The 72,089-nt window shown below is 42.5% G+C and overlaps 1 protein-coding gene across 1 annotated transcript; it reads left to right on the top strand.

The window, feature by feature from the left end:
- Positions 1 to 21,255: 21,255 nt before the first annotated feature.
- oprk1 (opioid receptor kappa 1) lies at positions 21,256 to 42,657 on the top strand. Its single transcript, XM_033019725.1, has 4 exons — positions 21,256 to 21,415; positions 21,601 to 21,871; positions 32,024 to 32,376; positions 41,901 to 42,657. Exons 2-4 carry the CDS (start codon positions 21,609 to 21,611, stop codon positions 42,425 to 42,427), a joined length of 1,143 nt encoding a protein of 380 aa, XP_032875616.1. The 5' UTR covers positions 21,256 to 21,415; positions 21,601 to 21,608; the 3' UTR covers positions 42,428 to 42,657.
- Positions 42,658 to 72,089: the final 29,432 nt, after the last annotated feature.

Below are 72,089 nucleotides of genomic sequence, written 5' to 3'. Positions count from 1 at the left end.
CTGGCAAGACAAAGGGGATATTTAAGAGAAGGAAATTGAGCATGAAAGAAAGCTTGCAGGGATATAAAAAATAACTAAAATCTTCTTTAGACATGTAAAAAGGAAATGATTAGTGAAGACAAATGTAGGTCCCTTACAATCAGAGACAGGTGAATTCATAATGGGAAACAAGGAAATGGAAGAACAGTTAAATGAGTACTTTGGTTCTGTCTTCACTAAGGAAGACACAAACACTCTCCCAGAAATATTAGGGGACCGAGGATCTAGTGGGAGGGAGGAACTGAAGTGACTCCACATTAATCAGGAAATGGTGTTAGATAAACTGTTGGGACAGAAGGCAGATAAATCCCCAGGGCCTGATGGTCTGAATGAATGAATGAATAAGTTTATTGGCCAAGTATGTACACATACAAGGAATTTGCCTTGGTGCTCCGCTCGTAAGTAACATCAAGACATACAGTAAACTATTAAGAATGCAACATTAAACATTAAAACATTAAGAATAAAACATCATAGTTTAAACATGTGAATGAAATAAAATACCAGAGAAAAGATTTAAAGACCGCATGGATCGCATCCCAGAGTACTCAAGGAGGTGGCCCTAGAAATCGTGGATGCATTGGTGATCATTTTCCAATGTTCTCTCAACTCTGGACCAGTTCCTGTGGACTGGAGGGGTTGTCAATGTAACTCCACTTTTAAGGAAGGAGGGAGAGAGAAAATAGGGGAATTATTGACCAGTTAGCCTTACATCAGTAGTGGGGAAGATGCTTGAGTCGATTGTTAAAGATGTTATAGCAACGCCTTTGGAAAGCAGTGACAGGATCGGTCAAAGTCAGCGTGGATTTATGAAGGGGAAATTATACTTGACTAATATTCTGGAATTTTTTGAGGATGCTACAAGTATGATGGATCTCCTTTCATCTTCTTCTTGCATATGGCGTGCACAGCCTAAAATTGTAGGGCAACTTGTTCTATTTAATCTTATTTGATTGTGCACAAGAGGTTTATTGCATTCGTTGAAACAGGGCGGACCATGTGAAGGTTGCAAGCTCCCACCCCTAGTAGAATGGATAATGGATGTGAATGGTGTATCAGGACTTTCAAAATGCCTTTGACGGCTGCATACAAGAGATTAGTGTGCAAAATTAGAGCACATATTATTGGGGATAGGATATTGACATGGATAGAAAAGTGGTTGGCAGGCAGGAAGCAAAGAATAGGAATTAACAGGTCCTTTTCAGAATGGCAGGCAGTGACTAGTGGGGTACCGCAAGGCTCGGTGCTCGGACCCCAGTTATTTAACTTTATGTTAACAATATTCACAAGGGAATAAAATGTGACATCTGCAAATTTGCGGATGACACAAAGCTGGGTGGCAATGGGGGCTACGATGAAGATGCTATGAGGCTGCAGGGTGACGGATAGGTTGGGTGAGTGGGCAGATGCATGGCAGATGTAGTATAATGTGGATAAATATGAGGTTATCCACTTTGGTGGCACAGGAAGGCAGATCTGAATGGTGTCAGATAAGGGGACATGCAACGAGACCTAGGTATGCTTGTACATCAATCACTGAAAGTAAGCATGCAGGTACACCAGGCAGTGAAGAAAGGTAATGGCATGTTGGCCTTCATTGCGAGAGGATTTGAATTTAGAAGCAAGTAAGTCCTACTGCAGTTGGTGAGACCACACCTGGATTATTGTGTGCAATTTTGATCTCCTAATTTGAGGAAGGACGTTTTTGCATTGTAGGAGTGCAGCTTAGGTTCACCGGGTTAATTCCGGGATGGTGGGACTGACATATGATGAAAGGATGGGTCGACAGGGCTTATCATCACTGGAATTTAGTAGGATATGAGGGGATCTTATAGAAACACGTAAAATTCTTAAGGGATTGGACAGGCTAGATGCAGGAAAAAACATTACCGATGTTGGGGGAGTCCAGAACCAGGGGTCACAGTTTATGAATAAGGGGTAGGCAATTTACTGTAGGACTGAGGTGAGGAAAATGTTTTCACCCAGTTCTGAATCTGTGGAATTCTCTGCCGTCGAAGACAGTGGAGGCCAATTCACTGGATGTTTTCAAGAGAGAGTTAGATTTAGCTCTTCGGGCTAAAGGAATGAAGGGATATGGAGAAAAAGCAGGAACGGGGTGCTTATTTTTGATGATCAGCCATGATCATATTGAATGGCGGTGCTGGCTGAAAGGGCTGAATGGCCTACTCCTGCACCTATGTTTTCTATGTTTCTATGTTTCTATGTCAGTTGAGGCAAAATATGAAATCTGTGTTCTGAATTTAAGTTTGGGAATGGAGTTTAGAGCAGCACATGGTTTGTTAGGAAATCATTTAGTGTCAGTGCAGCACAGTGGCAGAGTGGTAGAGATGCTGTCTCACAGTTCCAGAGACCTGGTTTTGATCGTGATTACAGGTGCTGCCTGTACAGAGTTTGTATGTTTTCCCAGTGACCGCGTGGGTTCCCTCCATGTGCTCTGGTTTCCTCCTAACTCCCAATTGTTTAGGACAGAAGAATTAGTGTATGGGTGATCGTTGTTCGGCATGGACTCGGTGGGCAGAAGGACCTGTTTCCACACTGTATCTCTAACTCCTCTGATCTGGCTATTATGCTAAACTGTAGTCTGTAAGATAATCAATGCTCAACATTTTAATATGCTGAGCATTTAGTTAATCACAGAGTCATACAGCATGGAAACAGGCCTTTGGGCCCAACTTGCCCACGCCGACTATGATGCCCCAGCTTCGCTAGTCCCACCTGCCCACGTTTGGCCCATATCTAAACCTTTCCTCAGTTTCTTGTATCTTTATTTTAGATGATTAACTAAGCTATTTAAGCATAATCAGTGGGGTAAAATAATTGAAAGAGCAACAGTTTCTAATGAGATGTACTATTTGGGGACATGGTAAGACTGATAAACTAATTAACACAATTATGATCAGAAGCATTAATCAAAATCTATCTACTCAATTATGAGTATTTTAAAGGCAGAGATAGATAGGTTCTTGATTTGTACGGGTGTCAGGGTTATGAGGCGAAGGTAGGAGAATGGGATAAGGAGGGAGAAATGGATCAGCCTTGATTGAATGGCGAGTGCACTTGAAGGGCCAAATGGCCTAATTCTGCTCCTTTCACTTACGACCTTGTGACCTTATCAAGTTATCATGTCAAACCACCATATTGTTCTCTCTCTCTCTCTCTCTGAGTCAAAAAGAGTGTTACAGGATGGAAAAAGGACCTGTCCTCTGTGCCATCAGTTCTGTGCTAATTAACCATCTCTATTCAATGACAGTGTAGCTTTGCAGTGACTAGTCATCCATTGCTTTATGTGCTCTGCCAGAAGCACTATGCAAAGGCATTAATCTCATGGTTATGCCAAGAGGCTAGCTCCAGTGCCACAGATGTACTGTACGTAAATCTCAAAGTGACATGATAAATGCATCCAATTTCACGAATGCAGATGCATTCGGTGTGAGATACAGCCCTTTATCAGCAGCTGATGGTGATCACTGCATTTGGTATTTGTAATTTGTAATGGTGACCAAACTGCATCGTGAACAACATGCTGAAATCGATGCATTCCTTATTTTAAAGAGCAGTACAGGTCCCTGAAAATAAACCTATGATAAATGACTGCAGCCACAATCCAATGGGACTTTATTTTTCTCTTGTCTGGAGTGATATAATTAACAAGCCTATGTCTAGGGATGATCCATTAAATTTTCAATCAAAATTTCATGTATATATTAAAATTGTCAAATACCATAGTCAGACATAGAGCATTCAGTCCATCAATATCGTTGTGGTACTGTCAAAGTTTGTTTCTTAAAAAGCAGATAGCAACAAAAACTGTTCAAGGTAAACCATGGCAATCTTTAATTGATTCGTCAGACGGGAGTGGCAAAGATCTACAATGAGCACAAACGTTGCTCAGTGCTTCTCTGGCCCCACTCACAGAACAAAGGAAAGTTAGCACAATTATACATTTTTCTTATCAGTAAAACACTCCTACCAAGTCTGAATATGGCATGTCTGAAAGATTCTGCAGCCTTTCAGAATATAGGAAAAGCTGGGTCAAAATCAAGCTCATCCAATAACAAGTTATTGCTTATCTCTGGAGCGTCAGCTATTTTTTTTCAATCTTGGCTTCTTTATGGCCTTGAATAGAAGCACATGTTATTATGCAGGCTGCCATCTTAATGTCTTTATTGAAAAGACAACCTGTCCTCCATATTGTGTTCCATATAATTTACAAGTCATTCAGACTCGGCACAGATTCATTCTTTTAGACCATGTTTTTGTAGAAGAACGACTCCATTTTAGATTTGACTATTAGTTCTTTAATTTCCTCCTTTGTATCAAACATGATAACATTCACAGTCCTCGGTAGGTACACACAATGGTCGCAAGTATCAGAGCAATGATTAGCAGAATGATAGATCCATAATGTATCACAGTACCCCAAAGTCCACCAAACCAAAGGTATGGCTACCAGTTCAATAGTACCTCAAAGTCCATCAAACCAATGGTATGGCAACCAGTTCTCACTCTCTTCATTGACAACCATCCTGATGAAGCTTGGTTAGGGTCAATGGATCAGGTGCTACCTGTAGGCAGTGTAATCCTTTCAGCTGATATTTGGGTTGTGCCATAAAGTTTGCACCTGTCAGAGAGTATTGCCAGTCTTTTCGTAGATCGTTGCACAGGTTCTCCCCCCTCTTGGCCCGTGGTGGGGTTCACCACCTTGATCTAGACACTCGCGTATCCGTGGGTTTGGACAGCTTCTCCTCCCACATCACCACGTAGAAGCGGCTGCTGGACTGAAAACCAAAGATAAGATAAGTCAGCATAGATTGCAGTCTGTGTTGATGTAGAAGGTGCCACTGAAATTGATGGCTATTTTCAGTCTTGGCTTCTTTATGGCCTTGAAAAGAAGCACATGTTATTACGCAGGCTGACATCTTAATGTGCATTAAACATTTTCTGATGTGTTTCAAAGGTTTCTCTCTTTAGTGGGGGCTACTTAATGCTGAGGGCTGAGCCCTCTCAGCAGAGGGCTGAGTTATACACACCCACTGTACTTGCTGAACTGTTCTGCCAGGTCGTGTTCACTTCCAAAGTCTGAGACATCTGAACCTAATTAGCTGAATGGTCCCATTGAAATGAAACACAAACTTCAAGCCCTGGTGCAGTGCAACCTCAGGTGGAATTAGCTTTGAAGAATCGTCATTCACAAGTCTGAAGCTTTCCTGCTGAATGTGCGAAGGGCTAAGCAGAGGGAAAAGATATAAATAAACTCTGGCGAGCTCCAACGAAGATGATGTTACTTCATTTGTTGGTGAAATTATGTTAATGTAACTGAGTGTTGGATTATATTATTACAGTTTACAGTTTAGTTTCTTGTCACATGCACCGAGGAAAACAGCGTACAGTGAAAAGCTTTTTTGTTGCATGCTATCCAGTCAATGGCATACAATACAATGTATAGAGACATGATAAAGGAATAACATCTAGTGCAAGCTAAAGCCAGCAAAGTATGATCAAGGATAGTCCAAATGTCACCGATGAGGTAGAAAGTAGTTCAGGACTACTCTCTAGTTGTGCCACATACAAGGCCGGGGGTTCACTCTAGAGCTTTATTCTCAACATTTAGCATTTTCTTCTGAATCTGCTGTCAACGTTCAAACTCCTTTGCTTCTAATACCAAAACCCATTACATCCTTGGTTTGGCCCTTGAACTGCTGTTGTGTGATCATGTCCAAAGTTACTTATTCCTATCCTAAGTTCCTATCTTCTGATGATTAATTGACTTCAGGCTTGAAATTCAAATCATGACTTTAAATGCCATCAAACAGATAGATAAGTAACTTTTAGATTTCCCACTCCTCCCTCGGAAAAGCACAGCCGCATAGGATAATTCATCCCTATCCATACATTTCCACTCTAGTAAACAACCTTTGGACAGAATTTTGTGATACCCAGCAAAATAAAAGTACCCTCCACTCACATTGAAGAAAGCTCACCATCATCCTGGTGATTTAGGAATCCTCTTTTATAATGCTTGGCAATCGGCAGTAGTGCCATCATTAACGAGCAGAATGGTTAATCATGTCAAACAATTCCCACAGCACCTCAGAAACATAAAAAAACAAAATGTCATTGATATTTGAAGTATTTTACATAGCATGAAATATAGATTACATAAGACGAAGGTAAAAGTTGAATTATCGTAAATAGCTGCTTTTTATTATAAAATAAATCAGGTTTTGAAATATTGATTTATGTGAAAATCGCAATTCACACACATAAAAATAGCTCTTGAAGGCTTGTGAATTTGTTAAATACGTCATTAAAAATGTGCTTTCACCCCAAGCACCTTCAGGCTGCTTTACTGTAAGATTAGTTTAGTAATATCTGATTATTTCAAAAGCTTATTGATTTTATTTTAGGACTACAGAGTAGTTTAGAGATTTATAAGATGGGGAAATAATTAGTATCATTGTGTGAGAATTCTTTGGGAGATTATTTTGCAAAACAAAGTAATTATTGCCAACATTAACTCAGCTAATGAACTGGTAGGAATGGGGCATATGGCTTGGCAAACAGTCTATTGTAAAAACAATTTACTCAGAAAGTGGTTGATAAAAAGAGTCCAGAAGACACTGAAAAACAATAACTTCTCCCAGTAAAAGTGGGATATTCTTTTCAAAATTGTAAAGTACTTCAATTCAATTCCAGTCATTTATAGCAATGCAGACTTTATTGACAGGAGACCTATTCAATCATCTCCATTGTGTCAGGAACCAACCTTTAAAAGATTGTGCAGAACTTGCAGTACAGAAGTGATCCATTTGACTCAAATGATATGTGTATCTGAAATCCCAGTGTCAGTGAATCTTTACCTGGTTCCCTAATATCTACTAAATGTCTCAATGTCACTTTATTCCACAACTACATATTCCATCTTTTAAACACTCTTCGGATAATGTAGGTTCTCCTGTATTTATCAATATGTTGTATGGTTTGCTGTAGTTGGTTGAGTATTCATAGACTGAAATGAGTCAACAGCATTAGTCACACTGGACTTTTAATGCTTAAAACTGTGTTCAGTGAGGCTTGATAGGATGTCTGTAGATAATCTCACTTCCAATTGCTGATTTCATCATTTAATGTGATTGTTGTAAACATTTAGGTACTTACATTAGATTTATCATCCTCTTTGAGATGAATATCACATTAGTCTATTTCAAATCTGCTGATACCGCCTATAGTTTCTTTGATTTGTATGTATCTAGTTACGCTAGTCATTTCCCCTTAATATTGGGAATAAAATGGAATTAGCATGGGGAATAAATGGCCGAATTTAATCTGTGCTGATGGACAGTATAAATTCATGGGATTATTTTGTCTTTCAACATAGATCCATTTTTTAGTTTTAATTCATGTAGATCTCATGTAAACTCAAATGCTAATAACACTTTATTTTCTGGTCTTTTGTAATTTAGATCATTATTTAAAACTGCAAATCCAAATTTAGGCAAGACTTCCAAAGATAATGCTGGATGGTGAGGAACAATTTGCCTGCATTGGGACAATAACAAAATATTCGAGCCTGAAGCCACACTCAAGAAACTACTTTACATAGTTTAGTTTAGATTAGTTTCGAGATACAGCAGGGAAATAGGCCCTTCGGCCCATCGAGTCAAAGCCGACCACACCAGTTCATTGTTATCCCCCTTTTTCTTCCACTCCCTACATAGTGGTGGCAATTTTACAGAGTTCAATTAACCTAAAACCTCACAGATGTTTTAAATGTTGGAGTAAAACCCACACAGTAACAGGGAGAACGTGCAAACTTCACACACACAGCACCCGGGGTCAGGATCGATCCTATGTCTCTGGTGCTGTGCTGCCTCTGGTGCTCTGGCGCCACTGCGCCGCTTGTTCTCCTCACAATTATCCTCTAGCTGTGGTAAATCCACCTCCTCTGCCTGTGCTTGGAGAACCACTACATGATCTAGTTTCTCCATTTATCTCCAGATTTACATAGAATCATACCAATGGAATAGATTATGCTAAAAAGAAACTATTTAGGTGTAAGTATTTAAATAAGTTTTGATTTTAGTTTCTGAATTCATTCAAAATATAAAGATATTACTTGCCATTAATGAAAATGTGATAATTATTTTTAGTTGAGGCAAAAGCTTTATTATATCAAATTCACTTTTATTATTGGGGTCGAAGGTTTGCACCCACCATCAATATTCAGTTCAGGATGTCAGAGGGAATATTAAATTGCGCTTTCCGATTATATTCTTGTAGGCAGAAATAATACATAATTTATTAAACTGACTCAAGGATATTTAATGAATCCCATTCAGTCCATGCCCAGTTTGACTTAGTTCTCCCGTTCCCTTTTGCCCGAGTGTATCCTTGGTTCTGCGTGGTTATTCAGATTTAATTTTTGGTGCTTGTTCCGAACCCTGAAATATTAAGTTGGGATTAACGATAGACTATGGATCCTCACAAACTGAAGGATGGGGCCCATGGTGAGTGTCGGAGGTTTGACGGTCCAGCAGTGATTGCCAGTGGTCTGCCGAGAATGGGTCCCCGATGAGTACCGCAGGTCGAACAGGGCCGTGCTGGATGGTCAGACAAGGATGTGTAGTTGAGAACAAAGGGTGACACGACATGGGGGGGTAGCGCTGAGAACAAAGAGGGACCCGGCGTGGGAAAGCTGCCGAGAACAAAGATCGACCATTGGGGACTGTAATTAATGCCTTTCAACTTTGTCAGCAACCTAGACTCTTTGCATACCTTGTGTATGGTATGCAAAACAAAGAATTGTACCGTGACATGTCACATGTAATAAAAAAGTATCAATCATTCAATTAACAAAGTCCAGTGGAAATCTCAGCCTAAAGAACATATGGAGGGTGGCATGGAAGCTCCATCTGCCGGACTTCACAAGTGTGGTTACTTTGGTACAGCCAAGGTCATGTGGGGCCAATATAACCAAGGACCATCCTGAATGATATCCGAGAATAGGATGGGTAATAGGGTATGATTTTGTTCAGCTCACTTGCAGTGCTTTGCACGTTGCGATCTTTTACAGTTCCTGCAGGAATCTGGGATACAAGGAAGAAACCGGAGCACCCGGAGGAAACCCAAGCAGTCACCGGGAGAATGTGCAAACTCCTCATGCAGCTCCTAGGTCAGCATCACAACTGGTCGAGCTGCTTCTTCACAGTGCCAGTGACCTAAGTTCAATCCTAACCCCGGGTGCTGTTTTTGTGGAGTTTGCACATTCTTCCTGTGGCTGTGTGGGCTTTCTTCTGGTGCTCTTATTTCCTCCCACATCCGAAAGATGTGGGGGTTGGCAGTTTAATTTGCCTCGAAAATTGCCCCTAGTGTGTAGAAAGTGGATGTGAAAGTGGGGGTAATATAAACCCAGTGTGAATGGGTGGCATGGACTTGGTGGGCGAAAGGACCTGTTTCCATGCACTATCTTTCAATCAATCTATCAATTGATCGATCTAATGGCGATTTGAACCACAGATCAACTGCTGTTTATATGCTGCACTTCAACATACATATTGTGAAACAGCAATAGGACATCCTGAGATTGCAACACTTGCTATATACTTACAGTATTATTTATCAATAGAATTTCTTAAGAATCTCAGTCAGTATCTTTGTTTTCGTAACATATGTTCAATTCAGCTGAATAGGACTCTTTTAGTTCTATCTATTCTATTTTGCAAATCGGGGCGAGGTTTCGGGTTGAGGAGAAGTTTGGTAGTGAGGTATCGTCGAGGTGAGAGGTTTAGTGTGGCGAGGGGATTAGTCGAGGTGTAGGTGTGTAGGTGAGGAGAAGTGAGCGTAGTTGAGGTGAGGAGAAGTGGGTGGCTGAGCTCAGGAAGGGAGACCAAGATGCTGTTGAAGGAGACGAGACCACTGGCTTCTGTGGTAGAGAATTCCACAATTTCACAACTGGGTGAAAAAGATTTTTCTCATCTCTGTGCTAGGCAAAGAGACATTTCAGGTAAAATAATTTTTGTAAAGATTTGTTTAGCTGTATGAGGCCATTTATTGAAACATATAAGATTATTAAGGGTTTGGACACGCTAGAGGCAGGAAACATATTTCCAATGCTGGGAGAGTCGAGAACCAGGGGCCACAGTTTAAGAATAAGGGGTAGGCCATTTTGAACGGAGATTTGTGAATCTGGAATTCTCTGCCTCAGAAGGCAGTGGAGGCCGATTCTCTGGAGGCTTTCAAGAGAGAGTTAGAGCTTTTAAAGATAGCGGAGTCAAGGGATATGAGGAGAAGGCAGGAATGAGGTACTGATTATGGATGATCAGCCTGTAGGTCTTTTGAGTGTGGGAATAAACCGAAGATCTCGGAGAAAACCCACGCAGGTCACGGGGTGAACTTACAAACTCCATACAAATGGCATCCGTAGTCAGGATCAAACCTGTGTCTCAGGCGCTGCAAGCGTTGTAAGGCAGCAGCTCTACCGCTGCGCCACTGTGTCGCCTGCTGTCTATATGTAGTTTGCACATTCTCACCATGACCGCAGTGGGTTTTCTCTGAGATCTTCGGTTTATTCCCACACTCAAAAGACCTACAGGCTTGTGTGTTAATTGGCTTTGTATAAAAAATGTAAATTGTCCCTAGTGTGTGTTAATGTGCAGGGATCGCTAGTCGGCGTGTGCCGAGGGGCCTGTTTCCGCACTGTGTCTCTAAAACTAAAACTAAACACTAATGGGTTTGTTTGGTTGTGCTATAACCTCCCTGCCTTTACATTCTATGCCCTGGCTGATGAAGGCATATATCCCATTGTGTTTTCTTAAACACCCATCTGCCTATCCGTAAGTAAGTAAGTAAGTAAGTAAGTAAGTAAGTAAGTAAGTAAGTAAGTAAGTAAGTAAGTAAGTAAGTAAGTAAGTAAGTAAGTAAGTAAGTAAGTAAGTAAGTAAGTAAGTGAGTGAGTGAGTGAGTGAGTGAGTGAGTGAGTGAGTGAGTGAGTGAGTGAGTGAGTGAGTGAGTGAGTGAGTGAGTGAGTGAGTGAGTGAGTGAGTGAGTGAATGAGTGAGTCAGTCAGCAAGCAAGCAAGCAAGCAAGCAAGCAAGCAAGCAAGTAAGTAAGTAAGTAAGTAAGTAAGTAAGTTAGTTAATAAGTGTGTTTGTTTGTTTGCTTGTTTGTTTGTTTGCCAAGTATTCACATACAAGGAATTTGCCATGGTGCTCCACCCACAAGTAACAGCATGACATACAGTGACAGTTACGAATGACTCTGAAAACACTGAACATTAATAATAATAAAAGATTTATGATAAACACCATTGATTAAGCATGTGAACCAACAAAATCTGTTTCTGATTCAAATCTTTCTGAAACAAATCTTTTTGTCTGCTTGCATTCGAACATTTTTTCTCAATTTTTTAAACTCTTTTGTCTACGTTCTTTCTAGCATTCGTGGAAATATTAACACAAACTATTTGTTTGCTGGAACTTGCTTACAGCGGTGACAATTCTGCATCATTGTTTTTTACATTAAGGTTATTGTCTTCATGACTATCAGCTCCAAGATCACCAGCTCACTGTTCTTATTTCAGTGAAATGTCAACATTGATTTTTCTAAATATGAAATTATTTCATTTTTGGTTTCAAAGTGTGCCTCCATGCAACTGTGCTATACTCTTCTCAATTGCACTGTCAAAATATCTGAGATGCAATATATTGCAATTTAGCAAACTAAAACACTCCACGTGGTGCCAGCATTTCATATGGATTTCTTCCACTGACAAGTGCAGTAAGTGGGAAGAAAAGATGTCAGCATGACTTAACTTTAATGAATAGAGATTTAAACTTGGATTCTCTCTAGGAAGGAACTGCAGATGTTGGTTTAGAAGTTAGACACAAAATGCTGGAGTAACTCAAAGGGATAGGCAGCAGCTCCAGAGATGCCGCCTGTCCCACTCAGTTACTCCAGCATTTTATATCTAAACTTGGATTCTGTTGCTTGGAATTCAGTAAATGGAAATAACTACAAGCACATAGTACCAGGATTGTAGCACATTTTTGGATAATTTGTCAATGTACCAGTACATCTGTTGCTTTTTGCTCCCTTTGCAACAGATGAAAGAATAATTGTTTTGTATGTGTTTAATGTAAATATAATATGTGCATTCTGCACATGAATGCTTCAATTAGCCGAACCAACAAGTCTGTAACCTTTTTGCTCATTTGTGATTTACAATTTTCAGTCTTGGCTGGATTTATGTTTCACTGAGAAGCAGATGGAGACATCAGAGACTGCAGTTGCTGGAGCCTTGAGCCAAAAACAAACTGCTAGTGACACTCAGCAAGGTAGACAGCAGACAGCAAATGGACAGCCAATATTTTTGGGGATTAATTAAATGTTGGTGTCACAAATTTAGCGAAGGATTTGTTGAGATGGTAATATCCTACGAACGAAAGATAATTGAGAGGGAATCTGTAAACAATTTGAAATATTAATTATTTAATAGCTGATGACAGTGAATGAAAATGAGCACCATTAGTTTAATGCATTACTTGCCTTGAAAGAAAATCAATGCTCAATCAGAAAAGATGTTGCAAAAAAAAACTAAAGACCTTGAGTGAGATCTCTGAGAGCCTTCAAACATCGATAGCTTTGATCAAAATTGAGACAATCATCATCTCTGATCAGTCTCTACGTATGGAATTGATATCAGGTAGTTGATACTTAGAAGCTCGAATTCTTGAGAAATAACCAGAATAGAATGATCATACGTGGACAGGAATTTGGGCAGGGTTCCTTTTTTACACGTCGGTACTTAGTCCACATCTGTGGCTTTTTAACCAAGTTTCATAGATCATTAATGACTTTGTAAATGCAGCTTCTCATCCTTCAGATTTTATTTACTAGCAGGAAAGAGTAAAAAATTGCAGGTACCAACATTTCAAATAAAAAACAATAAGGCGCAATTATATTTTGGTCTTAAAATATGGAGGCATTGCAGTGATATGTTGACACAGCCCCTATGCTTAACGTGACACAAATAGTCTTCCTTGGCACCATATTGATGGGTGAAATGGCAGCAGTTCCTAGTGAGCATGCACGTGCCTTAAAAAGCAAAAATCTGCAAGTTACTAACTGAGTTGTCCCGATTCCCCACACGATTTGTTCCATTGGTATCGTGTCAAGTGATTTGGCTCTGAGACAGACAGATGGTAAAACTAATGTAAAAGGCATTCACATGTTCATCAGAAATTGCTAAGGCTTACCATTTAAGGGCAACACAGAAAACTGTGCCAAATTAGCTGAAATACTGTAGATCCGGTTGCCATCTGAAAACTTCCTGAATTGCCCTCATCTGCTTGAATACCTGCCACCCTTATTCCTCCTACAGACTGTGTGCATAGACTCTGCCACACTGAAAACCTCTTCCTGATTGAAGAGCCTGCAGTAATCTTTCATGATATTTTAAATTATTATTCAGATGGCATCATGTTGCTCAATCCTACAGTTTTCAACTAGTGTTATGGAAATCTAAACCCGTGTCGTTATCCTCTGCTGCCAGGAATAATCAGGAAACAGACCACTTCTCAACCATTTCTCATTCTCATTCTGCAGCAAAGATAATGCAATTGCATTAAGGTGCACGAATTGTGATAATTTACAGAAAAAAATGCATTGCTTGCAGTATATAGAGATTGTATTCTGCATCTCACTGCGATTTTAGTGATTTGAAAGCGGCGAGTTATTGGCATGGTGAAGAGGGGCACATATGGTGAATTCTGTCAGGTAGCTCAAGTGCAATGTCATGTTATGTAGCTGATGAATATTCATGATAAGATAATATACCGAGCAGTTACAGAAACCCTTGTCACTTGTTTTACGCATTTATATACAACCGAATGGCTAAAGTTGAAACTGACATCAGAGGTAACCTTTAATGTTCCTGTTGAGTATAAGTTAAAACAGCTGTGACCTTTCTATCGACCAAAATTACAGAGACTAAGGTGGAGGTAATCTGTTCATATGTGGAAACACTACATTTACTTTACTTTTTTTAATTTTATTTATATGTGGGTGTGAAAATATATTCTGATGGTGGGGCAGGCAATGTTTGAAGAAGGGTCTCGACCCAAAACATTACCCATTCCTTCTCTCCAGAGACGCTGCCTGTCCCACCGAGTTACTCCAGCATTTTGTGTCTATCTTCTGATGGTGAGAAAATATTTCCTATGGCACCTCATGACAGTTCTCTCCTTGTTTATAGTTTTCATCCTCTGTGCAAAATATATGAAGAATCCAATAAAGAAAATGATTATATCCTCTGAGAAATGAGTGAAGGGAAAATAAGCAAAGGCCAGTACATTTGGTAGAATGGTGAAATAGCATTAAATGATTTCAAACATAAAAGTGTGAAACTGTAGAAGAAGCAATTTTCAGTAAACTTATACCAATGATGAGTTTAGACTCAAGCTTCTTATAGATTCAAAATCAAGTTGTAAGAACTACCTCATGTACTGAATGTTTCTTAATAAATAACCTGATAGGTGTTCTATCAAGGAATCCAGCATTAGATCATCTGGATATTCAATACAATGGTCAATATTTTGGTCGGCTATACTGATACTGATCTCGCATGTGGTTGAAGATTTTCAATACTATTATGAAAAGGGGAATACATTTTTGACTCTTGACTTATAGAAGAAAATGTAATCCTTTGAGCAGCCCAAGAGTTACTACAGATGAGAGAATTAAAACTGCAACATAAAATTTCAAATGGTAAAATACAGAAAGTAAGATGCTACCATAAAAGAGAATTGGTTGCTTCAAATATTCTAAATTTGCATCACATAGTTTAGCTTAATTTAGAGATACAGCATTGAAACAGGTCATTCAGCCCACTGAATCTGCGCCGACCAGTGATCCCTGCACACTAGCACTATCCTACATACACCAGGGACAATCGACAATTTTACCAAGCCAAGTAGCCTACAAACCTGTGCATCTTTGGAGTGTGGGAGAAAACCGGTGCACCCAGAGGAAACCCACGCAGGTCATGTGGAAAGCATACAAACGTCGTATAGAGAGCACTGACAGTCAGGATCAAACCTGGTTCTCTGGCACTGTAAGGCAGCAATGCTATCGCTGCACCACCGTGCTACCCACTAAGTGGTTGGGAATTGTGTGACATGGACAAGAATGGCAGATATACATTCAGTTTGTAGCCCTCTCTAGCTGTTGAAGACTGACATTATAATTCAGCTAGCAAAAACTAAACTGCTGAGCTATAGTCAACAATTCCTTTCCCTGCTGGATGCTGTTTATTTTGCTCCAGATTCCAGCATCTGCAGTCATTTATGTTCCTATAATACATCTAAGTTGTGTTCCAGTGACCTGCTGCAGTAACCCTTTATAAGTAACTGTGCTAAACCTTTCAGTTTTTAAATAAAGAATTCATGAGATGTGGAAATTGTTGGTGGGGACAATGGTAATAATTCATCTTTATCTGCTTGAACTGTAGAGGTCATTAATAGTCAAAAACATTAGTGAGTATGGAGCCACTCAAAGGCGAATCTATTCTGGTTGGTAGATTGCGTCACTTGTTCATGTTTGTTTCATATTCTGAACCTCATGGTTTTTATTATAGTTTGGCTGTTTCATGTTTACTTTTAATGGCCCTAATTCCTCAATTCCTGATTTATTTAATTGCATATAATTAAATTCTCTAGTTGCAGTGGTGAATTTCAATGCATGTCCCCAGATCATTGGTCCAATGGTTTGGAGACAATAGACAATAGATAATAGACAATAAGTGCAGGAGTAGGCCATTCTGCCCTTCGAGCCAGCACCACCATTCAATGTGATAAGAGCTCTCCTCTCCGCCTCCATGCAGCTGAGATACCACACAGAGATGAAATACGTTAGTATGCTCTCTGTGGTGCAGCAGTAGAACGTTGTCAGCAGTTGTTGGGGCAGACCAGTCTTTTTTAATGTCCTCAGGAAGAACAGTCGTTGCTGTGCCTTCTTGACCAGCGCGGCGGTGTTTGTGGACCATGTGAGGTCTTCTGAAATGTGAGTGCCCAGAAACTTAAAGCTGGACACTCTCTCCACACTTTCCCCGTAAATGGAGATTGGGGCGTATTCTCCAGAAAGGGACCTCCTGAAGTCAATAATCAGCTCCTTGGTCTTGGAGGTGTTTAGTGCCAAGTTGTTATTGGCGCACCAGTCCGCCAGGTTCTGCACCTCCGCTCTGTAGTTTGTTTCATCACCGTTGGTGATCAGCCCAATCACTGTTGTGTCGTCTGCAAACTTCACGATGGTGTTGGTGTCGAATGCAGGGACACAGTCGTGAGTGAAGAGGGAGTAGAGCATGGGGCTTAGTACACAACCCTGTGGTGTGCCGGTGCTCAGGGTGATGGTGGAGGACAGGTGCGGGCCCAGTCTCACTGCCTGCGGTCGCTCCGTGAGAAAGTTCAGGATCCAAGCGCATATCGGTGAGCTGAGGCCTAGCTGGTGGAGTTTGGTGGTGAGCTTGGTGGGGATGACCGTATTGAATGCAGAGCTATAGTCAATGAAGAGCATCCTCACATACGTGCCCTGTCTGTCCAGGTGAGTCAGGACAGTGTGAAGGGCCAGAGAGATGGCATCCTCTGTCGATCTATTTGCCCTGTATGCAAATTGATGGGAGTCCAGTGAGGCAGGGATGCTGGATTTAATATGGGAGAGGACCAGCCTTTCGAAGCACTTCATAGGGATTGGAGTCAAGGCAACCGGCCGGTAGTCATTGAGGTTGGTGATTTTGGACTTTTTCGGCACCGACACTATGGTGGCTGTTTTCAGGCACTTGGGGACCGTTGCCAGAGATAGAGAGAGATTGAAGATTCTCGTGAATACCTCCGCCAGCTGTCCAGCACAGTCCTTTAATACTCTTCCCTGGACTCCATCCGGGCCTGCAGCCTTGCGAGGATTGATCCTACGCAGAGCGCACTGTACCTCCTGAGTGCTCAGTGTTAAGGCCTGTCCCTCCGCTATGGCCGGGGTTATTCCACACCTGGTGGTGTTGCCAGTTTCGAACCAGGCAAAGAAGGTGTTTAGTTCGTTGGCCAGTGTGATATCACCGTGGGGGCAGGCGGGGCTGCTCTTGTAGTCAGTGATGTCCCTGACACCCTGCCACATGCTTCTGGTGTCCGCGGTATTGAAGTGGTCTTCCACCCTTTGCCTGTGGATGACTTTGGCCTTTTTTATGCCTCTGTTCAGGTTCGACCTGGCCGCACTGTAAGCAGAAGTGTCCCTGGATTTAAAGGCGTTGTTGCGTGCCCTTAGCAGATCCTGAACCTCCTTGTTCATCCAGGGTTTCCGGGTTGGGAACATCTCTATTTTCTTGTCCACTGTGACAGTCTCCACACAGCAGTTGACGTAGGAGAGCACAGTGGATGTGTACTCCTCCAAGTCTATCTCTGTACCACTGGTTGCCTGTTGGCAAACAGGTCCCAGTCGGTGCGATCAAAGCAGTCCTGGAGTTGTAGGGTGGCATCCTCGGGCCGTATTTTGACCGTCCTTATTGCAGGTTTGGTCTTGCGGATGAGGGGTTGGAATGCAGGCAGTAGAAACAGTGAGAGGTGATCGGATTGTCCCAGGGATGGGCGGGGGAGAGCTCTGTATGCGTCCTGGCCGATCATGGCCGATCATCCACAATCAGACCTTGCCAATAACTTAGCCACTTTGCTGTCATTCCATATGTAAACTGATGTGAGCCTTCCATGAAAGCAGATGCACAAGATCACAAACATAGGACATGTAAAATAGCAAAATAGAGAAACAAAATGCTGGAGTAACTCAGCGGGTCAGGCAGCATCTCTGAAGAAAAGGAACAGGTGATGTTTCGGGTCGAGACCCTTATTCAGACAGAGTCTGAGACTCTCAGTCTGAAGAAGGGTCTTCAGAATACATTAATGATTAAGATGAAGGGATTAATAGCAATATTAGCAAATTTGCAGATGACACAAAACTGGGTGGCAGTGTGAACTGTGAGGAGGATGCTATGAGGATGCAGGGTGACTTGGACAGGTTGGGTGAGTGGGCAGAGGCATGGCAGGTGCAGTTTAATGTAGATAAATGTGAGGTTATCCACTTTGGTGGCAAAAACAGGAAGGCAGATTATTATCTGAATGGTGCAAAGTTGGGAAAAGGCGAAGTCCAACAAGATCTGGGGGTCCTTGTTCATCAGTCACTGAGAGTAAGCATGCAGGTACAGCAGGCAGTGAAGAAAGTGAATGGCATGTTGGCCTTCATAACAAGAGGAGTTGAGTATGGGAGCAAAGAGGTAATTCTGCAGTTGTACAGGACCCGTGTGAGACAACACCTGGGGTATTGTGTGCAGTTTTGGTCTCCAAATTTGAGGAAGGACATTCTTGCTATTGAGGGAGTGCAGCGTAGGTTCATGAGGTTAATGTCATATGTTTATAGAATGAAGCAGCTGGGCTTGTATACTCTGGAATTTAGAAGGATGAGATCTTATTGAAATATAAGATTATTAAGGGGCTGAACACGATAAAGGCAGGGCACATGTTCCCTGTGTTGGGGGAGTCCAGAACCAGGAGCCACAGTTTAAGAATAGGGGATAAGCCATTTAGAACAGGTATGAGGAAAACCTTTTTCACACAGAGGATTGTGAATCTATGGAATTCTCTGCCTCAGAAGGCAGTGGAGGCAAATTCTCTGGATGTTTTCAAGAGAGAGTTAGATAGAGCTCTTAAAGATAGCGGAGTCAGTGAATATGGGGAGAAGGCAGGAACGGGGTACTGATTGTGAATGATCAGCCATGATCACAGTGAATGGTGGTGCTGGCTCGAAGGGCCGAATGGCCTACTCCTGCACCTATTGTCTATTGACCTGAAATGTCACCTATTCTTTTTCTCCAGAGATGCTGCCTGACCCACTGAGTTACTCCAGCATTTTGTGTCTATCTTCGGTGTATACCAGCATCTGCAGTTCCTTCCTACACATTGAAAAATACAGTACAGGAACAGGACCATCAGTCCACAATGTCTGTGATGAACATGATGCCAAGTTAAACTAGTGTCCTTTCCATGCATGTGGGCCATATCGCTTCCTTGCATATCCATGTGCTTAACTAAAAGCCCCTTAAATGCCACTGATATCTGGCCACCACCAACCTGAACAGAGTGTTCCAGGCAACCCCCACACTCTATGTAAATAAATTGACCCACACATTTCCGTTAAAGGTCGCACCTCTCATTTATAGCTATGCCCTCTAGTTTGTTTACATTTCCACCCCTGAAAAAAAGTCTGCCCTATTTGTGCCTCTCATAATTGTATATTATCAGGCCTCCACTCAGCCTCCGATGCTGCAGAGCCAACAATCCAGGTTTATCCAACCTATCATTATGCCCTCTCATCCAAGCAACATCCTATTAAACTTCTCTTGCATCCTATCTCCAACCTCCACATCTTTCCTGTAATGGGACAACAGGAACTACACATAATACTCCAAAATTGGCGCAATTAAAGTACTATAAAGATGCAAAGGATTTATAGAACTGTTTTAAGACTTTGGAATGAAGCCCCAATAGCATACGTAGCAGGTTGACAGTCAAGAATGATAGTAATGCAGCAGCGCAGTCACATTTTGGCAGTTTTTCTCGGTGTAATGCATTTTGTGTTTTGTTTAGTTTAGTTTAGAGATACAGCATGGCAACAGGCTCTTCGGTCCACCATGCAGACCACCGTTCACCCATTCACACTAGTCCTATGTTATTGGACTTTCTCAACCACTTTCTGCATACTAGGACCAACTTACAGAGTCCAATTAACCTACAACCCCACACATCTTTGTGATGTGGGAGGGAAAGGGGGCATCTGGAGGAAGCCCAGAATGTCACAGGGAGAAGGTGCAAATTCCATACAGACAGCACCCGAGATCAGGGTCGAACCCAGGTCTCTGGTCTCTACCTGCTGCATCACAATGCTGCCCTCTTCTTTGGGTGTATTGTACAATGGATTATAGTATGGACTGTTGACTATCTGCCATTGCCCGATGAACATTCCACTGCTATTCTTTGGCAAAGGTGCAGTAAGGGAGTGGAATATGTTTTCTTGCATGCATTAGATGCAAAGCCTTGCTGAGCATTACTCAGACTTTGTTACTGTCATAAACACCAGTCCTGTCTCAAACATTCACTGGGATTTTTTTGGACTCATATCTGAAACGAACCATTAGCTATCTGCAGACGTTTCTTTAATTACTTGCTACAATATTTCAAGCGGCGTTAAAATGTGTCAATCATCCCTCTCCTTCATAATTGTGAACACAGACGCCTTTGGAAAATAGTTAGGTCAGTTGAGCTGAGAGGAAGGCAAACACTGTTTATGTATTAATTATTATTAATGTTTATGTATTAATTTTCCTGGACTTTGAAAGAAACAGCTCCACGTACAATCACGGAGCTTAAACTTTTCTGATAACATCGTAAATGGCATTTTTAGAGGAATGCGTACTATTAAAGCCGCATCGTGACCATATTTATGCTTATTTCTGTTGCATTCATTACTAAGGCAACGAATTGTTTTATTTGGGGAGAAATTCATAGGGATTTGAAAGTGTAACATTGTAACAATAATAGATCAGGGAAATAAAACAGACAACAAATCAAATACATCAATGGTAGGTAAACATGCTGGAGAAACTCAGCGGGTGAGGCAGCATCTATGGAGCGAAGGAAATAGGCAACGTATCGGGCCGAAACCTTTCTTCAGACTAATTCAAATACATCAATGTTAACCATGCGGGTGCTCGTTTAAAAGGAATGTTTGATTTTTTTGTTTTTCTTAAAAATCAGGTTTTGGGAGGTTAGTAATAAAATAGAGGAAGAAATAAACTGTTAAATGCAGTCCGAGGATGCTGAAGTCCATTGAATGATCACTGTCGCGGCGAACGATAAGTGCATGTATCGACTGATAAAATGCATGTTTCATCATGAAATAAATACTTGAAGTGCATTAATTAAAATGCTTCTTTTTGGCAAGCTGCGAGAAAGCGACGATCGGTGAAGTAAAAGTGCGGTTTCGCAGAAGATAAACCAAACTCCTCGTCTCAAATAACCGCCCCCAGTAAATCCACGTCCATAATGAGCGTCACCGAGCCGATGTCACGTTGGATTTCAGTTGCTGCATCCGAGTGGGTAGCGGGCAGAGAGAATGTGCTGAGAACACGCTACCAGTGTCACATTTTGCAGCAAGGGTATCTTGCCCTTCACACCTCATCTGCATCCACCGAAAGTTCAGAATGTAATAGGCTTCTCTCCGCACCGTTCAGTGTTAAAGCTCCATCTCTCATCTCTTCAATCACTCGGTAAGAATTGTCAGTCGGGCATACCTTTGCTTCATTTCCCGTGGGCTAATCATACATTTGTGTTCTGCACCTTTTGTTCACTTAAGCTTGTTTATTCACTGATGAATGTTGCTTGTTTTTCTTTGTTCCAATTCTAATTGCCCCATTCTCCTTGTTAGTTTGCTTCTACTTATTTTTGTTTACAGGTTCGACTATGGGCACCGCGGTGGTAACCGCAAGTGAAGACATGGGTTCTAAGTGCATGTTACACTCCTCGGAGGAATGCAGCCCGACGTTATTCCAAAACAGCACTTTCCCAAACATCTCTTCCTTTTGGGAAAACAACACCGACTTCTTTGACTTTCACAGGGAGGACACCGTGGGCACACTAATCCAAATCATCATCACCGCTGTCTACTCAGTGGTTTTTGTAGTGGGTTTAGTGGGCAACTGTCTGGTTATGTACATGATCATCAGGTAAGGGGGCTTTCTTTCGTTTCTCCGTTTCTGGTAGCAATTCCGCAGTTTGCAAGTAAGTTGCTGAAATAGATTGGAGAAGATAAATGGAGCGAAGGTCTAAAACTAGAGACATAATAACTGCTAAGTGCTGGTAAAATACCGACAGGAACACGGTCTGATGCAAAAGCTTCGATGTAAAATAAACAATAGTCAAAAGTATGGCTTTTGTGGGGTTGGATATGGATGGCTGGTAACAGAATGTATGGTACATACGTTATTGCCGCGGAATATTGCGTTTACAGCAACTATGATACTTACTTTATCATTAGCAAAAAAAAGTCAGAATGTTAAAATGACTCCACTAAAATTATGCATTTTTAATGTAACCACGCCAACCAACGGCTTGTTTTAGAATTGTAATGCCTTCAGATGGCCGAAACCGGTAGTTCGTGTGCACTGACGGATTAATCCAAATGTTGTCACACATTTATTTTTCTAATGAGACGTTCATACATAACTTAAGATAGACACAAAAAGCTGGAGTAACTCAACGGGACAGGCAGCATCTCTGGAGAGAAGAAATGGGTGACGTTTCGGGTCGACACCCTTCTTCAGACCCGCAACGCCACCTCTTCCTCCTCTCCAGAGATGCTGCCTGTTCCGCAGAGTTACTCCAGCTTTTTGTGTCTATCTTCGGTTTAAACCAGCATCGGCAGTTCCTTCCTATACATTACTTAAGATCGATATTGACACTGCAGTAAGAACATCATTCGTTTTGAATGGGGAGAGTTGAAAGTGGATTAAAGAGACGCGTGTATTTTCCACAAAGCTTGAAACAGAAAATGTTTGAAGGACTCAGCGTTAGGCAACATCTGAAGAAAGCTTATCGATTTGGAATACCGACATAAATTGTATTTCTCCCGCAGAGGTGCTTAAAATACAATGTCTGAAACATTATCTGTTTTAATTGAAGATGTGTTAATTTACACCAGGAGTTGACAAGTGAAGTAAATCTATTTTATGTTTGATGCTATAAAATTGGCAGCATGCAAGTGTTTGTATAAAGGAACAGGTAGTGCTGCATGTACAAACCTGTTCACCACCATGAAGACTAACTTCTCAATTATGTTAAAACATGGTTATCGTGTCTTTTAAAATATAAATATCCACTCAATATCCCAGCAATCCAAATTCCTAGTGCAGATGTTCAACTAATAACTATCTAATAACTAATAACTAACGTGATAGGGGTTAATTCAACTGCTGTCAGGTTTTATGCTTTTCCAAACCTGGGAGATCTGCCTTAAAATGATGTTGAGGGGCACCACTGTCGAAAGGCAAGGCTGTCTGTTGTAATTTCCATGCAGGACTGTAACTGGACGATGATCGCACTTGTTTCAGGTAAGAGTTTTGCACAAATATGCAATTTTCAAGTACAGACGATTATGATACCCCCACCGGTACACAAAATAATGGCACCTTTTGTCTTTATGAAAAAAACATCATAACCGATGGTCAACACACATCCACGCACACATTCCACAAAGTGCTGGAGTACAATCAATCAATCAATCAATCAGTTTTATTCGTCACATTGCACATAAAGTGCAAGCGAAATGAATTTGTCAGCAGCGGTACAATGAGAAAGAACACACAATACACGATAAAAATTATTTCTCGCTGCGGGCGTCCAGAAGGTAAAAGGACAAGGTAAAAGCCAAGGTAAGTCCAGTATCGGCTCCTCCCCACCGGAGACCGCGGCTTCAGGCTGGTGTAGGCCGCAGGCCTGCGGTCATAGATTTAAAGTTCCTGCCGCAGCCAGAAGCACCGCAGACTGCAGGGCCGGCGATCTGGAGCTCCTCTCCAGGGATTCCTGGCGAGGGACCCCGCTCCTGATGGTAAGTTGCCACGGCACCCGCGGTAGAAGTTGGCCGCGGGCCGGCATTCGGAGCTTCTTCTTCCCCCCGGGTCCCCCACGAGGGATCCCGGGCTGCGGACGCCGCGCCAGCTTGAGCTCTACAGACCGCAGCTTCAGGCTGCCGGCTGCCACGGGCCAGCGAAACGGAGCGCTCCCCTCTGGCGAGCCCCAGCGAGGGCTCGCCCGCTCCATGCCGAGAGTCCACGCTGCACCCGCCGCTGAAGTCCCGGGCGCGTCTCCGGGAAAGGCCGCCCGATCCTTGCTGTTAGGCCACGGGGGAGGTGACCTGGAAAAAGTCGCCTCTCCATGGAGGAGGCAATCGAAGCGGTTTCCCCCTCACCCCCCCACACCACCCCCCACACAAGACACACAAAGAGACATTAAAAGCATACATTAAAACATACTAAAAAAATCAAAAAAAGTAGACAGGGCGCCGGCTTGCAGCGCCCCCATGTAACTCCAGGGGTCAGGTCCCATCTGAAGAGGGAATGGATAGGCGATCCATTTCCCTGCTCAGATGCTGCCTGACTCGCTGAGTTACTCCAGCATGTTGTGTTTTGCCCAAGATTCCAATTGAGTGGTTTCGCGTTGCCTTGTTCTTTGTGGGTCCATTGAAGAAAGTTCTGAAACATCCGATTTTTGGCTAACGAGATAGGTGGAATGGTCACTATTGATGGTCATCAGGTCATGTGATAGGAGTAGAATTAGGCCATTCGGCCCATCAAATCTACTCCACCATTCAATCATGGCGGATCTATCTCTCCCTCCTAAACCCATTCTCCTGCGATCTCCCCATAACCTCTGACACCTGTACTAATACAAAATCTATCTATCTCTGCCAGAAATATCCACTGACTTGGCCTCTACACCCTTCTGTGGCAAAGAATTCCACAGATTCACCACCCTCTGACTAAATAAATTTCTCCTCGTCTCCTTCCTAAAAGAGATGGGCCAAATTGCCTAATTCTGCTCCTATCCCTTGTGACATGACTAATGACTTCACAACCTTTTCTCACAGTTAATAGTAGTCTTTAGAGAGTGAAGCCTCTTACCGACATTGATTTCTGGAGTTTAATTTAAGCATTATACACTTCTATACCAACTATTTATTTGGGCGGCATTCTCTTTGTCTTCAGGGTAGGTGGGATGAGTGGCAACTACCCGTATATTTTCAATAATTAGAGGATATATTTTTAGTCTGTGCTATTTTTAAAGTTGTTGATTAATTGTATTGATGCTGTTGCCTTCTAGTGTATTTTATATACTTCCTTTAACAAGTCCCATATACATTATCAATCATATGGTTGGTTGGTTCCCAGTAAAACAGATGCATGAAGAGATGATAAACAGGGAATATATGCCAGTAGCAGAAATAAACAGCTGGAAGAAGGCACTAAACAACCAATCAGGCAAATCTACTCAAAGTGAAAAGACAATTTAATTATTGAACTTCTTTTGAAACATCTGTCTACTGTTTGTGACTTCATTTTGGAAATTCAAGAAATCCAAAGTATGATGTTGTAAAATTGAAAATGTGATAAATGCACCCTTCATAAAATTGAATAAACATAATTCACGAGGTGGCCTTTGAATATTGTCATCAGTGTTTTCACTTGAAGCATAGAACTATGATTGGGAAAACTGCAGTAGGAAGCTGTTTATCAAAATCCTACAGTAGTCTTTTATTCAGCCGGGGAAAAAAAATTCTCTTCAGTTCTAAAGAAAAACTTGAAGGGAAAATGCCAAATTCGTTCCAGTGAAGGTCAGGCTCTTGTTGCTGATGCATGGCCAGCAGTTGCTCCTGTACATTTACGGTACAGTTACAACGCTAGCATCAAACCATCATTATCACCTGCTCATAACAAGCAGGACAAATCCGATCCCTCAATCAACAAAATGACATCAGCAGTGCATATTCAATCAACATCAGCAGTGCATATTCACCAACAGCAGCAATGCATATTCACCAACATCATGCTCAATGGTGCTGAGTTTTGGATTTTGCCAGGGCCACCCTACTCCAGACCATCACAGGCTCGGTCCAAATGTCGATCAAAGAGCTATATATTGAAGAGGAGGCGAGAGTGACTGCCCTTGACATCAAAGCAGAATGTGAATGAGTATAAACTTCAATGAGCTCTGGCAAAATCAAAGGCGGTGGATATCCAGGGATAATAATAGACTGCACAAATGAAGATGGTCATTAAAGTTCAATCATCCCAGTCTCAGGTTAATGCTGCAGGACGTTTTCAGATCAGTATCCCAGGTCCATCAGTTGCCCCTATCATTTCATGATGGTTGCACAGTTCTGATCAAAATTTCACTGAAAATAAAGCAGTAAACTCTTGGCAAATAACCTTTCTGCCATGAAAACGACAAGCAATGTCCAAATCAAACAAGGTAGTGTTTCATTATTGCCAAGTGCTTCACAACCAACATTCTGGGGTTCACCTTCGACCCACGAGCTGATGAATACTGTTAGAAGAGCAGGTCCCATGTATAGGCACCCTCACGTAAGTGAATCATTTCTTCACCGACCCAAATCTTTCCATCATTATTGACTGACATCCAATCCATCCCACTGCATAAACATTGCCTCTGCTACCAGCGTACTATGACTGCAATGTGTGCCATGTACAAAATGCACTGCATATTCACCAACATCAGCAGTGCATATTCACCAATACCACTCTAACAGCACCTCACAAGTCGGTGACCTTTACACCACCAAGAAGGGTAGTGCAGCAGGTGCTTGAGGCCTTTGATATGGTGTTGTGTGTACAGGCTGCTAAACAAAATAGGAGCCAATGGTTTTAGAAGTATGATACCAGCATGGATAGAAGATTGGCTGAATGGCAGAAGGTAAAGAGTGGGAACAACCCACCCCCACCCCACCCTCACCAACATCTCCAGTCTTTATCATGCTCCAACTAACCCTTTCTTCCAGCTGATTGTGTTTGAATCAATTTCCTCCACTCCATATTCTGAGGTCCATATATTTAAAAGATGCCACAGATGCCAAAGATTCAAAAAGAAGCTGAGCCAGAACACTCATAAATGTTTTGAGTGACAGTAGCTGGAAAATTAGGTATTTAAATAATCAGTGGCCTTAATGTTATTCTCAAGCACCTGTGCAATTCCCAGCACCAGTACCATGTTTAGGGCAACACAGTGGCGCAGGAGTAGAGACGCTGCCTTACAGCTCCAAAGACCCGGATTAGATCCTAGCTACGGTTGCTGTCTGTAGGGAATTTGTACAGTTCTCCCTGTGACCATGTGGTTTTACTCTGGATGCTCTGGTTTTATCCCACATTAGGTGGCAAGTCCACAACAAGCCAGCTCCTCAACCTAACGCAACATATCAAAGATGGCTTAGAACAAGGGCAAATCACGAGAGCAGTGTTTGTCGATTTGTCAGCAGCATACAACACTATCAACCACAGACGACTCCTCTACAGGATCCTTGAGATGACAAAAGATCTGCATCATACCGAGCTAATACAAATAATGCTCCAAAATCGAAGGTTCTTTGTCGAGAAAGGAGGGAAACGTAGCAGATGTCGATGACAGAAGAATGGCCTCCCTCAAGGAAGTGTTCTGGCACCGATCCTATACAACATCTACACCAATGACCAACCAACTGGCTTGGTAACTAAGTGTTTCATCTACGCTGATGATCTCTATATAACAGCACAGGGTACACAGTTCCAAGATGTTAAGACAACGCTGACAGAGGCACTCACCGGTTTATCTTCATACTATGAGGAAAACCAGCTGCGTGCCAACCCATCAAAAACACAGGTCTGTGCATTCCACCTGAGGAACCAAGAGGCTAACCATCAACTACATGTCACATGGTCTGGTCTCCCACTAACACATTGCCCAAACCCAGTCTACCTTGGAGTCACACTCGACCGCTGCTTAGCATTCAAGGCACATGTGGATAAAACTAAAGCAAAGGTAGGCGCCCGCAACAACATATTGAACAAACTTACCACCATCAAATGGGGTGCCAACCTAACAACAGTACGTACTACAGCCTTAGCACTCTGCTACGCTGCTGCAGAATACGCCTGCCCTGCTTGGGAGAGATCTACACAAGCAAAGAAGATCGACATCCTTGAATGCCAGCTGCCGTAGCATCACTGGTTGCCTCTGATCTACGGACATAAACAACGTCTACCTACTGGCTGGCATCGCTCCCCCAGACATCAGGGGAACTGTCACAAGTAGGACAGAGAGTCTGAAACAACTGACAGACGATAGACACCCATTACACAACTATGTGCCCCTTCCTAGGCAGTTAAAATCCGTAAGGGCTTCCAAACCAGCGTCACACCATTGGAAACAACACCAACTGAAGCTCGCCTCCAAATGTGGAAGAACAGACTAGCCACTGTCCCTATATCCACCAAGATACCAGCAGAAGAGCGCTTACCCCCAGGAGCTGATGAACACTGGCTGAACTGGAGATGTCTCAACCGACTGCGAACCGGGGTCGGGCGGTCAAGGGTGGCAATGCACAAATGGGGCTACATCGAGTGTACAACAACCTGTGACAGTGGCACACAGACCCAGACAATGCAACACCTACTGCAATGCCCATTGCTGGATAATCCATGTACTACTGCAGACCTTGCACTTAACACTCCAAAAGCGCAACGATGTGTCCAGCAGTGGCGAGCCACTATATAGCATAAGGACACGAAAGAAGAAGATCCCACATTACAATGACATGCAGGTTTGAAGATTAATTGGATAGTGTAAATAGTCGTAGGATTGAACTAGTATACAGGTGATCAGCATGGACTCGGTGGGCCAAAGAGCCTGTATCTCTAAACTAAACTAAACTAAATATGATGCAAAATCGTAACATTATCTCACAAAGTAAGGACCCACATTTCTTCCTCAGGTCCATTGCCATCTCTGGGGTCTGTTATTTGTAAATAATATTAACATAACAAAATAAAATCACATTCTCACAATATTATTTATATCAGACTATCCACAAATTAGAAAGACTTTACAAGAAGACATTTCAGTGCTGGGTGAATTTATTGTAGTTCAAAAGTGTAAAGGGCAATGCAAGTGTTTATTTTTTCAAATAACACTTTGTCTATTTTTTACAATGTGTCTCATGCAGAGACCAGCTGCAAGTATATTTTCTATAATTCGATTAAGTCATCTTAGGGCAAAAGTCATCTTAGGGCACCAGTGATAAATAAATATGGGAACATCAAATTACATTGAAGTGGCTAGAATCCTTTTTCTAGAAAGCAACTACAACTTAGAACATGAAACATAGAACAGTGTGGCACAAGAACAGGCTCTTGAGCCCATAATGTCTGTGCCAAACATGATGCCAAGACCATCTCTTATTTACCTGCGCATAATCCATGCCCCCATTCCCTGCATGTCCATATGCCTGTCCAAAAGCACCTTAAATGTCACTATCATATCTGCCTCAACCATCAACCCTGGCAGCACATTCAAATGCCTCACCACCCTCTGTGTAAATAAATTGCACGAGCATCTCCTTTAAACTTTAAATCTCACCTTGAAGCTATGCCTTCTAGTTTGATTATTCCATCCTTGGAAACATGTTCTGACTTTCTACCCTATCTATGTTTTGTATAATTTTATATACCTCTATCAGGTATCCTTACAACCTGCTGCGTTCCGTAGAAAACTATGCAGGTCTGTCCAACTTAGCAATGGACATTCTCCTGTGTATTTAGTGATAGCATCCAGAGAAGTTTCTCTTTCCCAAAGGTTTTATTTTCAATCAAATTAGGTAAGAAATTTCAGGACTTACAATGAATTCATTATTTAAAACAATGTAGAACCATAGTATCCCAAGAAAAACACAAACTTTTCAAATGTGTGAACTTATAATGATAAATAAAACGCAATCTGTTAGAGGATATCAGCGGGTCAGGCAGATCTATGGAGTGAATGGACAGACCACGTTACGGTCAGGATCCTTCTTCGGATGTCATTAGTCCATTCTCTCCCAAGATATTGCCTGACCGGTTGAATTCCTCCAGCCCTTTGTGTTTTGCTCAAGATTCAAGCATTGGCAGTGTTTTGTTGATGAATACCCTGTCAATAATATTTCTTCCCATTAGCTCTAATTTTTCTCTCTGATTCACTGAGATAGACTTTACATGTCCAGGCAATTAATCAGATCGCTGTCTAGTCAACATATCAGTCTGGTCTGGCTGATGATCAGACAAGAGGAAATCAAGATATATGGGGAACCAGCAGGAAAGTAGAGCTGAGGCTTAAATCAAATCAGCCACAAACTTATTGAATGTCATAGCTAGCTCCAAGAACTGAATGGCCTGCACCTACTTCTACTCCTATTTCTTATCCTTTTACAAATATCTATTTGAAAATGAATCAGCAAGTCATAACTGTAGAATTCTAATAAAATACCAAACAATTGAACTTAATTTTGAATTTTCCTTTTTTATAGATATAATCCGAATGTTAATTGCCTTAATGTTGAACTAATTGTGCTGGAAAAGTCTTAATTAATCCCTGTTTCCCTATCACCTTTAGTTGACAACATTAACATTGCAAGTTTCTGAAGGTTAAAATGTACTTTCTTAATATATTAAAAGATAATAAGTTCATACAAAATTCTGATGCCTTCGGCATTGATTGTACATTTTATTTATGTAGTAACTACTCTGAGAGCTGCAAATATGTGGTGGGATCTCTGCCACTGCTCCATAAAGTGGGTTCCATCTAATTAAAGGGGTTGGAAATAGAACTTGGAAATAGCCATTGATCAATCACAAGCCTAGAGTGATACCTATCTTCTGGTAAATGACCAGTGGTCCTCAACATTGTGCCTGCGCGTCCATCATGGTGTGCAATAGAATACCACATTAAATGGTAAGATGCTGCAATGTACATTTGGAGACATTTAAAGCAAAAAGACTGTGCGGTGCTTGGGATTATAGATTATTCCTCTTGAAAAATTAACAATTTCAAATCCCCCTGGCGAATGCCGAAGTACGTTTGGGCCAAGTGTAAAATATAGTAAAGTGGTTGAAGCTAATAATCTTTTGTTCAAAAGAATATTACTCTGGCCTTGGAGCTAATGTGGAAGTATGGGTTTCACATTACAGGAATATATATATGAAGAGAAACATCTTATTTCCCCAGCCATTTTTCTCTCTAAACTCAAAAAAAAATTGTTATTGCATTCTACTCCTCTTTCAATTCTATCATCTTTCATATTTTGATTATTTTACAATGTGCTTTCCATTTCATTCCAAATTCACATGCAGTTCTTGCTAAAAATCACCAATGATAATGGTTTGAACTGAGAACATGACCTTCTTGACCTCTCTTGACATTTGTCTCCATACTTACTCCTTTATGGCCAAGCTTCATTCTTCTGCTTCTAGCTTCCTTTCTTAGCTTTTCTGGTGTTATCAGTTTATCTTCTTTATTGATGGTGAGCATCTATCCTACCACCCTGCTCAGTCATACCTGGCATGTTTCCAGGCTCATGCTTGCCCCTTTGCCCTTGAACACATACTATCCTTTGGTAATACACTTCATGAAAATGAACCACTATATATATTGCTGACTGTTTCTTTCAACCACCCCACTTGGTTCCTCAATTGCAACTCTGCTGAGTAATGCAACATATTGTGTTATTTCACAGATAACCAAAGACAAACAAAAATGGCAGGCAGATATTATTATTTGACCAAATTAGATCTAAAATTGCAATAATGCTTGCACCATTGAAAGGGATATTTCAACCTCTTCACCATAAGAACATTAACTATTAAAAAACTCTCATTTCAATCTGAGGTGAAGTTTGATTTAGCAGAATGCTTGATAAGAAGAACTTTGTAAAGGCAGGAACTGCAGATGCTGGTTTAAACTGAAGACAGATGCAAAAAGCTGGAGTAACACAGCAGGCCAGGGAGCATCTCTGGAGAGAAGGAATAGGTGACGTTTCGGGTCGACACCCGAGTCTGAAGAAGGGTCTCGACCTGAAACGTCACCTATTCCCTTTCTCCAGAGATGATGCCTGCCCTGCTGAGTTACTCCAGCTTTTCATGTCTGTCAAGAAGAACTTTGTTATGGGCAAGTTTGTTTGTATAAACTATCATGACTTTTACTTAACTAACTTAATCATTAGAACTGATTGAACCACTTATTATGCATGAGCTATGATTAGTCAGAGAAATTAATTAAGACTGCCCTATGTATTTATTTTTCAGACACACCAAGATGAAGACTGCCACAAATATCTACATTTTCAATCTTGCTGCAGCAGATGCTCTTACCACAAGCACAATGCCATTCCAGAGTGCTTACTATTTAATGGGATCATGGCCTTTTGGCGATGTGCTGTGTAAAATAGTAGCCTCCATTGATTATTACAACATGTTCACAAGCATCTTCACGTTAACCATGATGAGTATTGATCGATATATAGCTGTGTGCCATCCAGTGAAGGCATTAGATTTCCGCACTCCTTTAAATGCCAAAATAGTAAATGTTTGCATCTGGCTCATTGCCTCTGTTATTGGTGTACCCGTTATAGTGCTGGGGACCACAAAGATAAGTAATGGTGAGTATCAAAACTGTAATCAAAGCAAAGTTAATTTGTTGCAAAGTATTAACAAAGTCTGATGTCTATTGCAGCGAGCTTAATTTTTCCCAAATGAAAGTTCTTCCAAATTTTTTTGTTGACTGACATGTTTTTTATGAAGAGTAAATAATTGATTCATTTTTTGAACAAATTAAAAGTAAATGTAGCAGCCCAAGTGACATTTCACTTCAATTTATAGAGTTTATTTATTAACAATTTGAAGTTGTATTGTGTCATTCACTGTCTCTGATCATTTTAGAGTATTTTAAAGGCAATAAAGTACTTTAGAAGTGTGGTCCCAGTTGTGAGGTTTGATAGAAGGAAGCCAATTTGCAGATCCCACAGATGGCAACAGAATGAATGATCAGAACATCTATTTAAATTAATGATCAATTTTGGTTTTATTCATTTTTTGGACATTGCCCAAAGCAACGTTTACATCCACCCGATATCTCAACTGTAAACCTGCCTATCTGATGCTGCAGTATTCTGGTAGAGTGCTATATAGTTTGTGTGCTGGGGACTCTAGAATGCGCTTGAACCCGCTTCATTGTAGGGTTGTGCAGTAACCTCTGCCAGTGAGACAAATCTAGCATTGTTCAAAATGTATCCAAGAAAGTCACCATGTTTGATATTCCATTACACAATCCCAGAGACTTGAGCAGAAAAATCGAGACAAATGTGGATGTAAAACTTTGATAACTTGATTTTGAAGAGGAGCAAAGGAATCTTTATGAAAATGTATCTTTCAATGGCAAAAGCATTATTTTGTCATTATTTCATTGCTTTTTGTGGGAGCTTTACATTACATAAATACTGTAGCTGCCGCATTGCAACAGTAAGTTGAAAAAAAACCTCAATTGACAAGTAACACACTGAATCATGGAATTCAACTTTTATTTCTGGGCTGTGAATTGTTATCAAACTTAGATCTAAGTGAGGATCATTTTCGTAAATTGTTTCACAGGAGCTCTGTGGAATAATAAGAAGAAATATACTTCCATTTATTATTGGACACCAATATTATTATTTCTCCAACCAAAGTTCCATCATATTATTTATATTTTTCTGTAGAGAAGCTAATGTTATCTAGAAATTGGAATATGTAGCATCTTTTTTTAGGTACCAAGGCCACAAAATTCTATTTTATCTGGAGTAATCTACTCCATGAATGTTATGCGCCTGTCCCACTTAGGCGACTTTTTAGGCGACTGCAGGAGACTATGCAGTCGCCACATGTTCGCTAATGGTTGCCGGGGGGTCGTCTTCATGGTCGTGAGGAGTTCCCACATTTTGGGAACTAGTCGCGGCCTCGTTATGATCACCGTGAATTATTCAACATGCGACTATAATGAAGCCACCATGGAGAGTAGCAAGAATTCTTGAGCTGTAAATGGACCAGGAGGTCCTAATGGGTTGCCAGGAGGTTGTAAGGTTCTCTGGCTTCCTAAAAGTTGTCTCCACTCCTTCTCCCCCCTCCCCCCTCCCTACCCCCCCTTCTTTTAAAGAACTTACCGTACACTGTGCTTTAGCCGTCTTTTTACAGCACCAACCTTCCTGTTCATCGCGGTGTGTGTCTGTTTCATCTTGGTTTTGCATCATGTGAATTTATTAGACAGCGCTCCCCCTGCTTGCCCTGTCCCCCGCCTGCAAAATGGACTGGTGAAGGAAGCGATGTGTGTGTGTGTGTGTGTTCCACTCTGACTGTCACCGTTCCAGTTGCCGGTTTTTCAGCCGACTGCCGGCAACTTGTCAGTCGGCAGCAGTCTGCTGACATTACTGTGAAATGAGTTGGAGGGTGGGGGGGAAGGGCGGGAGGGGGGAGGGGAGGGGGTTATCTGGTCTTTGACCACTACCCCATACTCCAGCTGTGCAGAGGAGGATAAATACTCATAGATATAAGAGTTCTCTGATAGAGAAACACCTCCTGAGAAACATGCAAAGCCATGATCCTCAATGGAAGCCAATGGACCATATCCATTCCCCTGCCACCTCCACCAACATAGCACCAGGAAGCCCATGTAAAAAAAGCATTTACATCTGCTTTGCTCTTCATTTGCATAGATTATATTATTGATAGAATGAATCCTTGCTTCAGCTATTTAACTGTCTGGCTACAATAGATCTGTATTTGCCGGCAATAGACAATAGGTGCAGGAGTAGGCCATTCGACCCTTCCAGCCAACACCGCCATTCAATGTGATCATGGCTGATCATCCACAATCAGTACCCCGTTCCTCCCTTCTCCCCAAATCCCCTGACTCCGCTATCTTTAAGAGCTCTATCTAACTCTCTCTTGAAAGCATCCAGAGAACCAGCCTCCACCGCCTTCTGAGGCAGAGAATTCCACAGATTCACAACTCTCTGTGTGAAAAGGTTTTTCCTCATCTCCGTTCTAAATGGATTACCCTTATCTTAAATTGTGGCCCCTGGTTCTGGATTCCCCCAACATCGGGAACATGTTTCCTGCCTCTAGCATGTCCAAACCCTTAACAATCTTATATGTTTCAATAAGATTCTTCTAAATTCCAGAGTATACCATATAACCATATAACCATATAACAATTACAGCACGGAAACAGGCCATCTCGACCCCTCTAGTCCGTGCCGAACACATAATCTCCCCTAGTCCCATATACCTGCGCTCAGACCATAACCCTCCATTCCTTTCCCATCCATATAACTATCCAATTTATTTTTAAATGATAAAAACGAACCTGCCTCCACCACCTTCACTGGAAGCTCATTCCACACAGCTACCACTCTCTGAGTAAAGAAGTTCCCCCTCATGTTACCCCTAAACTTCAGTCCCTTAATTCTCAAGTCATGTCCCCTTGTTTGAATCTTCCCTACTCTCAGTGGGAAAATCTTTTCCACGTCAACTCTGTCTATCCCTCTCATCATTTTAAAAACCTCTATCAAGTCCCCCCTTAACCTTCTGCGCTCCAAAGAATAAAGCCCTAACTTGTGCAACCTTTCTCTGTAACTTAGTTGCTGAAACCCAGGCAACATTCTAGTAAATCTCCTCTGTACTCTCTCTATTTTGTTGACATCCTTCCTATAATTAGGCGACCAAAATTGTACACCATACTCCAGAATTGGCCTCACCAATGCCTTGTACAATTTTAACATTACATCCCAACTTCTATACTCAATGCTCTGATTTATAAAGGCCAGCACACCAAAAGCTTTCTTTACCACCCTATCTACATGAGATTCCACTTTCATGGAACTGTGCACAGTTATTCCCAGATCCCTCTGTTCACCTACATTCTTCAATTCCCTACCATTTACCATGTACGTCCTATTTTGATTTGTCCTGCCAAGATGTAGCACCTCACACTTATCAGCATTAAACTCCATCTGCCATCTTTCAGCCCACTCTTCCAACTGGCATAAATCTCTCTGTAGACTTTGAAACTCTTCTTCATTACCCGCAACCCCACCTATCTTAGTATCATCTGCATACTTACTAATCCAATTTACCACACCATCGTCCAGATCATTGATGTACATGACAAACAACAGTGGACCCAACACAGATCCCTGTGGCACCCCACTCGTCACTGGCCTCCAACCTGACAAACAACCATCCACCATTACTCTCTGGCATCTCCCATTCAGCCACTGTTGAATCCATCTTGCTACTCCACCATTAATACCCAACCATTGAACCTTCTTAACCAACCTTCCATGAGGAACCTTGTCAAAGGCCTTAATGAAGTCCATATACACAACATCCACTGCTTTACCCTCATCAATTTCCCGAGTAACATCTTCAAAAAATTCAAGAAGATTAGTTAAACATGACCTTCCAGGCACAAATCCATGTTGACTGTTCCTAATCAGACCCTGTTTATCCAGATGCTTATATATATTATCTCTAAGTATTCTTTCCATTAATTTGCCCACCACTGACGTCAAACTAACAGGTCTATAATTGCTAGGTTTACTCTTAGACCCCTTTTTAAACAATGGAACAACATGCGCAGTACGCCAATCCTCCGGCACTATTCCCGTTTCTAATGACATTTGAAATATTTCTGCCATAGCCCCTGCTATTTCTACACTAACTTCCCTCAATGTCCTAGGGAATATCCTGTCCGGACCTGGAGACTTATCCACTTTTATATTTCTCAAAAGTGTCAGTACTTCCTCTTCTTTGATCCTCATAGTTTCCATAGCTACTCTACTTGTTTCCCTTACCTCACATAATTCAATATCCTTCTCCTTGGTGAATACCGAAGAAAAGAAACTGTTCAATATCTCCCCCATCTCTTTTGGCTCTGCAGATAGTTGGCCACTCTGACTCTCTAATGGACCAATTTTATCCCTCGTTATCCTTTTGCTATTAATATAGCGGTAGAAACCCTTCGGATTTACTTTTACCTTACTTGCCAAAGCAACCTCATATCTTCTTTTAGCTTTTCTAATTTATTTCTTAAGATTCTTTTTACATTCTTTATACTCCTCAAGCACCTCATTTACTCCATGCTGCCTATAACTATTGTAGATCTCCCTCTTTTTCCGAACCAAGTGTCCAATTTCCCTTGAAAACCATGGCTCTTTACAATTTTTACGATTTCCTTTCAACCGAACAGGGACATAAAGATTCTGTACTCTTAAAATTTCACCTTTAAATGTACTCCATTTCTCTTCCACATCTTTCCCATAAAACAAACTGTCCCAATTTACTCCTTTTAAATCCTTTCGCATCTCCTCAAAGTTAGCCTTTCTCCAATCAAAAATCTCAACCCTAGGTCCAGTTTTGTCCCTCTCCATAATTATATTGAAACTAATGGTATTGTGATCACTGGACCCGAACTGTTCCCCAACGCATACCTCTGCCACCTGACCCATCTCATTTCCTAACAGGAGGTCCAGTACCGCCCCTTCTCTAGTAGGTACTTCTATGTATTGTTGCAAAAAACTATCCTGCACACATTTTACAAACTCCAACCCATCCAGCCCATTTACAGAATTGTGTTTCCCAGTCTATGTGTGGAAAATTGAAATCTCCCACAATCACTACCTTGTGCTTACTACTAATATCTGCAATCTCCTTACATATTTGCTCTTCCAATTCTCGCTCCCCATTTGGCGGTCTATAATACACCCCTATAAGTGTTGCTACCCCTTTCCCATTTCTCAGTTCCACCCAAATAGCCTCCCTAGACGAGCTCTCTAATCTATCCTGCCAAAGCACTGCTGTAATATCTTCCCTGATAAGCAATGCAACACCTCCACCTCTTGCCCCTCCAATTCTATCACACCTGAAGCAATGAAATCCTGGAATATTTAGTTTCCAATCACAGCCCTCCTGCAACCATGTTTTTTTTTTTAAACAAGCCCAGCCGTTCCATTCCATCAACATATGACAGTCCCACCATCCCAGGAATTAACCTGGTGAACCTACGCTGCATTCCCTGATAAATGGCACCTCACGTAAAGAACCCAGAATTCATTATAAAGGAAGCAATGTCTTGCCGGTATCCCCACTGTGAAGGAGTAGATATTGGTGTGCAGATCACATTGATGTATCATTTGAGGGCATGAAGTTTTCTTCTGATCGGCTCCATTGTGTGGAAATGCTTGTTGCTAGAGGAAGGAATTACAACCACCTCCTGTCAAGATCTTCTGATGGCTCTGACCTTCACTCTGATCACTCTAGAATGTTGCATTAAACTCACACCTGGCCTATTTCCCCTCGACCAAGATTTGGCTGCTTTGAGTGAAAGTGAGTGTTAGCGTCTCTTTACCTTAATAATGGTCCTGGAAGTAGAAAAAGTTGCTCTTTTATCTTTTTGCTTTCCTTTCCATATTTTCAGCCATTGAAGCCATCTTCTTCCTCTGCTTTTTCCAAATTCTGGTGAAAGGTCATGAACCAATGAATAAGATGCCACACGATTGCCGCCAGGTTTTCTGTTTTGCAACCATTTCTTTTTATTTATTCATTGCAGTCATTCCTGATAGTTCCAGAGGGTATAGAATTGGTGCAGGTATGCAAGGCCATGCTTGGATTTAAATCTAGTTAAAAAAAATAATTAAACAGTGCTTTAACTGGCCACCAAAGGGCAAATTGAATGGGCCATTGTAAACTACGGCGTAGACAGGAGATATTTGCATTGTCTCAAGCATTTTAAGACATGAAAATAATCAGAAGTTTGAAATACTTATGTCAGGGTCATAAAATCATGGATGAAATATGGGATATAACAATATTACAGACGTCAAAGCAGTTGATACTGACAATAGAAAGGATATGGTTCGGTTCAGGATTAAGCAGTGCATAACAGTTCTGGGCTGCCTGCTTTGCACTCCACTGATGGGAAAGTAGGAGGATAAATTAAATGGAAAGGACTTAGAGAATATCATTGGGACCAAAGGGCTGCATCTTGTGGGGAAATGCTCACAGGGATGTGAGCTTGGATATGCAGCAATTTATGTGCAGTTGGAATGGGAAATCTGCTTGCTTCATCCACTTCATGTTAGACCTGCACTAGAATGGATCAATTTGAATGAATAGGTATGTCATCAAAATAGCCAGGCATTTGAGAATTTTAATTCTTAAATCAAGTGAGCTTAGCTAAACATTTTTTATTATTTTAAATGGTTTATGTACTTTAGCTTTTGCTGTTAACAAATGTGATATATTTTAATTGTTTCATAAGTTAATAAGAATTTATGAACTTATGAAACAATTAAATGATATCATATTTGTTAACAGCAAAAGCTAAATCTGTTAAACCATTTTTAAGCAAATAAAAACATTTAGCTAAGGTCACTTAATTTAAGAATTGAATATTCTCGAATGCCTTGCTCATTAATGCCTCATAGCTTTGTTTGGATTATTTCAGACATTCCAAAAAAAAGTATGACTTTTGGCAGGTTTGACAGCTGGCTAAGCGAATGAGTGTGGCTTAGTTGGGAGTCAAAGTTTTCTCAAGCCATTTCATTGTGAGGGGAGAAATTGTCCACTAAGTGGCTGTGTAGAATACAAATGCACAGGACCCTGTCATCTGAATGATGATGGGGTCTTGGGCATGGATATGTTGTCGCTTAGCAGTAAAGGGAAGTGGAATGGCACAGGACTGCCAATTGACAATATTGGATTTGTAAATGTGAAGTTCCAAGTTAGAGAGGTGATGCAGGCACAGCTGGTTATCAAAAGCATACATGCAAAACTAACTTGTGTTTTCATATAAATGTCATTGATGTGGGTGAGAAATAGAATTATGTTTTTATACAAAGGTAGTGGGTGTATGGAATGAGCTGCCAGAGGTGGTAATTGAGGCAGGCATTATCGCAACATTTAAAAAACATTTAGACAGGTACATAGATAGGATAGTGTTGATCGACGTGGGTAACTTGGGCCAAAGGGCCTGTTTCCATGCTGTATGACTGTAACCCGATGACTATCTCTTAAGACTGTTCGCTCAGTGGTAGATTGAATGAATATCTTTGATTACTGGATGACAAAAAATTGCTCATCATTTTTAAGCGCAATCAAAATGAAAATCGGGAATAGGATAATTGTATGACAGACAATTGTAAGTACTTTCTTCAGATCAGTTGTGGAGACCTCATTTTGCTACAGTTCGTGTGCCTTCATCATCACAGCACAGTGTAACAAGAAGCATCCATTCCTTATGATGTTCAGCATCACCTTTTATCCCTTTAAATAGAGGTAATTTCTTAAAACTTGATTTCCCACCAAATTAAAATTGACAGTGTTAATAATTATCAGTTTAATTTCAAGCCAAAGGAGGGTGTATGCAAAAGGCATTTATTATTGAGTTAAGTAATTTATTTATCTGTGACTATCTTGGTCAAGGATTGTTAAAGCCTTAATATATATATTTGGATATATATATATATATATATATATATATATTTGGATATGTTACATGTTATAAAAAAATATATTATTGCTGAATGAGCAATTGAGGCGTAATTTAAAAAGAAATATTGTCTTTAGAGGTTTGAACACTAATGTTGTATATTGGAGATAGAAGACACAAATGTATCCTCTTTGATAATGCATCAAAAATTGAAAAAGGATACTTTCCCCTCTATTTATCTAGTTTTAATGAACATGTACATCATAAGCACAATGTAAAAAACTGTATACTTTGTCATTTCATTCATATTAATGAAAAAAGAGATCTATGCAGTATGCTCCCAGCTCACTTGCTGGTAGAATGGGTAAAGGAGGGTTGAATTAATGATGGGTAGGTAAACAGGAAATTAATGACTATTTTTATTCGTGTAAAAGTTTAAATCTTATGATTCATCTCTAAAGAGGAAAAAGTGAGATCATAAACAGATACATTTAGATATCTCTGACTTAGTCACTTCTCTTGACTGATATGTAAATTCCAATCTCCTCTTTGGTAACAAGAACTGAATCGTGAGGATTGAACAATCATTAATAAATCATAAATAGATGGTGTATATCATTTTCAATTTCCAAGTAAATGTCATTTCATTTAGTTAAAGAAATGAAAGTGTGAGGAAAGAAACAGAACTATTGCTGTAATTTGATTTTTTTTAAATAACATCTGATGTTATGTTTCTGAAGATAGTTTCCAAATGTTTCCATGTGTTCTCCAAAAACACTGAAACTGTTCTGCAGGGAAGGATTTACATTCTAATTAGCCTTAGTTGAAACCTGCCGCAAAATGCTAAAAGGCTGAGCAGTACTATTATATCAATAGTAATTATAAACAATTACCAAAAGCCTTATGAAACTACACCTCAGTTTGAATTCCCATTAACCAAAGATCAGATCAATATTTGTTTTTAATTGAAGACTACTCTGAAAATTTACAATGAAATTTAACAGTTGCTAAAGCGAATATACTGTCCCCTTGCTGGATATGTATTAATTTCCCATCAATATCCCAATTTTAAAAAATGGAACAAGATTTATTGGATTATTAGTTAAATGGACATTGTATTTAGTACAAGGTAGACAAAAATTGTCTACTGGTGAAACTCAGCGGATGAGGCAGCAAATATGGAGTGAAGGAATAGGCGATGTTTCAGGTCGAGACCCTTCTTCTTCTATTTCGTACAAGTGCTTTTTTTCTAGACAAAAAAGTGCCGGTATGCATATTAATTAAAAATTAAGTCACATTTATGAGCAATTTTATCCATCAATATACTCCTGTTTTGATTTTGTGACCAATCAACTTCTAATTTAATAAACAAACTAAAAAATATTAAAATATTAAATCAAATAAAAAAAGTAAGAGCTTGAAAACGTTTTATAGACTCCGTTTCTACTCTACAAGTACGTACTGTCACAAAAAAGCACAGTTTAGTACAATTTGATCTACTGTTTTCCTGCTGTGTTTGTTTATATTAGAATGAAGAAATCTCAAACCCCTCCCACCCCTAAATAAACGGAATAGATGTAATAGTTAGATGTATTAGTTCTGAACCTATTAAAATATATATTTAGTTATAACTACTGGCTTTTATTTTTTGTTATTTAACAGATGGCATTGAATGTGCATTGCAGTTTCCAAATCACTACAATTACTGGGACGCAGTACTGAAAATCTGCGTGTTCATCTTTGGCTTTGTCATACCAATTTTCATCATCTCTGTATGCTACAGCTTGATGATCATGCGTCTGAAGAGTGTGAGACTGCTATCTGGCTCCAGAGACAAAGATAGGAATCTGCGCCGAATCACACGGATGGTTCTCATTATTGTTGCAGTTTTCATCATCTGCTGGACTCCCATTCATATTTTCCTGTTGGTCGATTCTGTGGTAAATGTGCCAAACACTTCAGCAGTATCTGCCGGCTATTATTTTTCGGTTGCACTTGGATACACCAACAGCAGTCTCAACCCCATTCTCTATGCTTTTCTTGATGAAAATTTTAAAAGATGCTTCAAAGACTTTTGTTGTTCTTCAGGGCTGAAGTTGGAATTGCAGACCAGTGGCAGAGTAAGGATCGCCACGCAGAATGCCGCAAAGTTTTGTGATGACATAGGGAACTCCAACCAAGAGGTATGACTAGGAGTGGAAATGTCATCTTTCTCGCCAGGAGTTCGTGATGACTTCCAAAGTATAGCACTGACTCAAATTACTTCTGCAGTTTAGTTTTTGGGTGGATGTGGCCGTTCGGTAGTATGTAATAGTTTTTGGTGGATGCGGAGCGTATGTTTCCACTAAACAGCACTGTTTGAAAATGAAGGGTGGCCCTTAAGACAGGCAGTTTGAAAATGAGGGGTGGCCCTTAAGACAGATGAGATAAGAGTATGGTCATATCAACCACAATCGTATTAAGTGTTACAGTAGATGTGAGTACCCTTTTAGTGTTCATAAATAAGAGATTGTTATCAGATTGTACAGAAAACTGGGTTTTATTTTGATACCCTTATTCTCAGCATAAAATCACACACACTTGCCATTTAACCATCTAAGCTGTATAATTAGCATTTATTCTAAATTGGTACTCCACTTAACATTCCCATTTCATGGGAAATGGAGCATCAAATTAATTTGGCAGGCATTTTACAGTGATTGCTGCAATGGTTATAATTGGAATAATTGTGCATGTGATTCCAATGTTTTTTTCAGGAGCTGCCATGTCATATAAAGCAAAGAGCAAATGACATGTTTGTGATGTTTAGAGATACAGCATGTAAGCAGGTCCTTTGGCCAATCAAGTCCACACTGACCATCGATCTCCTGTTCATATCAATTTAATGTTATCCCACCTTCACATCTGCTCTCTACGCTTTAGGGGGAATTTTACAGAGGTCAATTAAGCTACAAACCCACACATCATTGAGATGTGGGAGGAAACCAGAGCACCCAGAGGAAACCCCATGCAGTCACAGGTAGAATGTGCAAACTCCACACAGGTTGTCAGGATCAAACCCGGGTCTCTGGTGCTCTGAGGCAGTGGCTCTACCAGCTGCATCAAGGTGCCGCAAATCCTGCTGGGCCAGGCCTATTGCCTCTGGTCTGTGACCATGGTCTCCCCACATCTATTTGCCTGCTGCATGTGAATGGCCTATTCTAATGGCCCACAGCATTGCAGACTACAGTGGCATGGCCTGTGCACTCACAAGACCTTTAATGGTGGAGTGAGAAAACTCTGCCCTGAAAACGCTATCGACAGAGGTGAAAATAACTTAATTTTCCAATGGCTGGGATCATATTATTAATATTACTGAGTTAACCCATTTGTACAGATCATGTTGATTACTTTTTTCGAGTCATAGAGTCATAGAGTGATACAGTGTGGAAACAGACCCTTCGGCCCAACTCGTCCACACCGGCCAACAATGTCTCAGCTACATTAGTCCTATTTGCCTGCGCTTGGTCCATATTCCTCCAAACCTGTCCTATCCATGTAGCTGTCTAATTGTTTCTTAAACAATGTGATAGACCGAGCCTCAACTACCTCCTCTGGCAATTTGTTCCATACACCCACCACCCTGTGTGTGAAAAAGTGACCCCTCGGATTCCTATTAAATCTTTTCCCCTTCACTGTGAACCTATGTCCTCTGGTCCTTAATTCCCCTACCCTGGGCAAAAGACTCTGAGCATCTACCCAATCTATTCCTCTCATGATTTTGTATAACTCTATAAGATCACCCCTCATCCTCCTGCACTCCATGGAATAGAAACCCAGCCTACTCAACCTCTTTGTATAGCTCACACCCTCTAGTCCTGGCAACATCCTCATAAATCTTTTCTGAATCCTTTCAAGCTTGACAATATCTTTCCTATAACATGGTGCCCAGAACTGAACACAATATTCTAAATGTTGTCTCACCAACGTCTAGTACAACTGCAAACTGATGAAGGTCAAAGTGCCAAAAGCCTTTTTGACCACCTTATCTACCTGCGACTCGACCTTCAAGGAACCATGCACCTGTACTACTAGATCCCTCTGCTCTACAAGACTACCATTTACTGTGTAGGTCCTGCCTTTGTTCGACGTCCCAAAATGCAACACCTCACTTTTCTGCATTAAATTCCATCAACTATTCCTCTGACCACCTGGCCAATCGATCCCAATCCTGCTGCAATCTTTCACAACCATCTTCGTTATCTGCAAAACCACTAACTTTTGTATCATCAGCAAACTTGCTAATGTTTATCATCTACATCCAAATCATTGATGTAGATGATAAACAGTCACGGGCCCAGCACCAAACTCTGAGGCACACTACTAGTCACAGTCCTGCAGTCTGAGAAGCAACCTTCCACCATTACCCTCTGCTTCCTTCCATGGAGCCAATTTGCTATCCATTCAACTATCTCTCCTTGGATCCCATGTGATCTAACCTTCCAGAGCAGCCTACCTTGTCAAATCCTCCTCCGAGGATGGTGGAGGCAGGTTCTCTGGATGCTTTCAAGGGAGAGCTAGATAGGGCCCTTAAAAATAGTGGAGTCAGGGGATATGGGGAGAAGGCAGGAACAGGGTACTGATTGGGGATGATAAGCCATGATCACATTGAATGGCGGTGCTGGCTTGAAGGCCGAATGGCCTAATACTGCACCTATTGTCTATTGTCTAAATGCCTTACTGAAATCCATGTATACAACATCTACAGTTCTGCCTTCATCAACCTTTTTGGTCACATCTTCAAGAAAATCAATCAGATTTGTGAGACACGACCTCCCATGTACAAAACCATGCTGACTATCCTGAACCAGCCCTTGCCCATCCAAATGCCTGTATAATCTATCCCTCAGAATACTCTCCAGTAACTTCCAACTACAGGTGTTAAGCTCACCGGCCTATAGTTCCCAACATTTTCCTTGCAGCCCTTCTTGAAAAGAGGCACAACATTTGCCACCCTCCGATCCTCTGGCACCTCTCCTGTATTTAAGGACAACTCGTAAATTTCAAACCAGGGCTCCCGCAATTTCCTCTCTAGTTTCCCGCAATGTCCTAGGATATATCTGATCAGTCCCTGGAGATTTGTCCACCTTCAGTACTTCTTCTGACTGCTCCCAAGACACTTCCAGTGACTTCTCCAATTTCCTCCGTCTTACTGGTACATTGACTGGTCTGGTCCTTGAAAGCATTTGCATCTGGCAAATTCCCAGTTGTTAAAAGCTTTAAAGTGACTCTGAATTTAGATAAATATTATTAAGAATGAAGGATTAATTTGTTTTTTCTTGTTCAGCTTTTAAGAAATGAAAAAGCAAAATTATGTGAGGGATCGCAGGACAGTGGCACAACTGGTAGATTGTGCCTGAGATCTGGGTTCAATCCTGACCTCAGGTGTAGTTTGCACATTCACCCTGCGATCGATTGGGTTTCCTCTGGGTACTCCGGTTTCATCCCACATCACAAAGATGTGCGGGCTTGTAGATTAATTGGCCTCTGTTAATTGCCCCAGGTGTGGTGGGAGTGCATGTGAAAGTTAGATAACATTGAACGAGTGTGAATGGGTGATTAATCTCCTAGTGGCGGCGCGGCTCTGGCTGCAGCAGCTCTCCGGCAGTCCTGTTTGTTTTGTGTTTTTTGTGTGTTTATTTTTCGTTTTGGTTAGTCTAGTTTTGGTTTTTAGTTTCTGTTTTGGGGGGGGGGGGGTTGAAACGGGGCTTGCTGTCTCTCCCTGCGGGGGAATGCGACTTTTTGTCGTATTCCCCTTCTCTGCCTCCGTCTGCGCTGAGGCCTAATGGCGGAGCTGGCGACCTCGAGGCTCAGGAGGCAGAGCCCGCCAGGACTCGCCCTGAGCTCGCTCTCGTGAGGGCGGCCCGGCTCGGGGCTGGAACAGGGCTTCCATGAGGAACTGTGACGCTCCCGTGCGGACGGCCGGCCCGAGGAAGGAACGGTGCTCCCGTCGGAGTGGCCGAGCTCGGGGAGGTACGGCGTTCCCAGCCCAAGGGAGAAGCAGTGCCCAGTCGGGGCGGCCTAGCCCGAGGGAGGAGCGGCGCCCGGTCGGGGCGCTCCTAACCCGAGGGAGGAGCGGCGCCCAGTCGGGGCGGCCCAGCCCGTGGGAGGAGCGGCGCCCGGTCGGGGCGGCCCAGCCCGAGGGAGCGCGCCCGTCGGTCGGTTGCGCCCACCCAGGGGAGCGAGCCCGGTCTTGTGCTGCCCCCCCGGGAGGACCGTCTCCAGTCGGGGGCCCCTCCAGAGGGAGGAGCGTCGCCGGTGGGCGCCCAGCCCCGACGGAGCGGCGCCCGGTCAGGGCGGCACAGCCCGAGGGAGGAACGGAGCGCCGGTCGGGGCGGCCCCAGCCCAGAGGGAGGAGCGGCGCCCGGTTCGGGGCGGCCCAGCCCGAGGGAGGAGCGGCGCCCAGTCGGGGCGGCCTGGCGCGAGGCTGAGACGGTGGCAGTACTCACGTGAGGGCGATCCGGCTCGGGGCTGGAACGATGCTCCGGTGGCTTGGACGGTGTTCTGGCGGTGGTGGCCTGAGATCGGGGTTCGGCCGCGGGCCAGCGGCTGCGTCAGCAGGACTGGTGGGCGGAAGCTTCGACCACCCCGGGCCGCGGTGTTTGAGCCGCGGGACAGGTTTTAACATCGCCCGGGGGGTATCGCCTCAGCGCAGAGGGAGAAGAGGAGGGAAGAGACTGGAGACCTAAGACTTTTGCCTCCATCACAGTGAGGAGATGTTGGGTGGACTCACTGTGGTGGATGTTCTTCTTCTTCTTATCGAGTCCACACACAAGATTAGAAGTTGTTCAGCCAGAGCTGAACACACTTCTCGGCATCTGCACAATGGTGTCTGTCTTGCGCTTCTTGTGCTTCTTGTGCGTGGTGGTGGAAAGATTGGTTGAAACAGGGCCGCGACGTGAACGCTCTTTCCTTGGCCCCTGGTGGATGTTAATATGTGTTTATTGTTGTTTTTTATTGTATTGTATTGTATGTATGACTGCTTCAATTTCGTTCAGACTTCGGTCTGAATGACATTAAAGGTTATCTTATCTTATCTTATCTTAATGGTTGATGTTGACTCAGTGCGCCAAAGGACCAGTTTTCATGCTGTATCTTTCAATCAATTCAATCTACAAACAACTAAAGATATACTGGGGAGCACCTAAGAAAATACTCAAATAAAAACAAATAATTTTCAGAAGATCTTACCAACTCCTATAGTCACACACCTATAATCTGCATTAAAATGCCTTTGAGCATTCATGAATAGAGATTCAAACAATATATCAGACATTGCCAAAAGAAAATCTAGTCTGAATCAGCAAAACAAATTCTATATTCTTCAAACAGCATCGATAGTAAAGCTTGAACAAAATGGACATAATATTTATCAGGAACTATTTTGTAAACTTCAATCATAAGCCAGGAGGGAAATCAACATTTCCACCCACTATGTAAAGCAACATTTTGTATCAGTCTCAAATTCTCAACTATAACTTCCTATTCCAGATATATTGAACTGTAATTTTGAAAATGAAAATAATCTGCAAACTTTCAAGTATTTTATTTCCTGTTAAATAATGTCGCATATTTATATATTTAAATATTCCTCACCTAATTATAGTAAAGGGTTACATAATCAATTTGTGCTATGTAACATGATTGACAATACTGTTGTAATGCTCAGAATTATGAGTGCGGTTTATGTATATCGCGAAAATTTATTTTTCTGATGTTGCAAATATTTGGTTATTTAGATGTAAGGAAATACTTTGTTACTCTATAGTCATGTTCTGAATTGTGTGTTGTTCTGGTTTATAAAGTGATTGTGAAATTGTAAGTAAATAAAAATGAGACTTCTATGTATTAGTTGTTTCTTTCTGTAGTGCATCATATTAAGACACATTTTGCGGCAGCATTAGAGCTAAAAAAGGGACAAAGGAGTAAGAGGCATCAGAATAGTTGGGACGTTAAGATTTCCAGTGATCCCGGATCTCACTGAAAGTTGGAAAAATGCAACCAAACCTTACATTACTAACTCAAATTAGTTTGCTATGTGTCAGTGATGGAGTGTGTGAATGGTTGTGGTTGGGGTGCCTATCAAACTTTGTCTTGTAACTTGACAAGCTTCTTGAATTCGGCAAGTGGAGAGTATTCTATCACATTACTGACTTGAACCTTGCGGATGGTGGACAGGCTTTGGGAAGTCAGGAGCCGAGTTACTCACTGCTGAACTCCTAGCCTCTGGTCCACATTTGCAGTCAGATTATCTAAATAACTGTCCCAGTTCAGTTTCTGATCAGTGGATTATTTATCGTGAAGGATTCAGTGATGATAATACTGTGGATGTATGTGGGATTCTAGACCACAGCCACAGCCTATGTCAAAATTGGAAAAATGTTCTCTCTGCATCTAATCTTTGGTTTGTTGTGCTGTGTCGAATAAAGATAGCATTACAAACAACTGCAATTTTTGTTTAATTAGAAGTACCGCCAGGATAACAAGCATCTGAGTGCAGGGTGTACTACTGCCTGTGGGCTCGCACCAGGAACATTACTGTGTTCTCATGGGACACCTGCAAGACAATGTACTTCCAGGTATTAACACTTTCTGGAAACAAATGGAATATGTGAGCGGTACACTATGGAGAACCGTGTTAACTAAGTAAGTCCTTGCACTTACCCTACCCTTGTGCTTCCAGTAAAGGAAGAGGTGAGATGACACAAGTTCAGTTCAGTTTAGTTTATTGTCACGTGTACCGGGGTACAGTGAAAAGCTTTTGTTGTGTGCTAACCAGTCAGCAGAAAGGCAATACATGATTACAATTGAGACATTTACAGTGTACAGTTACACGATAAGGAAATAACGTTTGGTGCAAGGAAAAGCCAGCAAAGTCCCATCAAGGATAGTCCGAGAGTCAAAAAAGAGGTAGATAGTAGTTCAGGAATGCACTCTGGTTGTGGTAGGATTAATCCATTGCCTGATAACAGCTGGAAAGAAACCACCAGAACCTGGTGGTGTGCATTTTCAGCCTTTATTCAATTGTACATGCAAATAGAAAATTTCTTCCTCCAGCAGCAGCCACATTAAGTGAGATATATACGAGTTAAGAGCCACAAGAACCATTTAACGGCAATAAACTAATTTTGCCTCGTTCTGTGGCTGGAACAATTGGATGACTTCAGTCAGACTGGCGTCTGTGAAACAGGCAGGTTTCAGGCATAGGTCCTTAATGCAGATTAAGATCCTGCATCAGGATGAAGCTATACCTGAAATACAAATCATTTCTTGTAAATATAAACCTGCTGAGTTTGGTTTTTGCTCCAGATTTCAACATCTTCAGCCTCTTGTAACTCAATTTAGCTTCACTTTAGACTAACCCAGCCATTTTATGCCCTCACTTTATTGCACAGCTGTGGAAGTTTAATTCCCTAATTGGGTTAACTAATTTATTTTTGAATCTTTGATAATCTTTGCACCAACCCCTCAGAGACAGCAATTCCCAGGCCATCACCACTTGCTGCATAAAAAAAAAATGTTTTTCAAATTCCCATTGCACCTTTTTCCCTTTTGTGGCCGTTTTTCAACCAACGAATGGGAAAACCATGTAACCATATAACCATATAACCATATAACCATATAACCATATAACCATATAACCATATAACCATATAACCATATAACAATTACAGCACGGAAACAGGCCATCTCGGCCCTACAAGTCCGTGCCGAACAATTATTTTCCCTTAGTCCCACCTGCCTGCACTCATACCATAACCCTCCATTCCCTTCTCATCCATATGCCTATCCAATTTTTTTTTAAATGATACCATCGAACCTGCCTCCACCACTTCCACTGGAAGCTCATTCCACACCGCTACCACTCTCTGAGTAAAGAAGTTCCCCCTCATGTTACCCCTAAACTTCTGTCCCTTAATTCTGAAGTCATGTCCTCTTGTTTGAATCTTCCCTATTCTCAAAGGGAAAAGCTTGTCCACATCAACTCTGTCTATCCCTCTCATCATTTTAAAGACCTCTATCAAGTCCCCCCTTAACCTTCTGCGCTCCAAGAAAAGAAAAGCTTTTCTTTATCTGCATTTGATGATCACCATCAGTCTCCTTTGCTCCAAGGAAAATACTCTTTTTCACTGACCTCAACTGATTGTCAAAGTTTGCATGTTTGTAACCACACTGATAAGTGCTTTATACCCTCTCCAAAATCTCCAATATCTGAACAAATTATATGAAAACAATAACAGTTGTGCTGAATCTTGGGAGAAGACCAGTCATGATAAACATTTATCATAATATCGGTTAATCCAAGCTGACATTCCACAAGGTTCAGTTTTGTTAACACCGATTTTATGTGGGGCTTTATTTAATGGGCCTGTCCCACTTAGGCAATTTTTCAGGTGACTGCCGGCGACTGTCATCGCTTCCTTCACCAGCCCGTTATGCAGGCGGGAACAGGGCAAGCGGGGGGGGGGGGGGGGGGGGGGTAGTGCTGTCTGAGTGAAATTCACACGGTGCAAAGCCAATGTGACACAGACACACACCGCAATGAACAGGAAGGTTGGCGTTGTAATTAAGATGGTGAAAGCACAGTGTACGGGAAGGGTCACATAAGTCCTTTAAACGAGGGGGGGAGAGGAGGGGAGAAGGAGTGGAGACAACTTTTAAGAAGCCAGAGATACACGGCTGTGAAGCTCAGCAGACATTAACATTACCGATCAGTTATCCTTGCTTCTGAAAGCTACTGCTTAAATTCTTTTTCCCAATGAGCCACTGAATATTCATCAGTTAGGACCGGCTACAGCCTAGGAGAACCTACGACAACCTTCGACCCACTACCACTGAACCTACGTCACAAGAATGCTTGCTACTCTCCATGGCAGCTCCATTCTGAACATATTGAAAAATTTGCGGCGACCATAATGAGACTGCGACTAGTTCCCAGAATGCGGTACTCCTCACGACAATGAAGGCAACTCCCCGCAACCACCCGCGAACATGTAGCGACCATGTGGCGACCGCATAGTCTCCTGCAGCCGCCTAAAACGTCACCTAAGTGGGACAGGCCCATGACACTTCCATTAGGATCCATACAGGCAGCCTCCACCGCATTTTGTTTTACTTTATTTAATTAAGTTTGTTGAACGCAACCCATATTTTACTAAACTGATCTCTCAAAATGTTTTTATTATCCTTGATTATTGCTCCTAAAACCTTACCCACCAGTGATGTTAATAAAAAACAATTATTAGAAATATCCTTGCAATCTTTCTTGAATAAGAATGTTATATTGACCACTCTCTGGCTCGGTCCCATACCTGGGAATGAAGACACCAATTCCTTCCTTTATCTCTGCCTATACTTTCTTAACAAATCTGGGATGACAGCTATGGAGATCAAGCTAATCCATTGTGCTTGGCATGCCTTTGCTGTCCATCACTTTCAACCCCATGCATTACATTTAGCATCCCCATTTTTTAAATTATAGATACAGTGTGGAAACAGGCCCTTTGGCTCACAGAGTCCAAACAACCATCAATAACACATTCACATTAGTTCTATGTTATCCCACTCCCTGCACACTAGGGGCAATTTACTGAGGTTAATAAGCGAGTTTGGTATTCTGAAAAACGCAAGGAATCATGGGATTTGTCAAAGATCACTCATGATAAACACCCCCCGGCAACCATGTCACCGCATGCACACAGACCCCGCCCCATCAGCAGACAGGATCGAAGCCAGACCTCCTGATGGCGGATTGCAGGAGGAGGACACCATTGTGTATGGCTGCTCTGCCTACAGTCCGTCCTTTCACCCTTTTTTAATTTTTTAGTGTGTTTAAATAGTTTTGTTGGAGGTCTTCTAGTTCTTTTATGTGAGGGGTGGGGGGGGGGTGGGGAGGAAGGGGAAAACAGTTTTTCTCAGTCCCTACCTGGGCGAAGATGCGTGTTTCCTCCGAGTCGCATCTTCGCTCCCTCCTCACGGCCTACCACCTGGACTGCAGCGGCGTTTCCTGTCGGGACAGGCCAGAACTTCAGCTTCAGCGGTGGCGCAGCGCTGAAGTACCAGCGCGGAGTGGGCGATGCCTTACCGAGGATCGCCATGTGGTAAGCTCCAGAGTGCTGAGGCCGCCGACTCCAACATCGCGGAGCTATGGTTGCAGAGCTTCCAGCTGCGGGCGGTGCTGACTTCAACTTCACGGAGGCCTGGGATCTTTCGCCGAGATTGCCAGTGTGAATCTCCGCCCAGCACGGCCTGTGGACTTCGGGAGCCGCGGTCTCCGGGAGGAAGCAGCCGATTTAGAACTCCAATGCCGCTGAGAGTGTTCTCCCTGAAACATCGGGCCTCCACTGCGGCGACTGCGGAGGCCTCAAACATGCCTCGTCCACGGGTGAACATGAGGAAGAGGACTGAAGTTTTTACTGCCTTCCCTCACAGTGGAAAATTTTGATTCTGCTGTGGGGGGACGTTCATGTTAAATTCTATAGTGTATTGTGTCTTTTCTTTTTTTATTTTGTATGAATGTATGGAAACCCAATTTCTTCTATGTACAGCACTTTGGTTTCAATGCGAGTTGATTTAAATGTGCTATATAAATAAAAATTACTTACTTACTTACTTACTCCGGTGCAGCAAGCGCTGCCGAACCTCCACTGGACCATGCCCATCCCCCCCCCCCGAGCTCCCCATCCCCATCTGGGGGAGGCTGGAGACACCCCGGACGACCACGGACCAACAGGACACCGGCCCGCAGCAGTGGTGGCCCAGGCCCACAGCCAGCGCAGAGAAGAAGCGCCAACTCCAGTCCAACTACGCCCGTCCCGCCGAGTTAACCGACAGCCCTGGACTGACGGGACACCGACCCGGAGCAGATGAGCTAGCGCTTCATTTCCACGCCAGCTGCAAGCCCGGGCCGCGGCTGCAACGGGCCAATGCCCCGCCAGCCCAGGGCCACCTCGGACATCCCCGGCCGCCCCTGGACAGGGACGGGAATGGCCCAGCAGCAACTCAACAGCGCCAGAGGCCCAGGCCTGATCCCGACCACGGACGAAATGCAGGTCTGCACCCACGCAGCAGCACAGCCACCGGGAATGTTTATCGCGAGTGACCCATGACCTGGGCATGCGCAGTCAGAATACCGATCTCGCTTATTAACCTACAAACCCTTTGGGATGTGGGAGGAACACTGAGCACCTGGAGGTAATCCACATTGTCAAAGGGGGAACATGCAAATTCCACACATCAGCACCTGAGGTCAGGATTGACACCAGTCTCTGGCACTGTGAGGCAGCAGCTCTACCAGCTGTACCACTTTGCCACCCTTCGAGTAAATTCTATTAACATCCTCTTCCTTACCTAATACCAATGCAAAGTATTTTAGCTTTATTCTGCATCTCAATACATGTCACTTCTTTGTCCTTAATAGGTTCCATCCCTCCTCTTACCAGTTAAAGATTTTTGTATTCATTTTTAAGTTGCCCCTCCCCAGAGCTCTCCTTGTCAGTTTTATTTTCCTTTTTACATGCTCTCAACTTTTTGTATTTTGTGTGCTTCTGTCTTGAAGAATTCATCTGATATTTATCATGCATTGTTGGCTCTTTCACTCTTGCCCTTTACTTAGATTCCTCTGCTGTTCGGTCTTCTGGGAATGTATTTTGCTGGTACCTAAAACATCTCTTCCTGAGAAGACTCCCAACACCTTTATCATTTTCCCTCAAATCTTTAGCTTCATCCCTCCAACTTCACAAAGAACCAATTATAACTAGCCACATAATTAACTATGAAACCATCAATAGCTCATTCTAAGCTCCCCCCAGTCTAATTTCAGTCAATAAAATACTGAATCAAGCACTTGAGCAACTGACGAGCACCAGGCCACCATTTCTAGCACCATCACCGACTTCATCAATTCCCACGCCCTGCCCGACCAAGCTTCCAACCTCATCGTTCCCCAGCCCTGCACGGCCCGTTTTTACCTTCTCCCCAAAATCCACAAACCCGGCTCTCCCGGCAGACCCATTGTCTCTGCGTGTTCGTGCCCCACCGAACTCATCTCCACATACCTTGACTCCATCCTATCCCCCTTGGTCAAATCCCTCCCCACCTATGTTCTAGACACCTCAGACACTCTCCGCCGCCTCCACGCATTCCACTCTCTGGGCCCTCACCCCCTCATCTTCACCATGGATGTCCGGTCACTCTACACCTCCATCCCCCACCAGGATGGCCTCGGAGCCCTCCGGCTATTCCTCGACCAGAGGAGCAACCTTTACCCAGCCACTGACACTCTCCTCCGCTTAGCGGAGTTGGTCCTCACCCTCAACAACTTTACATTTGACTCCTCCCATTTCCTCCAAACACAAGGCGTAGCTATGGGCACACGCATGGGCCCCAGCTACGCCTGCCTCTTTGTCGGGTACGTTGAACAATCCTTGTTCGAGACGTACCAGGGCCCCATCCCCGACCTCTACCTCCGTTACATTGACGACTGCTTTGGGGCCACCTCCTGCACCTACACACAACTGACTGACTTCATCCACTTCACCACCAACTTCCATCCGGCACTCCAATACACCTGGACGATTTCCGACACTTCCCTACCATTCCTTGACCTCACCATCTCCATCGCAGGGGACAGACTCCTGACCGACATACATTACAAACCCTCTGACTCACATGGCTATCTGGACTACATGTCTTCCCACCCTGCCCCCTGTAAAGACTCCATCCCCTACTCCCAATTCCTCCGCCTACGCCGCATCTGCTCCCAGGATGAGGCATTCCATACCAGGGCATCGGAAATGTCCTCGTTCTTCAGGGAACGGGGATTCCCCTCCGCCACCATAGATGAGGCTCACACCAGGGTCTCATCCATACCCCGTAACACTGCTCTCTCTCCCCATCCCCGCACTCGCAACAAGGGCAGAGTCCCTCTGGTCCTCACCTTTCACCCCACCAGCCGGTAAATACAACACATAATCCTCCGCCATTTCCGCCACCTCCAACGTGACCCCACCACTCGCCACATCTTCCCATCTCCCCCCATGTCTGCCTTCCGCAAAGACCGCTCCCTCCGCAACTCCCTCGTCAATTCTTCCCTTCCCTCCCGCACCACCCCCTCTCCGGGCACTTTCCGTTGCAACCGCAAGTAATGCAACACCTGTCCCTTCACCTCCCCCCTCGACTCCATTCAAGGACCCAAGCAGTCGTTCCAGGTGCGACAAAGGTTCACCTGTATCTCCTCCAACCTCATCTACTGCATCCGCTGCTCTAGATGTCAGCTGATTTACATCGGGGAGACCAAGCGTAGGTTGGGCGATCGTTTCGCCGAACACCTCCGCTCAGTCCGCAATAACCTACCTGAACTCCCGGTGGCTCAGCACTTCAACTCCCCCTCCCATTCCCAATCCGACCTCTCTGTCCTGGGTCTCCTCCATTGCCAGAGTGAGCAACAGCGGAAATTGGATGAACAGCACCTCATATTCCGTCTGGGGACCTTGCGTCCGGATGGCATTAACATTGAATTCTCCCAATTTTGCTAGCCCTTGCTGTCTCCTCCCCTTCCTTAACCCTCTAGCTGTCTCCTCCCACCCTCCCATCCGCCCGCCCTCGGGCTCCTCCTCCTCCTCCCCTTTTCCTTCCTTCTCCCCCCCCACCCCCCATCAGTCTGAAGAAGGGTTTCGGCCCGAAACGTCGCCTATTTCCTTCGCTCCATAGATGCTGCTGCACCCGCTGAGTTTCCCCAGCAATTTTGTGTAACTTGAGCAACTAAACTTTATTTTGGATAACACAACAACAGTTCCCCTCTGCTATACCAAACCACCGCGGGTTCGATCCTTGTATCGGCTTGGCCAAGCCCCTCTAGCCTCGTGCAAGCAGAGACACTCCAAAAGGTCAAGCAGTCCCAAGCGTTCTTCCAGAAGATCGACATCGGACCTCGTGGGAGCTACCTTTCATAGGTCCATGAACCTTGAGGGGCCGAACCACATGGGGGTGGTCTCTATACAGTCCAATAAAACATATTGATTAACACAATGCATGATAGGCCTTTTCATAACCCAATAACACTGTAACTAATACAATGTATCTGACAAAGCCTCTAGATGAAAGTTAACAGAGATGAATTATGCAACGTGCCTTGGCATTCAGACAACCCAGGCAAAGCTCAACATCTTAATCAATCAACAACTGTCCAAATAAGGCTTCACAGCATTATTACACTATGTATATCTGGTTTGCATTGACCCAATCAGTTCCATGTAATTTACACCTTATTGTAAGATTCTGCAGATGTCCCATTCTTTCCCTGCAGCTCTTATCTAAGCCACGGACAAACTGGCACCATTCAGCAGATTTTCCCAGTTCTGCAAAAGGCACATTTAACGACTAAAATGGCCTAGCAGCACACAAGCCTTTACTCAATTTTTATGTCCTGGCTGCTCCAATTTGGCCAGGATTAACAAAACCTTCCAGTAGCAGGAGGCATGTTTGACACTGACTAATGCTGTGGAAGAAGCTATAAATTTAGTTTATTACACTATTACAGCTAAACTTTAACTGTTCTGCTTGATGACTTGTATTGCAAAACTAAAGGTGCCGCATTGTTGTTAGGAAAGCCTTGACTGAATTAGAGCATTGTGTACAGATATCTGTTTCTTTGTGCGTGATGTTATTATCTGTTATCTGCAAAACCAACGGCAAAGATATCTGTTTCTTTGTGCGTGATGTTATTAAGTAAGTTTAAGTAAGTAAGTTTATTGGCCAAGTATTCACATACAAGGAATTTGCTTGGTGATCTAACAACATGACATACAGTGACAGTTACGAATGACTCAGAAAACATTAAACATTAATAATAATAAAACATTAATGTGTTATGTTAAAATATTAATTATCTGTTATCTGCAAAATCAACAGTGCCTATGTACAGGTCTAAATAATGTAATTGAGGTGGTTTCGATAAAATCACAAGTACCTGACGAGGCTGTTTAAGGAACTAAAGATATGTGCTAGTCTGCATATACACTTGTTTGTTTGGCAGTGTATAAACCTGGGCTGACTGTATTCTTGAGGAACTATCTCCCGGGGCAGTTCCTCAGTGATATCACATAATAAAGTCTTGCTCTCCAATAAGTCTGAGTCCTCGATTGATTTATCTGACAGACGGCTATCTGTTGCACTTGTGTGAGGAGGGCAAATAGAGTGGAGAATAATGTCAGTCGATTCATCCTAGGAAATAGCAATCATTATATTTGCCTTTTCTCATGTAATCTCTCTGTGCTGTGAGTGGCAGATTGTATCATCTACAGGATGTACTGCAGCAACTCACCAAGACTGCTTGGGAGCTACCTGTTGGTTTTCTTCCAAGCCACACACAATCCAGCCTTGGAAATCATCATCGGTGATCACTCAAAGTCATGTATGACTGTCCTCCTGGATGGTCCTATCTGTAGGTGGTATGTCCTTCCTGATGGATGCCTGAGCATGAAATCTTTTAACATGGGGAGACAGGTGTACACATAACCACAACAAAGTCCTTGATACAAGTGGACCCCTGGGTCCAACAGCGGCTCTATAATTATTGGGAATCTCCACTTGCCGTTACCTTCATGCACTTCTCTGGCATTGTGGTGCTCCACCAACTGGCCAAACACCATCCTCTGCTTGATCAACTGTTGAGGACTTCTTCTTGGGCCTCTCTTTGTCAGGAACCTCACCCTGGATCTGCCTGCCATGGGTGACTCTGCCATTAGCATAGCTCCAAAGAGTTTAGCACTCAGCATCTTAGACACATGGAAGCTTCCCCATCCCAACCAAGTTCATATGTTATAGTAGCAATGTTACAAAATGTTGAGATTTTAAAAATCAAGTCTTTAATTTATCCCATCAGATAAAGCATAAAAAGAAGTTTAATTTGACACCTAATTCACTTTCATATCTTCAGTATTAAAAAAGTTATGGCCATTTTCATACTCAGAAATTGGCATCTTGTTCCCTATTGCTTTTTCATTGACTTAACACAAAAGCTGTGATCGAGAACATTTAAAAGCCGATAACTTTCTTAAAATTTAAGAGAACTGAAGAAATTTTCAGTTATTATAGATTGAAGCATTCTGAAACAAATATGAAACCATCTTACTTAGATGACTTGAAATTAAAGCATATAATTAGTTAGTTACCTAATTGTAGCTAATTACAAAATTCAATTACTAGATCTAAACATCTATCCATTTCTTAAGAATCGATTAACATTTTAAATAGCCTAAGTGTCCAAATAACATTCACACAAGAATTCAGAATATAACATAATTTTTAAATCTCATTGTCATGGGTTTATAGGCCAAATGGAAGGAATTTAATGTTTAATACCTGTAAATTAATGGCCATTTAAATCAGCTTGCGAGTGGGGATTTTCTGGAACGGGACCATTTGGAACGTTCAGGGTGTGGTGAATTTAGTCCCCCATATCGGCAGCAAATACACTGCCGGTTCTTCGGGGGGGGGGGGGGGGAAATCACCGTTTCGCAACTTAAAATGTGAATTAAATACATCTTAAGAAACACATAAAGAAATACATAAAAATAAACTACTTTCTTTTACCTGGTCCTCCATAAAATCCGTCCCAGTTGTCGGCATTGACGGCTTCAGAAGCTGATCTTAAAATAATTCCAGCGATAAATTGTCGTGTGATTTTTTTTAAAAAACCCACAGAACGGCCGTAGGAACGATTCTTTAGCAACATCTTGCACTCCAACAAATATAATTCAGGACCAGATCGGGAAAAAACCCCGTTTTAACCCCGCCCTCCCCCCCCCCGCCTCAAACGCGCCAAAATCGCGCACACGGCCAGTGGCAGAATTGCAGCGCCACTGAAGGTAAGTTTTGTAACATACCTAGTTATAGGAGTAGAAGCAGGCCATTGGGCCATCAAGTCTACTCCGTCATTCAATCTTGGCTGACCAAGGTAGTGGCTCTCAGAGAAGACTTGAAAATATATAATTTCCTTCACAGTCAATGAGTCAAAATGCTGGAAATCCCTCTTTGGACTTCAGACTTTAGTGATACAGCTTGAAAACAGGCCCTTTAGCCCACCAGGTCCGTGTCAACCAGCGATCACCCTGAACACTAGTGCTATCCTATACACCAGGGACAATTTACAATTTACAGAAGCCAATTAACCTACAAACTTGGATGTCTTTGAAGTGTGGGAGGAAACCAGTGCACCCGGAGAAAACCCACGTGGTCACGGGGAGAACATACAAATTCTGTACAGACAGCAACTGTAGTCAGGTTCGAATCTGGGTTCAACTCTACCGCTGAACCACTGTGCCCTCCCTACCAGCATTTCAGGTTTACTCACACCTCAAGGACAGCAAGCTCATCACCTTTTCAAGGCCAGCAAGGATGGGCAATTAAACACTGGCTCAGCCTGCAAAGCTCACATCCCTTGAATTATTATAAAAGAAAGTAGGCATTGTGGAAAGTAGGCGTGTGAATCATGCTGCCAAAATGAACAGCAAAACACACCATCTGTGAGAACAATAAGGGTTACATTGTCTAGAACTCTGTTGCATCCATGTGAAATAATATTATATCTGCCATATTGTATTGAATAATTGACCATAATGATGTACAAGGCTTGTTACTAACACTTGGATAAGAAGAATTTGAGGCAGAGGTGGAGGTATATTTACAGTTCCATTCTGCCAGACTCTTCAAGATGTAATTATAGCAATATCAGTAACCTCGATCATACCTTTGCGGGTGATGCCGCGGTATAGTTGCTGCCTTACAGCACCAGATACCTGGGTTTGATCCTGACTGTGGGTGCTGTCTGTACGGAGTTTGTACATTCTCTCCGTGACCTGTGTGGGGTTTTCTCCAGGTGCCCGGGTTCCTCCCACATTCCAAAGACATACAGGTTTGTAAGCTAATTGGCTTGGTAAAATTGTAAATTGGCCCTAGTGTGTGTCGGATAATTTTAGTGTGTGGACTCAGTAGGTCGAGGGGCCTGTTTCCTTGCTGTATCTCTGAACTAAATTTACACAGAGCCATATCCACCTTATCTTTACTCTTAACATTGATCATTCGGACAAACGTAAAAACCCACCAAAACATACTAATTCTATTTGAAGTTCATACATTCACTTCTTAAATAATTCAGTGTGGCATACATTCCTCAAGTTCCATTTAATCTATAATCATTTTCATGTCATGATTCTCCTGCAAAGGGCTACCACAAATAACTACGTACTGGGCAACGGAAAAAACTGCTGACATTTAGTTGAAGCGGCTGCAGATGCCAGCAGTCTGTATCCTTGGAGCTCTGGGTTCAGATATTTTGGTTTTAGTTTGTATTGTCTTGAATCCAGCATTTGCATTAACAGTGGTGAATCCTGGACTGGCAGGTTTATACATATTTGCATTGAAAACACACTTCTGCGTTAATTGAAAAGATCACATTGTCTATAGTTGATTGTAAAATATAAAGACCATGCTTCAGAATCTCACGTAATCTGTTAATGTTTGTCTCCACTCTTTACACCAGGTAGTATAATCTTCTTGGCAGAAGATTCAACATATTCAGAAATGTCAACACACCTAAGCCATTCATAGGCTGAACTCTGCGCTTGTGGGGTTTTTTCGGTAGATTTAGATATGAGGTGATGGGTTGAGAATAAGAATTAAGACGTAGACCAGCTATTGATTTATTGAGCAACAGAAAATACTCGGGAGTGTGACCAGACTCTCTTATTACTGGTGTTGCAAACAAATCTGGCTACAAAAATGGCATGAGCACCGCAACATGATCATGGCACGGTTCCCACTCACCATCGGCCAATTTACGCAGGAGATGATGTATGCTCCATCATAATAAAGTGCTGAACTGCAAAGAACAAGTAAGCGATCGACATTGTCTGTTAGCATATTGTTTGTCTCTCTGTTCAGCTGATAATTGTTTCATTACAGAGGCAAAGTGGAAGATAATTTCTGGCTGAAAAAAGAAACATTGTGTGACTTCAAATTAGGTTGAAACATTAGCTTCATCGTTTGTTGAAAAGAGCTGTATTTTGAATTAGAAAAGCCCATCCCATGGCTAGAATCTAATGAAACCACAATTTGTCATGTAATTTGTGGAAACAGTAGCTTTGTTCTACATTTATTTGCAAATAATTTCAATTCCCCATAAAGTGTTAGTTGCTTAAAACTTAGCCTACATTTTTAGTCATGAATATAAATGTGAAATCACATTGAAAAGCATTTCTGATAATGGATCAACCAACCTTGTCTTAACTTTAGCGATGTATATGTCGTTTAGAGTTAGGTTAAGGGACAAAGAAACACCTCTATGCAAAAGGTGAAATTTGAACACAAGGTTAAATTAAGTAATTGTTTCAAGGCACTGAAGCACAGACCTCTCTCCAGATTATGAAGAAAAAGCAGATATTACTTATTCAGATATGCACATCTATCTGTTCCTAAAACTAGAGGAAATGAACGTATTTCAATGTCAATATACATTCCTACTTTATTTAGTTTAGTTTAGTTATGAGATACAGCGCGGAAACAGGCCCTTTGGCCCATTGAGTCCATACCGACCAGTGATCCCTGCACACTAGCACTATCCGACAGACACCCGGGCCAATTTACGATTATACCAAGCCAAATAATTTGCAAACCTGTATGGCTTTGGAGTGTGGGAGAAAATCCACGCAGGTCACATGGAAAATGTACAAACTGTGTGCAGACAGAACTTGTAGTCAGGATTGAATCCGGGTCTCTAGCTCTGTAAGGCAGCAACTCTACTGCTGCGCCACCTTAAAATTATCAATTTTACTTCGGTCACGTGAGTGACTACGTGAAGACCCCATCCAGCACGCATGCGCGACATAGCGTCTCACGCAGTGCAACAGCGACAAACGGGAGTACAGGCGCTCCCGCTAGGAGTAAAAAACGGGACCTCCAGGTAAGTAACTTACTCTGAGGTCGTGTTTTTTCGAAACCCTTGTTCTTGTTTGTACACTCACAGGATGAACAAGGGAAAACAAGTAAGAAAGGTCGTTCCCTATTCGACTCCGATGGAACAGGAGAGTTCCATCAGTGGGGGGCGACCGGCGGCACACGCTGCGGTCCACAGTCACCGACACCAATTCCGAGCCGAGCCCAGCACCGCTAGCACAGCCTGAACAACAGCAGCAGGCTGGAGGTAAGGCAAAACGGAAGTCGGACCGGCCGGTATACTCAGACGAGTCCGGTACGGAAGACTCATCGCCCAAATGCGGAAAAGGTGGCCGTTTGAGCCGAATGGAGAGGCTCATGGAGCAAATGCTCCAGCGAGACTTGCTCCGGAAGATGGGGCAAGCTCGCCAAGGGAGCACCGGCACTCCCGCTCCAGTGCACTACCACGCACTGGCCATCGCATCTCCCTCAGCAGAGGGGAGCGTTGGGTACCAGGACTGGGCTGGTCCAGAACAGGGGTCACTGGCCGAAGATACCGGGAGTATGCACGGGGTACAGGAACAGGAAGAGCTGCTGGGAGTGGTGAACCGCTACGTGGCAACACCGCGAGCGGGGCGGCCGTTACAGCCTAAACTGGCGGCCAGCATTGACTACCTGTCCTTTAAACCACTGCAAGAACAGGTAGTCAATGAGGCATTGGACCTCTACACGCCTCCTGAAAACTGCATTTCGCTCAATGTACCTGCCGTCAACAGTCAAATCTGGGGGTACATTGGGCAGGGTATCAGAACCCAAGAATTTAAACTGCAGAAAATATTGAAGCTCCTGACGTTGGCTATCACCTCCTATGCTCGTTCCGTGGACGGGGTAGACATGACAACTAACCAGCAAGATACCCTGGCTCTACTGTGCAACACACAGTACGAGATTAACAACCTCCGTAAGGAAGCAATAAGACCTGCCCTCAATCCGAAATTCGCAGGACTGTGCAGAACACCGGCCTCAGAACCACAGATCCTGCTATTTGGCAAGGACTTGCCCAAACAAGTCAAAGACCTGGATGAGGAATCCAAAGCATTTGGCCTCATGAGGGCAGGACCCGGAATGAGCAGAACCATTCAACACAGACGGCAGTACCCCATCGCATCCACCAGTTGACGTCAACTCCATGGGACTGGTGAAAGCTCGGGGCCCGCACACCATCCCCGGAAGCCATTTTTAGGCCAGGGCCCAGAGCGGGCCCCATGGAAAATGCGCCACCCCCACACAGCACCACCCCGGCAGACAAGGAACCAGAAACAGAAGAAATGAATACACCAATAACAATGGAGGTAGGTGGGTCTGGTTCCTACCAGTACATAAAAGGTGGGGGAATTGAGCTAACAGGGGGGAGACTACACATGTTCATGGAAGCATGGAGGACTATCACACTTGATAGTTATATACTTAACAGTATTCGAGGATATAAACTTGAATTTATTCAAGAAAACATGCCACCAGTTCAGCATGCACCCCAAAGGGGTTTTACCCTCTCACTAAAAGAAAAACTGGAGTGACAAGCAGAACTGGTGAGGTTACTTACAAAGGGTATCATTGAGAAATCTGAACATGAACCTTTGGAATTTGTTTCAAATATATTTACCAAAGCCAAAAAAGGTTATGGATGTCACATCATCATTGACTTAACTACATTGAATACTTTCGTTAAGTATATACACTTTAAAATGGAAACATTTGTGACTGCCAAACAATTGATTCCCAAAGGATTCAGTACCTATTCACAAGGATCATCGTAGATACCTAAAATTTACCTGGATGGGGCAAATATGGCAGTTCAAATCGTTGCCTAATAGTCTAACATCAGCCCCAAGATATTAAAACCAGCCTTGGCAATATTAAGAAAACAAAAACATATTGTCATGGCATATCTTGATGATATTTTGATAATAGGTAAAACCATGGAATTAGCCAATTCAGCTGTATTAGCTACTAAACATTTATTTGAAACCTTGGGTTTTGTCATACATCCAGATAAATCTAAGTTGACGCCATCCACAACTATGGACACTCTGGGATTCACAATTAACTCAGTCCACATGTCTGTAACATTGCCAAAAGCGAAATCAGCAGAATTGGTACAAACGTGTAACAAATTAATGGTTAACAATCGACCAACCATCCGACAAGTGGCAAGGGTAATTGGGAAAATAGTAGCAGCATTTCCAGCTACCCAGCTTGGACCTTTGCACTGTCAAAACTTACAAAGAGCAAAGGTGCAAGCGTTAAAACGACATGCAGGTCATTTTGACCGAACCATGAAATTGCCCATTGAAGCAATATCAGAATTACAATGGTGGATAGAGAACATTTTGCATAGTTCCAGTCCTATCATCATCAATGACCCAACGTTAACTATACAAACAGATGCCAGTGCTCAAGGCTGGGGAGCAACTAATACCATATTCAGCACAGGTGGTAGATGGACTAATCTAGAATCATCACTACTAGACACTGGGCATAAACTATTTGGAAATGTTGGGTGCGTTTTATGGTTTAAAAGCATATTGTTCAAATATGCACCATTTGCATGTTCGTTTGCAGATTGATAATACCACAGTGGTGGCCTCTATTAACCATATGGGCGGGATAAAATCGATATCATGTGACAATTTGGTCAACACAATCTGGCAATGGTGTGTCGATAAACATATTTGGCTATCAGCAACTTACCTACCAGGTAAGCTAAATACAATGGCAGACACCAGGTCACGCAAGTTTAATGATAACACCGAATGGATGTTAAACCCCAAAGTATTTGCTGAAATTACAAAGCAATATGGCACACCAGATATCGATCTCTTTGCATCCCGACTGAATCACCAGGTACTAATGTATGTCGCTTGGGAACCAGACCCTGAGGCAGCGGCGATGGATGCATTCGCGCTGGACTGGGGGAACTATTTTTTCTATGCCTTTCCCCCCTTCTGCCTCATCAGTCGGGTGCTACGCAAAATACAGATGGACTCTGCTTCAGGCATCTTGGTAGTACCTGACTGGCCTACACAGCCATAGTTCCCAGTGGTCCTTGACAGGGTCATTGAAACACCAATGACCATTCCCAGTAGTCCATATCTACTGATTCACCCAGTGTCAGGCATAAGTCATCCATGCCATGACAGAATAAACCTACTGGGTAGCAGATTCTGAAAAGACCTTTACTGGACCTGGGATTATCAAACAGGACCATGAACACGATGACAGCGTCTCACCGACTCTCCACCAAGAAACAATACCTCTCGAGCATAAGGAAATGGGAAACATACTGCTCGAGAACAGGGACAACCTACTCATCAACCACCATAACAAATGTACTGGAGTTCCTGGCCAGCCTTCACCATGATGAAGGTCTGAGCTATAGCGCTATTAATTGTGCTAGATTTGCACTGTCAGCCTACCTACGACAGGCACCAGGACAACAGGCCTTAGGGTCTCATCCACTGGTGATCAAATTAACGAGAGGGATCTTCAATTCACACCCCCAAGACCTAGGTATAGCAAGATCTGGGGTGTCAGTGTTGTCCTAACATACCTAAGGGGATGGTCACCAGCCAGATCCCTCACTCTGGAACAGCTAACCCTAAAAACAGTCATGCTGATGGTGCTAGTCTCAGCACAAAGGGTTCAGTTCCTTCATTTACTCAGACTGGCCAACATGGTCATAACACCAGACCAAATAACATTCACCATTCAGGAGCTGGTAAAACAGAACTTCAGGTCTTATTATGGAATTCCGGGCGTACCCACCTGACCCTCGTTTATGTGTCATGACTCATTTGCTGTTATACATCAACACAACTAAAGATTCCCAAGGGAGAGAAAAAGCTCTATGGGTCAGCCACAAAAAACCACATGGTCGGGTGTCGAGCCAAACCATCTCTAGATGGCTCAAACAGATACTGGGAGCTGCTGGAGTGGATACTGACGTTTACACATCTCACTCCACCAGGGCAGCATCCACGTCGGTGGCTAAAAGAATGGACGTGCCATTAGACCACATCCTGGCAACAGCGGGGTGGCCCATGGAGAGAATCTTTCGAACATTCTACGACAAGCCGTTAGCAGAACCTGTTTTATTTGCAGAAATAATTTTGGACTCTGCAAACATATAATTTCAGCCCGGGGGAGCATTATTTTTCTTCGTTATTGTTTCAAATAAATACCATTATTGTTTTATAAACAGATTCATGGTTGATTACAATAACATACTTCCTCCCTTGGATGACTTCGGCAGCGAGTGAAGTATGAACTGTTACACGGTTTGAAATCACAGAGCTTTAAAATCTTCACGTAGTCACTCACGAATGTTAACAGACAATAGACAATAGACAATAGGCGCAGGAGTAGGCCATTTGGCCCTTCGAACCAGCACTGCCATTCAATGCGCTCATGGCTGATCATCCACAATCAGTACCCCGTTCCTGCCTTCTTCCCATATTCCTTGACTCCGCTATCGTTAACTAATGATTTCCTTCCTGACCACCTACAGTATCACACCAAGACGATCTCTAACCACCTACGCTCTCCATTCCCTCCAATTATTTCATCTCCTACACCCTTCACAAACTTTGGAGCCCCTACCTTCTCAATACATACCTACCCAAAACAATCCCCACTAATTAAACTTACCCAAATTCTCCTATCATTTCCCAGTCCACAAAATATCTGGAAGACCCACAGTCTGAAGAAGGGTCTCGACCCGAAACATCACCTTTTCTCCAGAGATGCTACCTGTCCTGCTGAGTTACTCCAGCATTTTGTGTCTACCTTCAGTTTAAACCAGCATCTGCAGTTCCTTCCTACACATGTCATTTCTGGAACTATGGAAAATGTACATCATTTTTGATATGTAGCAAACATTTTGCCTGAAAGGCTGCTATTGATAATTTTATTAAAGTCTGAATAAGGCTTTACTGTCATACGATCTTTAACAACTTAGGGAATACAATATTCTACAGTAACATATGATTTCTCTCTGCAAAGCCATTTTAAGTTTGTGAAAGGAATTGAAACATCATATCTTAAAACCACTTCAGGGTATTGCAGTTACTGAAACAGCCTTGTACACTCAATTAATTTCCTTTGCATGACAAGCAGCGGATTTTGCATTAAATGGCATGGGCTCCACACACATAACTGGTTTGGCATGCTTTACTCAAAGACAATCTAGCTCTAGACAAACACAAAGTGTTGGAGTAACTCAGCTGGTCAGGCAGCATCTCTTGAGAAAAAGGATAAGTGACATTTCGGGTTGGAAGAAAGGTTCTGATCCGAAAAGTCACCCATCCTTTGTCTGCAGAGATGCTGCCTGACCCGTTGAGTTACTCCAACACATTGTGTCTATCTTCGTTATAAACCAGCAGCTGCAGTTCCTTCCTTTACAGTCTAGCTCTTGAACTTCATTTAGCGCTTTTGGAACTCTGCAGAATTTTCCATGAGCTTTATGTTGTAGCACATTTAGAAGTGACTCAGTGGCACTCAAATGGGGATCATGTCAATGGTGGAAGGGGGCGATCAAAGGTTCTGCTTCATTAGGCAAACAATCACTTTGCTGCCATGAAACCAACTTCTTTGCAGCAAGGCAAATGTAGATTCTCCATTTCCAGTGAGAAGTGAAGGGCCTGGAGGATTGAATGAAGTGTGACTGGAGGGTGAATAATGCTGTGTCTTTATTTGAGAAAGTTTGCAAGTTTTTATTCTGGAAACTACAGATCATTGAGCCTAACATCTTCGGTACATAAAGTTACTGGAGAGGATTCTTTGGGATAAGATATATATACATTTGGAGAGGCTGATTAGGGATAGTCAACATGGTTTTGTCCACTGGGAGATCATGTCGCCCAAATTAGAAAATTGTTCTTTTGGACTGGAGGCCTTTGATTTGTGGGGTGCCTCAGGGATCACTGCTGGGTCCTTTGCTGTTTGTGGTTTATATTAACAATTTATTAAAGCCCTGTCCCACTGTACGAGTTCATTCAAAGAGTTCTCCCGAGTTTGCCCTGATTCGAACTCGGAGATTTACAGTAATGGCCACTCATAAGTATTCGGGGCTCTCATGGACATTTTTCAACATGTTGAAAAATCTTCATGAGTCTTCCCGAGCTTACCTGCCATTAGCGTGTCTTCCCGAGTACCTGCCATTAGCGTTACGAGCCACTAAGAGACGTCCCTGAGCTCCGACGTACCCGCTATGTTCATTCTACGTGCTTACCACGAGTTTGATTTTGTTTAATACTCGGGAGAGCACTTGAATGAACTCATACAGTGGGTCAGGGCTTTTACATGAGCTGGCATATGGCGCGGCACGACAGTTTCTACAGTCTCTTGAAAGTGGCATCACAAGTATAAAGGGTGGTAAAGAAGGTTTTTGGTACATTGGCATTGATCAATCAGCGTTTGAGTTCAGAAGTATGGACTTTCTGTTACCGTTGTACAAGGCAAGGGTGAGGCTTTATTTGGACTATTATGGTCAGTTTTATTCACCCTTCTATATAAATGATGTCATTAAGCTATAAAGGGTGCAGAGAAGATTTATGAGGATGTTGCCAGGATTCAAGGGCTTGAGCTATAAGGAAAGATTGAGAAGGCTAGGAAATTATTATATGAAGTGCACGAGGCTAAGAAGTGATCGGATAGAAGTGTTTAGAGGGGAATTGATAGGGTGAATGCATGGTGTATTTTATCCAGGTAAGGGAATCAAGAACCTTGGTTTAAGCATTGGTTTAAGCTGAGAGGGAAAAGATTTAATAGGAATCTGAGGGGCAACTTTTTCACACAGTGGGTGTTGGCTATATTGGACAAAGGTGCCAGAGGAGGTAGTTGAGGCAGATACTACAACCATGTTTAAAATACATTTGGACAGGTACATGGACCAAACGCGGGCAGGTGAGACTAATGTAGATGGGGCAGCTTGGTCAGCATGGGCAATAGGCCTGATTCTATGCTGTATGACTCAATGACATGCTAAATCTCTTTAAACTTCTGAGAAAGTAGAGGTGCTGGTGCCCTTTCATTGTGATTACATCTATGTGCTGAGGCCAGAACACATCATCCGAGATGTCAATGCCCAGAAATTTGAAAAGCGATAATGTTGAAAGCCTGACCATAACATTTCTAATGTTTGGACCACTGGTGCTGAAGGGACCTTCTGTTAATCATGTAGTGTACAAAAGAGATGAAGTAGTGGAATGCGTTTGATTTACCAAGTTTTTAGTGAGGTTTGCCCTGTGGTTTAATGTTCTACAATATAGTTTTCAGCTAATTTTGTTAACTTTTAAAATTAAAAACAATTTATTTGGAAAGCAAAATCTTTCGGAAAAATTGAGCAATTTACTACATTAAGGTGATCAATGTGTTACACCTTCAAAGTGCCTTTATTAAAATATAAATTATAATTTTCTATTTAAATGTCCTGGAATATTTTCTTTTTCATGACGTTTAAACATATCACTATTGATAAAAATGTTTAGTTCATGTGTTCGTTCCAGTGTGTTATCCTTAGATTGTAGCAAGATGTGAATGTTCCTTGAGAAGTCTGCTTAGAACACGCATCCAATTTAGCAGCTTGAATATCACATATGTTGGAAATTCTGATTATCTTGCGTTGCAGGAAAACATATTATATCACATTCAGCAAGCTGTCTTCCATTAGATATTGAGATATTTCCATAGGATTTTCTCAATAATTCATTTAATTTCATTGCAAAATCTGTAAAAATCACAGAATATGCTATTTATGCTGTATACCACAGATGAGAATCAAAAACACTCATGAAACTTGCCGTCTTATAATGAAAGACCTAATAGTGAATATAAGCATCTTACAGTGTACCTGTGTCTTGCCACATCCTTATACTGGAAATCACACATGCCATTTCCAACTGAAGTGGAGTCAATGATTCAATGATACTTTATTCTCACATGTACCTAAGTACTGTGAAATGCTTTGTTGTGCATACAATCTTGTAATTGGTGATTCAAAACAAACTCTTATGGGCCTGTGCCACTTGGCGATTTTTTAGGCAACTGCCGGCAACTGTCATAGTCGTAGTAGGTCGCCGAAAAACCGGCGACAACCTACGTCATCCTGTCGACAACCTACAACAACAAAGACGTTAGGAGAAGTCAAGCTACGCTCAATGGCGTCAAACCCACTGTCGCCGAATTTTGCCGCGACCAGAAAGACGCTACGACTGAGGAGACTACTTCCGGCGACCACTGGCAAACATGTGGTGACAAACTAGTCATCTAAAAAAACGTCTAAGTGGGACAGGCCCATTACCAAGCTCACGATCGTAACAATTGAGGGGTCATACATTTTGCTGCATAAGATAGATAGATGCTTTAATTTTGCTCACTTCCTGATGGTTTGATGGGGTACTCCACTTAATGACAGTCTGTAATGAATGCTCTCACTATGAGCAAAAACTGAGTGCCACAGAGAAATGAGTAATGGTGACTGTAGCAATCTCTAACAAGCTATAGTTGACACGTAGGTCAATAGGCAATTGGCAAATATTAGACTTCTACACAGCAACAGGCCCTGTTATCAGTTATTAACTCAGTTCTTACGGCACCCACATGAAATGAATTGTATTTTTTCCCATTAAGTTTGCAGAAGTTCCAGAGAGGTGTCTTCAAATGCTTCAAGTGACAGTGAGCCTCATAGAAGAATGGACCTTGCTCACTTTGATTAACGGAAATAAAATGTGCATCAAATCAATCTTGGAGAGTGAATCAGAGTTTATATTTCAGGTCAGTGACTTCTCCGTTGCACTGGTAAACTGAGAAAGTGAATGTGTTTTAATTTTTGAAAGAGAAACAGGACCTTGTCTTTCATCTGAACATGTTGCAGCCCTTCAGACTGAATATTGAATTCAACAATTTCATATAGGGTGTAACAGAAAGAAAATATGCAGAAATCAATCCAAGTAATTTCATACTGTACACACTCTGAATAAATAGCATTTTTTTCAGGATATATTGTCTTTAATTAGTTAACATCACACAAGTAAGATTTGCAGTTTCAGCGGTGAAAGTTTACAGCACTTTCCTTTTCTTCAGTTTAAAGATACAGGCGGAAAGAGGCCTTTCGGCCCACAGAGTCCGCGTCGACCAGCGTTCACTAGCATTATCCTACACACTGATCATAAGCTTATACGGTTCACCATCCCTTCTCCGACACCTCACCCCCGCTTCCTCCGAGAAATCACCTTCCGTAATCTAAAATCCATTGATTCCCACCATCTCTCTGACATGCTCTCCACCACTCTCTCCCTGGACTCAACCCCCATCTCACCTGATGATCTCACAAACCATCTCAACTCCACCTTGTCTACCTCCCTCAACACTCTGGCCCCCCTCAAAACAAGAACCGTAACTTTCAACACATCTTCACGCTGGTACACACCTGCACTTCGTAAACTGAAACAGACTGGCCGCCAACTAGAACGACTTATAAAGAAATCATCTCTCACAGTCCACCTTGAAGCTTACAAACTCCACCTCACTGACTACAAAGATGCTCTCATTGCTGCAAAATCTGCCTACCTCTCCTCCATATTCACCGATCCCTGCCTAAACCACAGAACCCTCTTCTCCACAGTGGGCAACCTCCTCAAGCCTCGAGCCAACACTCTCCCTACCTCTACTCCGGTTCTCTGCAACTCATTCCTCCACTTTTTCGCTGATAAAATCAGCACCATCTATCAATCTTTATCCCCTGTACCCGACTCCCCAGCATCTACTCCACCACCTACCAAGGCCCCTCCTTTCAACATCTCCACTGACCTCCTTACCCCT

This window comes from Amblyraja radiata, chromosome 4 (assembly GCF_010909765.2).
Source record: "Amblyraja radiata isolate CabotCenter1 chromosome 4, sAmbRad1.1.pri, whole genome shotgun sequence".
Lineage (NCBI taxonomy): Eukaryota > Metazoa > Chordata > Chondrichthyes > Rajiformes > Rajidae > Amblyraja > Amblyraja radiata.
Note: the sequence above shows the minus strand (reverse complement) of the source record. Positions and strands in the feature narration are given on the sequence as shown.

Coding starts and splice junctions, on each gene's coding strand:
- oprk1 (XM_033019725.1), top strand. CDS start 21,609: ATGGGCACCGCGGTGGTAACCGCAAGTGAAGACATGGGTTCTAAGTGC. Junction 21,872..32,023: donor GTTATGTACATGATCATCAG/GTAAGGGGGCTT, acceptor TTTATTTTTCAG/ACACACCAAGATGAAGACTG. Junction 32,377..41,900: donor GACCACAAAGATAAGTAATG/GTGAGTATCAAA, acceptor GTTATTTAACAG/ATGGCATTGAATGTGCATTG.